This window comes from Copadichromis virginalis, linkage group LG18 (assembly GCF_057382275.1).
Source record: "Copadichromis virginalis isolate Kocher_CV1m ecotype Utaka linkage group LG18, C_Virginalis_male_GT1.1, whole genome shotgun sequence".
Classification (NCBI taxonomy): Eukaryota; Metazoa; Chordata; class Actinopteri; order Cichliformes; family Cichlidae; genus Copadichromis; species Copadichromis virginalis.
The window spans coordinates 36902461-36974549 of NC_140635.1; the positions used below are offsets into that span (position 1 = coordinate 36902461).

Sequence of the window (72089 nt, forward strand, 5' to 3'; positions counted from 1 at the left end):
AAACCTTTTTTTGTTAATAGGTTATTACTTGCTCCCTCAGCGACCTTACCTGGTCTGCTCATTGTTTTGAGATGTTAGTTTGGGCTCCTCCTGGCAGAACACTGTACATTACTGACGTGAACTTGCTGGGTCTTTGCGTCTAAATTACACCACACTGCTAGTAGATCACCCTGTGAATACTTCACCATAATAATTTGACCTGTGCAGGATAACTGCTCCATAGTCTATACATTAAATCTTATTTTCTTTTATTTACCTGCTGGATAGTTACTGAGTGTAACGCCTTTCCTCCACTTTGTTTAACCACTGAAGTAGAATTTCCTCTATCGATCACTTTATCCCAATCAACTCTAATTAGAAGTTAAAATAATGATCATTCTAAAGAAATGATAATTAACCTTTGGCTGGAAAAGTATAAGTGTAGCTTGAATTGGATAATAACCACTACCTACTTTCTAGGAAGCATTTTCCTAGAAAGGAATTTTTTTAAACTTTTTAAATACATAAAGAAAAGTGCTGTTTTTCGTTTGTTGGTTTGTTTTTACTCTCTTTATGTGTTTAATTGGTTGTCCCTTTTTACTGATCTTTCTTACTCTTTAAGGTATTTTTAATCTTCATGTACCAGAGTCAGCATCATTGGGTGCAGCTGTGGGACGAATTCAAGCCCAGGATTTGGATGTAGGCAGCAACGCACGGGTGGAGTATGCCATTGTTCCAGGAGATGAGGGCAACATGTTTGACATCATCTGTAATGGTCAAAGTCAAGAAGGGATAATTGTTCTGAAAAAGGTCAATTCACCCTTTAGTGCACGTTAGTTGCTTTCTAAGTGCTTCCTGCTGCAAAGCATTGATCCATTCACACAGCACTTTATTTTATGTCTTCAAGCTGATGATGGAAAGATTGTTTTATGCTGATGCAAAGTTCTTTAAATCATATGAATTAGGCCACGTTCACACTGCAGGTCTTAATGCTCAATTCTGATTTTTTGATCAAATCCAAAAACTTTTTGTCTGTTTTTCACACTACGAATAAAATGTGACAGCAAACGCGCTCCAGTGTGAACGGTTCACGGCCCTCAAAGCGTCACACACAACAGAAGTAAAAATGGCGGCTACAGAGCTAGTAGGTGTTGTTGAAGCAGTCGATCAATTTCTGCACAGTCGTAACCGACAGAATTTTGAAAAATTAATTAAAGAAAAGACACTGAGAAAAAAAAGAGCCTTTGCTTTAACAATGGCCGCCATGCTTTCTCGTTTGTCTTCTGATAATTGTTGTCTGTCTAGTGTCAGTGACGTAAAAGACGGATTTAATGCGACGTGACCATCAAACAGCAGTCGCTTTCTACAACATCGGATATGTATCAGATTCAGTACCACATACGAAAGTGACCCAGGTCAGATTTGAAAATATTGGATTTGTGCCATGATCGGATAGATGGGTCGCATAGGGTCAAAAAAGTCGGATTTGATGCGCTTTCGCCTGCAGTGTGAACGTAGCCTGAGACTGCTTCACAGCCACATTGTTAAATGTGGTTCATAGTTCTAAATGTGTTAAATTGTCAGTGAGAACAGAGAAACACTAACTGACTGTCTGGTCCATTGTAATTGCTGTCACTGGGGTAATACCATGTAAGGGACTATTGTACTTTGTACTGTATTCATTCCTTCATACTTTGTGCTCTGGTGACAATTTTGTTATTTTGTTGAATAAAAGACACATTTGGCTGACACGAGTATTTGACCAGGACTATCATCACAGTGATGAGTGCAGGACAAACTCTCTGACTTTCCTGTGAGAGATAAAGACATGGATGTGTACATGAAATGGATTGAAAACATTAGATAGAAAGCAATTATATGTGACCCCTGACTCACTTTAAATAGTTTAGAACAGCCAAAACTACAGACTAGGTTTAGCAGGATTACAATAGGAAATGAGGTGACCGTGGAGTGAAATGGCTGGAGACAGGAAATGAGCAACAATGGTTATTATTTTGTACAGAATTGAAAATTAAATGGTAAATGGCCTGTATTTGTATAGCACTTTACTAGTCCCTAAGTAGCCACAGCTACCCTGGGGCGCACTGACAGAGGCATAGTTGTCATTACCTGGATCTATAGTACCATTAGAAACCTTGAAGTTGTTTTGTGTCTAAGACTGCATTTTTGATCTGCATAATATTGCTAAAATTAAAAACACGGTGTCTAAGAGTGATATTGAAAAAAATTGTTCATGCATTTATGGATGGAACCATTTTGATTCCCTTTTAAATAATCCTAAATCCTAAAAGCTATCTGTAAGCTCTTCACATTGTGTTCATTGTATTTATTCCACAACCAGTCAAGGCAGGTGTTCATAAAAAACAACTACCCTCTCAGATGCATCATTTCTAATTTGGTTTCTTTGACTTCGTCTACGCCTCCATTTCTTTATCTCTCACAGGAAATGTCAGAGCGCTTGTGTTCGGCTCTTTTTCAAGGGGAGGTAACATAAATGAGCCCAGAGACGAGGAGGGGGGGGGCAGATTAAAAAAACACAAGGTTTATTACCACAACTGAAAACACATAGTGAAACGACTCACTAGGCACTGAGGCAATTCAAACAAAAAAACAACTCTCAAATTTTCAAATAACACAAGAACACTAATAGAACACGAGTCATCTCAAAGGCCACAACTCAAAAAACAGAGGCTCAAAAGGCAGCAGCACAAAGGCAGAGGCAGGAGGGACAGCCTACGTCTGTTCAAGAGAGTCGAACATGAGTGAAGAATCCTCAGCCTTTTGTACTCCCAGGTAAACGCAGGCAGCCGCAGCAGCCAACGGTGTGTGTGGACTGGTCAAATACTCGTGTCAGCCAAAAGCGTTTCTCTATTCTCACTGACAATTTTTTTTTTTTACAATGAGATGATAAACATGTCAGCCGACTGACTAATTCTACATATACTGTGGTTTAAAATACAGGAATTTGATTGGACTGTTAAATTCAAATTTTAAAGATAAATGCCAGAGATTTTCACTCGTCTTTGATGCCATCAAAATGAAGTTCAGTGCTCCCATATTTGAGCACACGTAATAAAAAACTTCACATTGCAAAAGGGAAGTAAAAACATTTTCTTAATGGCATATAGTTTCATTTTACAACACAATTACTGTGAAATAAAGCATGCAGAATACCTTTTAAACAATCACAGTCACATACATGAATAAAATGTCATTTTTATTTAACTTTCACACTGGATTGATTTTTTTTTTTTGTGATCAACATTTTATTGATTTAAAACGGGGTTGGGGGGGGGGGGGGGGTACAGACATATACAGTACAACTGTAAACTGCAGTAGCAAAGCAAACATTAGCAAACAAGGCATAGGGACAGCAAAGAAAAGACACAACAACACAAAGTTAAAACCAATTATTGCCTCTTCCAGGAGATAACTCTGGATGAGAAGGTTTTCCAAGCGTCAACAGTCGTGGGTCGAGCTTTATTTAATTTTGCTGTGGTATGTTCAAAACCAATAACACGGATAAGACATCGTCTCCAGAATGATTCCATACAAATGTCAGGACAGAAGCATTGCTTTGTAATAGTCTTCTTTGCGCTGGATTGATATTTTTGTTTGGACCGCAAAAACAAAAATTTCCGTAGTTATCTTTTTAAAAAGTTCCCAGATGGTCCTAAAATTATACTTCAGAAAGTATTTTAGTTAAAATCACTGTAGACGGCCTGTGGGCGTCCTCTCACTGCAGACATGAGGTAATATAAGGATTGCTCTGAATTTTTTGCTTCATCTCAGTGGATTTCTTCCCATGTTTTCCAGACTCTTGACTATGAAACCCAAGCGTCCTATACTTTCAAGGTGGAAGCATTTAATGCAGAGCTAGATCCCCGTTTCCTCCATCTGGGGCCCTTCAAGGACTCTGTGACAGTCGAAATTAACGTACTGGATGTGGACGAGCCTCCTGTCTTCACCACGCCTTACTATTCTTTGGACGTGTACGAGGACACTCCCCCAGGAACCATCATTGGCTCAGTGACCGCTTATGACCTGGATGCTAGTAGCAGTGCTGTCAGGTGGAAAGCGCTTCACAGATCTGTGGAATTATGTCAACAGACTGTTTATTTTTTTAAGTATTGTTAACAGTATTATTCATTTCCTGGAAGGCTGGAAATTGTAATGATGTTGTTCTACATTATAGTTTGAATTGGATTCTTGATCAGAATCTAAATTATTTAAGGTGTCGCTGAAAAATACAACAAAATAAAATGATCTGACCAAGACAAAAACTGGTATTTTGAAATTATATTAATAAACGCGAATTCACTGTGTAATTGTGTAACTTGATTAGAAGCGTCCTCATGAAAATAAGCCATCAGAGTAACATCCTCCTCTCTGCCTCTTAATGCGCCCCGGTTGCTATGGTAACGTGTAAATATTTCTTTCAAAATAAGACTCACAATTGCAACACGGGAGGAAGGCCTTCCATTAGGCCTCCTGTCCTAATTTTCTCTCTCCATGAGGACACTCCAGGGCCAAGCGCAGCAGTGGGTGACCAAAATGAAAATGATGAGGAAGTGAAACAGCCACCAACGACAGGGAGGAACAGAAGAAGAGACAGGAATAATGAACTGCCAGACCTCATCAAAGAGTACATGAGGCAGAAAAGAGAGGCTGAGGAGAGGAGAGCGCAGGAGAACAGGAAGAGGATGGACAGACTGTTTTCACTTCTTGAAAGATTAGTTCCAAAATGGGGTAGTTTAATAATTTAGACTACCCCACCCTCCCAGAGGCATGCCTACCTATTCGGACCTGGATATCGTCTTCCAGAGGTGGTGTGTGCCGCAACAATCTAAGTCATCTGCACCGTGCTACGAGCAAAGACACAACTATGACGCGGATGGCTCTACCAAATGTAAGGTCACAGGTGAACAAGACTTTTATTTTAAATTACTTTTTCCTCTCTTCGGGGGTTGACATCTTGTTCCTGACAAAGACATGGATTTGCCCTGATGACTCCTTCTCCTTCTCGGAACTTCTTCCTCCTGACTGTTCCTTCTTTAGCTCACGGGCTACGGGTGGAGGTGGTGGCTTAGCCTCATTTTTTAAAAATATACATAAAGCTTGGCAGCAGCCTTCTCCTACCTATGGTAGCTTTGAAGTTCAATTAGTGGAACTGGTCAATTCTTCTAAAACCTTGTGTGCCATGGTACGGGCACCGCGCTGGTGGCTGCCCACTGCTTCACTGAGTAAATGGGTTAAATGCAGAGAAGAATTTCCCCACGGGGATCAATAATAATAATAATAATGGATTGCATTTATATAGCGCTTTTCGGGACCCTCAAAGCGCTTTACAATTCCACTATTCATTCACTCTCACATTCATATACTGGTGAAGGCAAGCTACAGTTGTAGCCACAGCTGCCCTGGGGCAGACTGACAGAGGCGAGGCTGCCATATTGCGCCATCGGCCCCTCAATAAAGTATACATTACATCATACATATACATCATTATCACGACATTGCTCCTTCGTTGCACTGCTTCCTTGAGTGCACGAGAGAAGTTAGAGAATGGCTTTCAGGCAATTCCCTTATCCTGAATGAAAAGAAAACGGAGATTGTAGTGTTTGGCAACCATATCCCTAGGGGCCTATTAACTGATACCTTTGGTTCCTTTGCCACTTCTTTCTCTGACTCGGTTAGTGACCTAGGTGTCCTGCTGGATAGCTCTTTCAAATTTAACAAACAAGTGTCTTCAGTAATCAAATCAACTGCGCCTTATTGCTAAGGCTAAGCACTATGTCCCTCATAAAGATCTTGTAAACTCATTCATGCTTTTATAACTTTTAGATTGGGTTACTGTAATTCTCTCTACATTGGTCTTCACTCTGCTCTCCTTCACAGACTTCAGCTTGTCCAGAATGCTGCGGCTCGCCTCCTGACTGGTACTAGAAAGCATGCCTCTGTCACCCCTGTTCTTGCTGATTTGTATTGGTTATCCATAAAATATCATATTGAATTTAAAATATTGTTGCTCACCTTTAAAATTATAAATAATTTAGCCCCTCGTTATCTTGTCAGTCTTCTTAGTCTATATGTCCCTGGGCGAGCCCTCAGTTCTTCAGCCCAATTACTCCTGGCTCAGCCTAGATCTAGATGTAAATCTAGGGGTGACTGTGCTTTTGCCCTGGTTGCACCGAATCTGTGGAACAACCTTCCTATCACTACCTGTGCGTCAGACTCCGTTTTATCTCTTAAATCCCGTTTAAAAACGCATTTATTCAACATAGCCTTTCCATCTAGTTAGTGTCCCTATTTTATATTTGGTTCAATTTCCTAGTTATGTACTTTATCTTTCAGCTATATCTGTTCTTAGTACTTTGTTCTTATATTTCCTTCTATTGCCGTATAATTAGTGTCCTTTACCTGATGACATATGTGGTACTTTGTTAATTGTCTTTTATTTAATGTATTAATTTTCCTGTTTTTATTGTAAAGCACTTTGGTGTACCGCCGGTCTTTTAAACGTGCTATACAAATAAAGTTGTATTGTATTGTATTGTATTTGAATATATTTGTTACATTGTTATATGTGTTGCATTAGTTTAAAGGTTTTATGTTATTAATAAATTGATTAACACAAACAATAATTGATACTGAACTCAATTTGATTTACAGGCATTTTTAACATGATGAACATAACGCTAACTATGAACAATATTACATGGATATTTATTTGATAGCAATAAAATAAATAACAACAATTAAACCAGAATATTTCAAATACACAGTATGTAAAGATGAAAAAACAATATTTACCATTGTTTACACAGGATTAACCTGAGTGACCTGTTCCTGGATCATTTCTGTAACAACTGTAATAGATTACAGGAAGTCTCTGGCAGTGTTGCTGAATCTGCTGGAGCAAGATCAGAAATAGATGGGGTGCTGCAACTGAGACCTGCGGTTTGTCTTTTCTGGTCGGTGATTGTAGAATCTCACAGGGTTGTCTGCAAAGAACTTTAGCATGCTTCCTCCCACTGTCCACTGCATCGTCCATCCACAAGGTTTGCAGGGCTGGCTCACTCCATGGCTGCCACACCACTAAGATGTTTTCAGAAATATGCAAGCAGGACATGGTGGATGCTATATTACTACTAGTATAATACTTGTAACTCTGTAGCAGACAACAGTTTGATAAAGTGCTATGTACAAAAAGAAAACAAAAGATTAGATTCTATAAGTTTCAATGGCATTTAGTTTATATATTTTATATAATAAATTACATGTGTAATAATGACCGGTGTTGTGCCATAAAATGATCGTCTGCCAAAAACCAATTTCTGGTTTTTGCCCAAAACTGATTACTTGTATTTAAATTGCTAAAAATACCTTGTTGGTCTATAATACGTGAAACATATGTCAAATGTATTAATGTCATTAATGATGTCATTCGTGATGACATGTTTCTCTAACAGGAGGACACTCTTTACACTCAACTCAGCACAGACACACTGAGGAACCTGGAAACAAGAACCTAAATCCAGGATAAAGAGTTTGAGTGAATGTGGTGTTGAAGGTGTGGAGATGGATCAGAGTGTCAGAGGAGACTCTGTAGAAGGACAGAGTGCCAGCAGGACAGTCCACATACACTGCTGCTCTGTTAGAGACAGAGGAGGAGGAGGAGGAGGAGGAGGAGATGGATGTTCCTGTGTTATTGTGTCTGACAAATTGAGGACCATCATCAGTGCAATATAGACTCCAGGACTGATCATTAAATCCAAACAGACAGCCATCACCTCCTCCTTTTCTTCTGATGCTTCTGTAACTCACTGATATCTCAACGTCTCCGCTCCACTCGACCTCCCAGTAACAGTGACCAGTCACATCATTTCTACACAGTAGTTGAGTCCAGTAATCAAATCTGTCTGGATGATCAGGATATGATTGAACCTCCTCCACACGTTTCACCTTCCTGTTGTTGTCAGACAGTTGGAGGTTTGTGTGCACTGTGTTTGTGTCGATTGTGAGTTGACAGGAATCTGATGGAGAGAACAAACACAATCCAGCTGCAGTTATTGATCCATCATCTGTTCATTGATTGACCCTTTGATGATGACTCCTGACATCAGAGATGTGAATGATGAAGATGGTTGAATGTGTGCTGCTTTGTTTTCATGAATCCCATTAAAAACACACTTACACTTCCTCAGACCTGGTCTCAACCATCGGACTCCAGCAGGCTCCACCCTGAAAGGAGGAGGGGGGTCAGACCAGCACAGTCTCTTTCAGCATGCACACATGTACATTACATGGCTCTCATACACATGAACATTCATAGTGTTCATCAAAGTGAAATTCTGTAGAGATGTGTTTGTCCCATTTCCTCATTCCAGACTGTTACAGGTCCCGGATGGAGGAAACACAGCACAGATGACCCTCTCTAAAGACTTTATTGTCTGGCCCCATCCTGCTTTATGACTGAGGCGAATCAGATGTGCACAGGACAGACTGCCATTTCTCTAGACAGGGTTATCTTTGTATTAGTCCTAAAAGATTAATCAACATGATGTCTTGAGTCAGTGCTGCAGCACAGTAGTTTTACAAAGACTGTGACGCTGGCACTGTTTCAGGTAATCTCCCAAGTTAGCATCCCTAAAGAGATACTGGCCATCTCGTTCATGTCTTGCACACTGAAAGAACAGTACAAATTACTTGGCATTAGATTTATTTAGACCAGCATCTACCAGCCTCAGAGAGAAAGGTTGGTGGAGCATCTCAAAAAGACTTCAAAGGTCATAATTCATAAATTAATTCACAAGAAATGCAATTGACTTTTTTGTTTGCAGTTTAGGAAGTGCACCACACCTCTGCAGGAATTTCTCCTTTTGACCTGCTGTTTGGCAGCAAATACTGTGGGTGTTGGACCTAATTAATGAAAAGTGAAGAAGGTCCAAACCGAGTAAAAAATGAAATATTTTCTTAGAGCAAAACTACACACATAGGGCTAGTTGTGACGAGAGAATATGCTCCAGGGCAAAATCAGCAGCACTTATAAAAAAAGAGGGGCTATGCTTAAACAGTTTTCACTAGGAGACAAACACCCTTCATCTAGATTAAACTTAGTTGCCAAGATGCAAGGACCCTTGGTTACATGGTGAATAAGGGCCATTTACCCCAAGTGATCTTGTGGCTGGGTACACTGTCTTCACTATTATCTAGTGGGATGCCACAGCTGGAACATGATTTTTTTTTTTTTATAATAAATTCACAACACAACATAATTTCCCTGTGGTTGTTAGGTTGTCACACAGTCCACTTAAATACAACTTTAATTTGTTTTTAACATTTTGATCAATTTAGGCTTAGTCCTTGCACTGTCCCTAAACAGAAATTAATCTAATTTGAATCCAGTCAAAAGTGAGGGAGGGGATTATTCTTTAAAAAGACTATGCCATTAAACATACAGACATCTATCCAAACAGGTTAATAAATGGTGAGCAAAATCCAGTTATGAATATTGGTCCTGGATTAGTCCTTTTTGTACACCACACTGATTAGTATTTCTTTATAATCCCGTTTGATTAATATTTGTGTTTCTGAAAATATTCTGGCATGTGTCATTGTCACATTTGCATCAATCAAATAGCAAGTGATTGAACAACACAGAAGATATTTCCAGCTCTTCCTCTTCTTCAGACATTCTTTTCATACCTTAGTGTGTCCAGTTTCCAGCGGGGATCCTTTAGTCCAGCCAACAGCAGCTTCATTCCTGAGGCTCCTGGATGATTGTAGCTCAGGTCCAGCTCTCTCAAATGGGAGGGATTAGAGCTCAGAACTGAAGCCAGAGATGTACAGCCTTCCTCTGTGATCAGACAGCATGACAGACTGCAGAGATACAAAACAATCAATCTATAAATATTTATGTAGCAGTAAACCCTACAACATTACAGAGAATGCCTGAAAAAACAGACATTTTATTGGAGTTCTACTTGGGTATATTGGGCAGAAAAAACTGCCTTTTAACAGGAAGAGATGTCCAACAGAACTAGGCTCAGGGACTGTTGATTCAACTGTAACTATATGATTCAATTTAAAAAACAAAACAAAAAACGTTTGAGGTGTAATCTTAAAAGCAAAGATTGTCTCTGTCTCCTCAGTGCAAACAGGGCCCTGGTTCACTTTGGTGTTGCTTTGGCCATGCACCTCTTGATTTTTTCCAACTTTGAATTTTGCACTGCTGCTGGGTTAACAGTTTTTACTGTGATTTTAATGATATTTCAATACAGAAACTCAGAGATTCATAGATTATAGTGGGGAGGGTTTGTTGTAACATTTTAAAAAAGTTCAACTTTGCAGACTGAGAGTAATTGGCTTTGTTTAGATATGGGTACTATGATGTCTCAAACATATAATATTGCAAATGGCAAAACTGTATTTGAGAACAAGAATTTACACTTTAATTCTAGACTCAATGGGGGACATAGGAAGAGAAGCCAATTTGGAAATAACAGTTTTTAACTTTCTATTCACAGTCACTACTCGCTGGAGCATTTTAGATCAACTGAAACCTTTTTAGTCAGTATGTACATAGTTTTTTCAGCATCAGTCAGAATCAGAATGTTTTAGATTTTATTGGTGTTGATCACAACGGGGATGCCAGTATTACATTTATCTTATTGTACTGTACAATATAAAGCGCCTTGAGGCGACTGTTTTTGTGATTTGGTGCTATATAAATAAATTGAATTGAATTTAATCTTCCTTATACACAATAAAAGACATGAGACGATGAGAAAAGAGTCCAAAATTCCTGCTGATGTTTTGGAAATATTTCAGACAATGATTCAGGGTCTACTAATCAAACCAAAGGCAAATAAAATGCACCTGACAATTTTATAAACATTTATTAGAAATTGTAAGCTTGATTATACATTATGGAGAGTTGAATCCTGACCTGAGACTTTCCAGTGTACAGTGTGGACTCTCAACTCCAGCACACAGAAGCTTCACTCCTGAATCTTCTAGGTTGTTGTCACTCAGGTCCAACTCTTTCAGACTAGAGGACTGAGAGCTCAGAACTAAGGACAAAGCTTCACAATTTCTCTCTGAAAGGTTACAGACACTCAATCTGGAAAATAAAGAACACAAAAACAGTTTGGGGACTGGCTGGAATAAATTTTGCCTTGTTTTAAACACATCAGAAATGTGGGAATTCCCCGTGATTTAGAAGAAATTAAAAAATACTGAGATACAACAAGAAACATGTTAAGTTCAAATTTATTAGCTACTTTAGACTGGTTAATCATGTCATTTAAAGAACAATATAACATTGTTGGATGGGACCTTAGTGTTTCCAGTGCACAATGTGGACTCTGCAGTGCAGCAGACAGAAGCCTCACTCCTGAATTTTGTAGGTCGTTGTTACTCAGGTCCAGCTCCCTCAGATTCGAGGTTTGGCAGGTGAGGACTGAGGACAGTCCTTCACAGCTTTTTTCTGAGAGGAAACAGCTACTCAAACTAGACATAAAGAACACAAGAATAAAATCAAACATCATGGATTCAAAATACTTTCATGGTGCAATGAGGAGGTTCTAGATTTGGCTATACACACACACACACACACACACACACACACACACACACATCCATAGAGCGCAGTTCTAGGAACAGCTAAGAAAATGCACAGGACCCACAAGCTCCCAGACCTCTGGTAGAGGACCCGAGCTTGTCTATAAATATAGATATCTATCTATCTACATATATATATATACATACATACATGCATATACATATATACATACATATATACACATACATACATATACATATATACTAGGGGTGCAACGATACACAAAATTCATGATTTGGTTCGATTTTTTCGATACAAAAAAATGTTCATGCCTTTTTAATTTGTCATTTATTAAAATTATAAATATATATTTTAACTCAAAAGTACAGTTTTTAAATTTAATGTTGCTGAAACAACAAAGTAATAAAAAAATAAATCTATCTGATCGAGAAATCACTCATCTTTGGAAAAGAGAGTTTATTACAGAGAAATGGCTCTTTCCAAAATAAAAGCTATACTATACGCTTCTTCTGGGCTATATTCTCAGCAGCATATTAAACATATCAGGTCCCCATAAGGAGAATCATGTGCTAACGGCTGTCTAAATGACTCGGGTAAAGTTTATAGCATGCCTGCTGGTTTTTGTCTACTTCCACTTGTCTTTGCACTAGGATGCTGTCGGAGTAAATGTGCAGTCATATTCGATGTGTTCCCACTAGTGCTGTCAGTGTTAATCTCGTTGAAATGACGTTAAAGCCACAACACGGCAAATCTCCATTAACGAGCTACCGCAGATCACCCCGTGCATGGGGCTGGACGGCCAACACGTTAACGAGCTAACTGCGCTAACACACTAGTTCCCACCAATGTAATTGAGCATTGCGTGGCACATCCAACATACTATATATATATATATATATATATATATATATATATATATATATATATATATATGTGTGTGTGTGTGTGTGTGTGTGTGTGTGTGTGTGTGTGTGTGTGTGTGTGTACACATATATATACACACATATCCGGGCCATCAACACGTACGCCCTGCCCATGATCAGGTACCCTGCTGGGATAATAGGCTGGCCGAAGGAGGAGATAGAAGCCACTGACATAAAGACAAGAAAGCTCCTTACCTTGCATGGAGGGTTTCACCCCACGTCCAGCACCCTGAGGCTGTACGCTAAGCGGAAGGAAGGGGGCCGGGGACTGGTGAGTGTCAGCACCACAGTCCAGGATGAGACAACGAACATCCAAGAATACATTGGGAAGATGGCCCCAACTGACCAAGTGCTCAGTGAATACCTCAGGCAGCAGAAACCCAAGAAAGAGGAGGGAGACGAGGAACCATCATGGAAGGACAGGCCCCTGCACGGTATGTACCACCGGCAGATAGAGGAGGTGGCTGATATCCAGAAATCCTTCCAGTGGCTGGACAAAGCTGGACTGAAAGACAGCACAGAGGCACTAATCATGGCAGCACAAGAACAAGCTCTGAGCACAAGATCCATAGAGGCTGGGGTCTATCACACCAGGCAAGACCCCAGCTGCAGGCTGTGTAAAGATGCCCCAGAGACAATCCAGCACATAACAGCAGGGTGCAAGATGCTAGCAGGCAAGGCATACATGGAACGCCATAACCAAGTGGCCGGCATAGTGTACAGGAACATCTGTGCCGAGTATAATCTGGAAGTCCCGAGGTCAAAATGGGAGATGCCCCCAAGGGTGGTGGAGAATGACCGAGCTAAGATCCTGTGGGACTTCCAGATACAGACGGACAAAATGGTGGTGGCTAACCAACCGGACATAGTGGTGGTAGACAAACAGAAGAAGATGGCCGTAGTGATCGATGTAGCGGTTCCGAATGACAGCAATATCAGGAAGAAGGAACACGAGAAGCTGGAGAAATACCAAGGGCTCAGAGAAGAGCTCGAGAGGATGTGGAGGGTGAAGGTAACGGTGGTCCCCGTGGTAATCGGAGCACTAGGTGCGGTGACTCCCAAACTAGGCGAGTGGCTCCAGCAGATCCCGGGAATAACATCGGAGATCTCTGTCCAGAAGAGCTCAGTCCTGGGAAAAGCTAAGATACTGCGCAGGACCCTCAAGCTCCCAGGCCTCTGGTAGAGGACCCGAGCTTGAAGGATAAACCGCCCGCAGGGGCGTGCTGGGTGTTTTTTGTATATGTATATATATATATATGTGTGTGTGTGTGTGTACACATATATATACACACATATATAACAGGCTGTAATTACTGTCATTGAACTTTATGAAAATCAAATAGATATAGCAATTGACTGAGATTTGGAAATAATAAAAAATAGTCAGGCACAAGAACAAAAGGATGACGCTCACCTTTAGAGGTAAGTATTTCTCAGGTGCATTGAATAGATAGAATAAACTGTAGAAAACTAAACAGCAGAAAGAAGAAGAGAAATAACAATTTTAACATAAACCAGTGGCACACTCAAGGGCCTGATCAACCCTGGCAGGGCCTCCTTGGATGAGCGTGTCTAGTGATAATGGCCGAAACGCCGATGAATCCAAGGTCCTCTACTGACGATGTGTCCCAAATTTTAATATGATAATTTAGATCAGATATTTAATCCCTAAACCTAACCAAGGAAAAATGGCAGATTAGACTGGGTAAAAAAACGAAAGTTATACATTTAGCCGACCTCAGACTTTCCAGTTTACAATGTGGACTTTGTAATGCAGCAAACAGAAGTTTCACACCGGAATCCTGAAGGTTGTTGTTACTCAGGTCAAGCTCTCTCAGCCTAGAGGACTGACACCTGAGAACTGAGGACAGAGCTTCATAACTTCTCTTTGAGAGGAAACAGCCATTAAGTCTGAAAAAAGAAAATCACCTACATTTATCACCATGTCCTAGACGTTTGGGAGAATGGAATGGATTTTTATTAGATATTTCATAGGGCCGCACAATCACAATAGATAGATTAGCAGCAGTTCAGTGTTACTGCTATGAAGCATTAAAAACATCTTGTATTTGACTGTAAATACTATCTAAAATACGTTAAAATTTCAAGGGATAGTGCTTTTAGTTTCTTCTTTTTTTTCCCTTTAAAATCCACAGGACAGTTTTTTTTAACTAGAATAGATATTTAAAAACTAAAAGTATAGTCACATGTTTACTTACAGAGCTTTTTTGGAGGCTTTGATCACTGGCAGCAGCCTCAGAAGAGCCTCCTCTGAAGCAGGGTATTTCTTCAGGTCAAATACATCCAGATCTTTTTCTGATGACAGTAAGATGAAGACCAGAGCTGACCACTGAGCAGGAGACAGTTTATCTGTAGAGAGACTTCTTGATCTCAGAGACTGTTGGATCTCCTCCACTAGAGAACGATCATTCAGTTCATTCAGACAGTGGAACAGATTGATGCTTCTCTCTGCAGACATATCCTCACTGAGCTTTTTTTTAATGTACTGGACTGTTTCCTGATTGGTCTGTGAGCTACTTCCTGTCTGTGTGAAGAAGCCTCGCAGGAGAGTCTGACTGGCCTGCAGTGAAAGACCCAGGAGGAAGCGGAGGAACAAGTCCAGGTGTCCATTTGGACTCTGTAAGGCCTTGTTCACAGCACTCCGGTGGAGAGATTGAAGTTTTGGTTTGTCAAATAATTTAGAGAATTTGAGGGTTGTTTGTTGTTCTTCCAGCAGATTGAGTCCAGACATGATGAAGGTCCGATGGACATGAAGAGCAGCCAGAAACTCTTGAACACTCAGATGGATGAAGCAGAACACCTTGTCCTGGTACAGTCCGCTCTCCTCTTTAAAGATCTGTGTGAACACTCCTGAGTACACTGAGGCTGCTCTGATATCGATGCCACACTCTGTCAGGTCTGATTCATAGAAGATCAGGTTTCCTTTCTGCAGCTGATCAAAAGCCAGTTTTCCTAGATACTTAATCATCTTCCTGTTCTTGGGACTCCAGTGTGGATCTGTGTTAGCTCCTCCATCATACTTGACCATCTTCATTTTGACCTGAACCACCAGGAAGTGGGTATACATCTCAGTCAGGGTCTTGGGCAGCTGTCCTCCCTCTCTGGTTTTCAGCACATCCTCCAGAACTGTAGCAGTGATCCAGCAGAAGACTGGGATGTGGCACATGATGTGGAGGCTTCCTGATGTCTTTATGTGGGAGATGATCCTGCTGGCCTGCTCCTCATCTCTGAATCTCTTCCTTAAGTACTCCTCCTTCTGTGGGTCAGTGAACCCTCTGACCTCTGTCACCATGTCAACACAATCAGGAGGGATCTGATTGGCTGCTGCTGGTCGTGTGGTTATCCAGAGGTGAGCAGAGGGAAGCAGTTTCCCCCTGATGAGGTTTATCAGCAACTCATCCACTGAGGTGGACTTTCTAGGATCAGTTAGGATTGTTGTTTTGTGGAAGTCCAGAGGAAGACGACACTCATCCAGACCATCAAAGATGAACACAACCTGGAAGTCTTCAAAGCTGCAGATTCCTGCTTCTTTGGTTTCAGTAAAGAAGTGATGAACAAGTCCCACCAAGCTGAACTTTTCCTCTTTCAGCACATTCAGCTCTCTGAAAGTGAATGGAAATATGAACTGGATGTCCTGGTTGGCTTTGTCTTCAGCCCAGTCCAGGCTGTATTTCTGTGTTAAGACTGTTTTCCCAATGCCAGCCACTCCCTTTGTCAGCACTGTTCTGATTGGTTCATCTCTTCCAGGTGAGGCTTTAAAGATGTCTTCTTGTCTGATGGTTGTTTCTGGTCTGTCTGGTTTCCTGGATGCTGTTTCAATCTGTCTGACCTCATGTTCATCATTGACCTCTGCAGTCCCTCCCTCTGTGATGTAGAGCTCTGTGTAGATCTGATTCAGAAGGGTTGGGTTTCCTGCTTTAGCGATCCCCTCAAACACACACTGGAACTTCTTCTTCAGTGCAGATTTAAGTTCATGCTGACAAACTGCAGCAAAGTGTTCTTGATGGAAAGCAATATATAGAAACTAATTATGTTTTAATAATCACAAATTACATGTTTAATTTTCTAAAGAAACCACTGTTTGAATACATTTAATCCTTTAAAACCAGTCGGAGCGGGAACGCTCCATTTTGCGTAACTATTTTTAAATGCCTGTAGAACCACATAAGCTAGCGCAATAATTTTTTCTTGCATGTGAAACCGGAGGAGTTGTACTTGCATCTTATGCCATCAGCTTGTCCTAGGTCACTGTTTCTTTCCATATATAGCTTTGCAAAACTTGCGTAAAAATCACTGGCAGCAACAAAAACACAATATTCCAGAAACACGCTTTGCCGATCCGATCATAGCACTTCCTACATTGGAATAGACATCAGTGTGAACTAAAGGGCTTTGGAGAGTGATGTAACGAAAGGGGGCGTGGCCAGGATTTTTGGTTGAGGTGCCATCTTTCTGGGCCAAAGTTCAAGCAAAAGAGGAGCGAAAGCACACACATCAGCCATGGTTCGCACTTGCTGTGTGGTCGGCTGTAATGTTCGAACGCACGACCGGCAAGGGAATAAGCTTGAGAATGGTATATCTTTTTATGCTTTCCCAACCTGGAAGCAACATGAGGGAGCTCATGTATCGGATGTTACCAAGTGAAGACGTCAAGCCTGGATAGCTGCTGTGAGACGAGCTGATATCCAGTTCTCTTCCATCTCCAAATATCTGTTGGTGCTCAAGACATTTTCATTCCGGTAAGTTCTAAATATGTTCATATCACTATTTATAGCTTATTAGTTTTATTTTCGATGCACTCTGAGGTCATAGCAAATTACAACAAACATCCTACTGAGTGATTTTGCAGAATTACTCTCTATTTATAGAGTTGCTAATTATTTGGCATTATTGCAGGCAAACCAGCCTATGAAATGGATGAAACACATCGTGACTGAGTTCCAGCGCTACACAAGAGACCTGCTTCAAACATACCACCATGCCAATCAGATTACTTCTTCCATGTGAGGGTGAAGAGGTGACCCTTCTGGATAAGATGGTGAACAGTATGGTAGTAAAACCAGGGAAAAATGAAACTTGTTCCTGTTAAATATTCTTAAGTCTTGTACTGTATAAATAGCAGTAATGTTTCAGAAGTACAGTAAATTAAGTAGTGTTAGCAGTGGGTGCTATCATGTAAACGCTGTCATGATTTTATGTGAACATTTTGTCATTTGTAAACTATAAATGGCATGGATTCTACATTGTAACTGATATGATGATCTATAAAGTGGTTTTAATTTTTTTTTAAAAAGGCAAAAATTAGTTTGTTTCTTTAGTCAACTTTTGAACAGTGGTACTCAGTCAGTACATATTCAGTAAATGTAAATTATTTACATGGCAGTGCACTTCAGGCATAAGTCTAGACAGTAGATAAAACATTATGGGTCATTCCCACAACCCACAGCTTTACTGTGTTCCAGCAAAGTATTCAATAGCGGTGACAACTCCTCCACCGTAGCAGGTGGGATTTTTCTTTTTTTGAGGACGGCTCCTTTTACCTGTCACTACGGATGGTCTGTTTATGTTTTGATCAAGAGCCTTTTTTTGGGCAGCTGAAGAGGAGAAGTCCATCTTAGGGCCAACCTCTGGCTGCATCTTGGTCATATTCCCCAGCAAAACCCAGTATGCAGGTTCATCTGTAACAGTCCTTGTGCCACAGATCAACACTGTTGGTTCTACATTAAACAGAAGAGCAGCAACAGGGGTGCAGGTCTCCGTGACTCCAGCCATACAGGTGTAGTGGGCGGCCCACTACACCTACCCAATCTTTGGTGAATTGGATGTGTCCCTCCAGAAATTTCTAATTGCGAAACTGGTTCCCCTTGTACGCGCTGACTCCACAGACAAGGTACGATAATATATCAGGCTACGTCAATAGCGGTAGGTCTTCAGGGTTTCTACTCCACGGGTCCACATTTCCAATGTAGGGAATTTTATGCAAGTACTGCCTCTTTGCATCCAGATGCAATCTGTCTCTGTACCGTCCTTTTTCTTTTAAACTGCTTTAAGAATGTTTCTAGCAATCGTCCTTCCAAGATAGTGTGTTTGTTTTGATTAGTGGCCCAGGAAGATGGCGCGGCGCTCCCACAATGCATTGTGGCGTGACGTCAACTCCAAAGCCCTATCGTATGTCTGACATTACGTGCCCGGAACCGGAAGTGACATAATTTTCGCGGAAAATGTAGCTTTTACCTTCGTGGCCTTATAAGCCTACACTTGTGTTTTTAAAAGTCATGTTTGACTTTATGCCTTGTAAATTAGAATAGACAGCTAAAGCTAGAAAACTAGAAGCAAGGGATGAACAGAATGTGGGAAAACCGCCAACTGGACAACAAGAAAAGGGAGACTGAGGACTTAAACCCACACATAGGAAAACTAGGGGATGGGAAACAGGAAGAGACTATCAAAATAAAACAGGAATTATGGAGAAAGACTTACACACCAGGCTTTCCACAGGGACTGAGAGGGGAAAAAACAGACATGAGAAGAAGACTATCTGGTAAGACAGAAAGGGAAAACCAAATGTGAAGAAAATGCTGACTAAACCCAAGAGAAGAATAGATCCCTAGGGAGGAAAATGCTAAGATAACCAAGAGCAGAACTAACTAACTAACAACTAACCATAGCAAACTTTATACATAAGGTAAACACAACCATGAAACTAGTGGTATAGGATATTCCAATAACCCAGCAACCCAGTAAAGTCCAGAAACATAGACATAGACAAAGTACCATGACACAGAAGGTTAAATCTTTAGATAAATCCTCTTACTGCTCTGCAGATGGTCAGCTAACTCATCCTGCTTCATTCTTTTTAGAAAGTCCACTGTGATCTTCATAAATGCCTCTCTGCTGCTGCTCCTCTGACTCTCTAAGCATTCTGGGTAATCTGGACTCAGAACCTTCTGGATCTTCTTCAGCTCGTTCCTCACAAAAGTGATGATGTTGTCCTCCAGCAGCTGGAACAGAATATTTATGAATGAGCCAATCAGACTGAAATCATGGAGCCAAACATCAGATCCATGTTGGACACACTGACCATCCACTGGTCTACAAAGAGCAGCATGGAGATGACTGTGAACAGAATAGATGTAAAAGTAGTTGTTGTACTTGTACAGACCATAAATATGGAGTCCAGATGTGTTTGATGCTCCTGGGCAGACTGACCACTGGGAACCTCTGAGCTCTCCTGGTCCACTCTGTGGCATAATCAAGGAGAATTACCGAATTTCCCAGAGGAACACACCCGAGGGATTAATAAAGTTTTATCTAATCTAATCTAATTAGTTCAAGGACAGAGCACAGATGAGTAAGTTTTCTTCTCTGTGTTAGTTCTCAGAAAATGCAATCCCAATCAAGTTTGTAAAGCTTTAAATGGTATCTCAGATATATTAGGCCAGGGGTGGGGAACTCTGGTGTTCTGCAGGTTTTAGATATCACCCTGGGTCAACAGACCGGAATCAAATGATTAGTTCATTACCAGGCCTCTGGAAAATTTCAGGACATGTTGAGGAGGTAATGTAGCCATTTGAATAACCTTTGTTGGATGAAAGACACATCTAAAGCCGGGAGGACACCGGAAGTTCCCCACCCCTGTATTAGGCAATTTCATTTATTTTTCCAGATGCATTCTCGCACCTACCCAGTCACACCAATCTCATATTGCACCATTTTGAGATATGATTCCTAAACAATAGCTTAAAAATGTGAAAAAAATATAAAACAGGCTTATGTTGCTGCCACTTAGTTCAGCTCACAGATCTGGTTGCTGAACTGCACTCACTTTAGGTTCAGGCTTCAGCCTCCATTATAATAGTTGCCGACAAGTGAACATTTATTTCTGCATGTGCAGTTTTCCATTTGCCTCACTCCAGTTGAGTACCCTAATATTTGTCATAGTGTTTTCTTACTAAAGATCATCAAAGGCATCTCAGATATCTTCTAAGTTGTATTTTTGTTATACAGAATTCCTCTTTTGAGGGGACCAAATGAGACATTTTCAGTGTACTACGCACTGCATTAGTTCACATTAGAATAAAATACTTCAATGCAGAGTGTGTTTTTGATGTCTTTATTTTGTGCATTAAACATGGGGATGTTTTCTGTTGTTGGCAGGTGGTGGGACAGCCCTATTCTGAAAATGTTGTCACTTGTTGTCACTGATCACTTCCTGTTTGCTGAAGTGGATTCTAGTCATTTAGAAACCTAAGCCTTGTTATTAAGAGACAATTTAAATGTGATTGAGGTAATGACATGTTTGCATTGCAGCAACAACAACACCAAGCAGTTAAATCAACTCTCAAAGAGTTCATGTTCCTAACAACTCACCTCTCCACAGCAGACGCCTGATGAACTTTAAAATCAATGGGCCGGTCTTCAGACCAGTCACTCTGTAAGGACACAGAGCTGGGTGGAGGTGCAGGTTGGTTCCTGTGAATAATGATGGAGCAGTGATGGGAGTGCTGAGCTGTGACATGGAGAAGAGTCATGGACAGTTAGAAATGGTCATCTCACCTCTGAGCTTTGGTCTGGCTCTCATGTTCCCCACACAGAGTGGTTTTAGAGCGAGGGACTCCCTCCTCTCTTTCCTTACACTGATCCATGCTGCTGAATTCACATCAGCTCACACACACTTTCTACCTTCACCTGCAGAGGAAACACAAATCATTCATGTGCACATTGTTAATCTATTGAACCTGCATCCCAATATTGTTGTTGTCCCAATGTCTCCCCGTCTTGTCTCCTGTTCGCTGCTCTATTGTTGTCTCTTTCTCTCTTGACCCTCATCTGCCGTGGCAGAATTCTTTGCGGGTTCCCGCCTCTGGCCAACACAACTGCAATCAATCTGTTGTGCATCATCCTGACTCACCAGTGACTATTTAAGATGGCTGTTCAGTGTTTCTCATCGCTGGATCATTGTACGACACTCGTCTTTGCAATGCCAGCTCTCTCTAGTTAATTCCTTGTCTCTTGTGATTTTCCTGGCTACTAACCATGTTCTCCATGTCAATAGAACCTGCCTTTTCCCCTGGAGTGTGTTCGTGAGTGTTTTCTCGAGTGGCGAGAGGACGTTTTCTGTGTGTGACCAAACAAGAGTGTGGTTTTCCCTTCCTGCCCCAGGTTTCCTTATAGCTGTTGTCTTCCCTTGCACATTTTTATATAGCACTTGGTTTTTTGGTAAATAAACTGTTCAATCTCTTTTTAAATGGAGTCCTGCTCTTGAGTCCGCTCAGTGACTGTGACAAATACAGGAAGTCTAAATTAGCTTTGTGTTTAAAAAGTCCAGTATCTAATCCTCTGAGTGTAGGTGTTTTAGAGCTCGGATGGAGCTGATGAATGAGAGAATATCCCAGTTCTAACTGCCTCTACGCTCTCTGGATGTCCACGCTGCCTACTCTGTTAAAATCTGGCCTTGCAGGCCTGGTACTTGCCTACCACGTTTGTTGCATCAGCTCCCCTCTAGATCAGTCCTGTTGGAATATAGCAGTTTAGCAGTGTGAAGAACAGGCCCCAGGAGTTCCTTTTCAAGCCTACAGTAAGTTGTAATAGCTTTTGATACTGCTGTAGATTATTTCTCAGTTGCTCACTTTCACTGTTTCACAAAGTAAGAAGGTAATGTTTACAGTTTAGTCTTTTTTAAAGATGTAGATGTATGACTGACTGGACCATACACTCTTCCTGAATTTGTACGGGGTTTTTTTTTTACACTTTTAACACATTTCTAAAATTGGAAGAGAAAACACAACAACAAAAGAACAATTTAAAAATCAATTTTGTATCTGAGCGAGAGAGTATATCCATGTATGTGTTTATTCTTCTCCCGTTTTCTTTTGCCTTGTCCGCTCAGGGTATGGAGCTTTGAGAAACTACCTTGTTGTGACTGTAATCACTACACAAACTCACAGCAAGAAAGTCCCGTATTCAATTCCACCAGCAGGCCTCGGTCATTCAGTTTGGAGTTTGGAGATAAAAGACTTTTGCACCGGGTTGGACACATCCAAACTCTTGGTTATCTCTTCTCCAAGGTTATCTTTTCTCCAACCTTCCTTTGCCAATAGAGGAACCAGTTAGTGCCATACTGTCCTTCCAGGGCCAAATACTGTCCTCCATCACTCCTTTTAAAACTTCTGAACTCCGCTGTGCACATAATTTCTCCCTCACTTTCGCCAACATCACTAAACCTTCTCTCCTTGACACAGTCATTCGAGACAGGGCTCCAACAAGATGACTACTGCCTATAAGGCATTGTCATCTCCTATGAGGTTATTTGTCCCGACTGCAGTACTCTACTGGGCTCTGCCAGTTTTGGGGGGTTACCATCATTGAGGACAGGTCTCCTCTAATCAGTCTTTCAAGTCAAGCAACCCTTCCAAAACTGCTCAGCGTTGCCTCTCTTCATTTCAGAAATCTGCACAGTAGTTATTGCTACCCTACCCAAAGTAAATTAACCAGGCAGGCACCCCTTCTCAATCGTCTACTCTAAGATAAGCACACGTAAGCATTTACGAGCCATTAACTCGAGTCTCAAAATCCCGGCAGGCGTCACTGTCAGTACTTCAGTTCAGAGTCAAGCCTCGTCGCTACCTGACCGAGGGTTCCCCTCATTCATCAATCAAGGTCTTTCAATGTCCAAAAAGGAACACGCCCCCTCCGGGTCTTATTTATATAAACATATTTCGTTTTAAACATATTTCTAGTTAAACCTCTGGGCTCGACGGACGCGACGGCACGTCGAAATCACACGACCAAATCAAGACAACACAGCTACAAGATGCAGCGACTCAGAGTCTCCATTTCAAATTGGGTCGAAAGTGTGGACTTCAAACTATATACCACTCTTCACTTGCAAGTGAAAAAAGAAAAAACACCCCTTCCTTATTGGCGTTAAAGTGTACCATGTCAGCCAATCAAAAAAAAAAAAGATATGGCAACAGTGACACCCGCGACGCAAAGCGGGCGAGCGAAGGAAAGAGAGAGAGAGAGAATTTTCATATGTGAGACATTAGGGACGTTTAGTGTGTTTGGAGGCTACAGTTAGTGTGTTGTGTAGTTATTGTTTTGTATTGTGTGTCAGTTATACTGCTGAATGTCACATTGGCTCCAAAAAAGCCACCAAAACCAAATTCCAGTGTAAACGCTGTCTCCACATGGAAAACAGGACTCATACACCTCCTGCTGTCAGACCTGCAGGGTTTAGACCTGTGGTGTTCTCCTCTGTCTTATACTAAATACAAACTATTTTTTTGGACTGGCACAAATAATTTGTGTGCCTTCTTATTTGATGCAGAACACCTAATTGTTCTGTAAATAGTATTAAATGGTTATATAAAAAACGCCTGAGGCCTTGGCTGCATGTTTTAGGTAAATAGTACCATATAATTTTGTTGTTTGCAAAACTTGTGCATATTTGTTTTTAGAAATGTACAATTTCTATTTGCATTTCAAGTTATGAAAATGATTTGTTAAACATGTTTGTGGGTTTTACAGTAACAAATATATCTTTTTTCTACTCTGATTTTGAATTTGTTCTCTGAATTTAGATCAATTGTGCTAATATAGTATGTCAAAATGAAAAAATACCTCAAATTTCAGATATTTCAGGTTGTGCTGAAAATAATGATACCAAACAAGGCAAGATAAACAGTTTTTAGGTTTATCTTTTTAGAGGTAAAATCAAAAGTAGTCAAAAACGGCCAATTATATCCAGGACCCCAGAGGGTTAAAGAAATTTTAGAAGGATGTCCCTCAACAGTGTAAATGCAAAAAAGTTGCATAACATAACTTCCAACCATGTGAAATTTATTTTGAGTGTCTTCATAGTTTTATTTTTGAGATACACCAATTTTTATGTACTGCAGGAAAAACGAAAATAAATATTAAAATGCAAATTTGAAAAAAACAAAAAAACCTCAAAACAAACTATTTCCAAGAGTGTAGTTTGAGTTCTAAGGATCCCAGAAACTATACAGATAGACATGAAGTCAAAAATTAAAAAAAAACCCAAAAAGCAAAAAACACCAGGATATCTGTAAATCTGTAAACGCGCTATAGGAAAAAAAGCTACAATTTCCACGAAATGATGTCACTTCCGGTTCTGGGCAAGTAATGGCGGACACGCTGACGTATGTTGCAACGTGGGAAGTGTTATGAACGGCTAATCGTATCAGCAATGCGTGGCCTGTCACTACCCGATCCGTACCGGAAACCTGATCAGTACCACGCATGTGCGAAAGGTGTCTACTTCCAGTCGAAGCATTTTAAGAAAGTTATGGGTCAGAGTATCTAAGATGTTAAGAATAATAAGTATCTCTTAAAATTTTTGCAATAATGAAACATTTCAATATAATGTAGACAAAAAAATGAAAAATAAAAAGATTGTTACGGATCAGGACTCTCCAATCCGTACCGCGCATGTGCAGATATTCTCTTCTTCTTCTGTTTCGTTTAATGGCAGTTTACTCCCCAGTGTACGAGGATACCACCACCTGCTGACCTAGCGAATGAACCCTATTGTAAACTGAACTAGCGTCATTGCAAATGTGTGTTAAATTTGATTTAAATGGTAAATGGACTGGTTCTAATATAGCGCTTTTCTACTCTCTCTGAGCACTCAAAGCGCTTTATACAACTAATTCATTCACCCAATCACACAAGCACTCCTAAGCATCTAACATTCATATACATCCACACTCCGATGAGTGCATCGGAGAGCAACATGGGGTTAGTATCTTGCCCAAGGATATTTGGCATGCAGCCTGGGATCGAGCCACCGACCTTCTGGTTAGTGGCTGATCTGCTCTGCCACCTGAGCTACAGCCACCCCACACTCGCATAAACGAGTGATACTCGAGTGTGTTTATGCTTGTCTGTGTGGAGAGGATTGTTGGAATAGTGATGATGATGTCTGCTATCAATGTCAATTGTCAGTAAACTGTCATGGTCCGAGGAGCTGATGGGATGCCCACGCCCACGGGTGTGGCTGTCAACTCCACACCTGCATCCCATCCCAGGCGATCTTCAAATGGACTATTTAATCCAGCTCAACCAGCTGCTCCACACCAGTCCATTAGTCGCCTCTCAGCGGTAACATGCACCCACGTGAAGGTGGTTGCGAAATTGCTTCCTTGTGCGCTTAGGTAACAGCTCGGCGTGTTTTAAGCCCTCTCCTGCCTGTCTTCCTGCCCGCCTGGAGTTTTGGATCACTACCGGTACTCGTCTCCTCTATTCACCTGGAGTTCCCCTGCGGACCCTCACCCCCCTCCAGTTCCCACGGCCCCACCTAGACCATAAGATTAATTCTCTATCCACGTATGCTGTTATTTCTCCATTCCCCAGTAACCCTCTTCCTCTTTCTGTTGCAGCCTCCCACGGTCCCGATTACGGCATTCCTGAGTTATTTCCCGGTCCCTTGGTTTTCTAGTTACCTGGCGTGTTTTCCTTTGACCCTTCCGGGACACCCTTAGTTAATATAAAGTTTATTTTGTGTGCACCTTGGCGTGTTGTCTCTGCTTCTGGGTCCAGCTTGTGTGCTGAACTACGGTTCATGACATAAACACTTAATCTGGCTGATGAATCTTCACGTGACATATTACTAAGTCAGTATTATTAAGTCTGTAATTAGGCACCATTCTTCTTATTTTACGGCGCTGTTGTTCAATCGGGGGACGTTCTCTGTTGAGGAGAAAACCCTGATTTTTTTTGTATACAGATTATCTATTGTTTAGGACCAGGACCAGACGAGGCGGGACCAGACAAGGCGGAAGCAGATGAGGCGGAAACTGACGAGGCAGGACCAGACGAGGCAGGGCCAGACGGCGCTGAAGCGGATGCGGAGGCTGGACCAGGCAACACTGAAGCGGATGCGGAGGCTGGACTGGGCGGCGGCGAAGCTGAAGCTGGACCAGGCGACGGCGTGGGCGAAGACACAGAGGCTGGACCAAGCGGCGGCGTGGGCGCAGACCCAGAGGCTGGACCAGGCGTGGATGAAGACACAGCTGCGGAACCTGATGGCAGTGGGACGGCTGCGGAACCCGACAGTGGTGATGCTGCAGGCGGTGATGCAGCTGGAGGTGATGCTGCAGGCGGAGATGCTGCAGGAGGAGATGCTGCAGGCGGAGATGTGGATGCTGCAGGCAGAGATGTGGATGCTGCAGGTGACGGAGTAGAAGTTGCAGGGGATGATTCAGCGGGTGACGGCTGAACAGACTTCCCCGGACTGTCACAAGACATGAGAATGTGCTGGTATGGTCCCCTCAGCTGATGAGGCGTGGTGCTGTGTGGGCTCCTCGGACCCACCAGCTGACGAGGCATGAGGCTGGATGGGCGATTCGGGCCCTCCAGTTGACGACCCTTGAGGCTGGATGGGCGACTCCGGTCCTCCAGCTGTCAACACTTGAGGCTGGACGGGCGACTCGGGCCCTCCAGCTGACGACACTTGAGGCTGGACGGGCGATTCAGGCCCTCCAGCTGTCAACACTTGAGGCTGGATGGGCGACTCGGGCCCTCAACATTATGCTGGTTTTGGATCTACTTGATTACTCTGATTTGGTATGTGACAATAGCTTCATTCTCTTCCTGGATTTTTATAAGGCTTTTGATACAATTGAACATCAATTTATTTTCCACTCTGTGGAAAATAAATTGAAAAATTTGGCTTTGGAGAGTTTTTCTGTGAAGCTGTCAAAACCTTATACACAAATGACAATAGTTCTATTAAAATGATTAACGGCTCCGCCCCGAGATTTGATCTGAAACGTGGTATTCGCCAAGGATGTCCTATTTCACTATATTTATTTTTACTTTGGTGGTTACAATTCTACCGGTGTTCCAGATTAACTGGCGTCGCAGTTCAACTGGTGTTGGTCATGCAGATGTGTGGCAGACTTGCTTTAGAGGAGCCGCTACCGACAAAACAGCAAATAAACACCAAATATTTTATCTGTGACATTTGTGAGGTTACCTCAAGCACGAAACAAATTCAAAATAGGTGATAGAGCCAGCTGCAGATGTGTGTCACAAGTTAATCTGGCTGTATAATAAACAGAAACAAATGATCCCTGTTGTCTTTGCTTATTGACTGGCTTTACTCACGACAATCCACATTGCTGGCATTGCTTTTTTCAGTATGTTTGGGGGTTAATTTGAATGCACCAGTGTAAGAGCAGCCACTCAGCCTCTACTGCAGATGTGTGTCACAAGTTAACCTAGTAGTAGGCTATGGCACTTGGCCACAGGTGGCAGTAGTGGACTGACCTCCATGTGAGACTGCTCCAGCTGCTATGTGATAGTCAGTAGATCTGCTACCAATTTCTGATTATAAGCAAGTTTTGGAAATAAATCATGAATATTCCTAGCTTAGCTTTAAAACCAAGAAATTCTAACTCTCCCCCACACTCACAAACAGATGACAAATCAACTGACACACCTGACTAACTCACTTTCTTAAATCCACTCACTCTCACTGGCTCTGTTTATTACTAATCACTGTGTAACTGCTGTAAATTCACAGTATCTGCCATCTCCTTACAAATGTTTATTATATTAACCACACTTATACAGACTGTATATAAAAACCAACTCTCCAGCCATGTTGATGAATTATCTATATTCGCTGGAAATGTTAATTTCCGCAGAAAAGACACAGACAGACTATGCTTACAGGATGTGATGATACAACACTAATTAAATATGGATGTGTCATATATTTGCTCAGACATATGTCTTTGTTATGGGACGAAATATTGAAATCATCAGGAACAACAGGAATGGTGATTTCTATAACTTTGTGTATATAATTTGGCATTTCTTACTGATTTAGGCAAAAAATAAATACATAATACCATTTCATTTATTTTAATGTTTTATTTGCAAGACGCAAAAGCAGACAAAATAGAAAGTTCCAAATGTATTGTGCATGAAACGAATTCAAACATAGCGATTGAGTCAGGTGCAGATGTGTGTCACAAGTTAATTTGGCTGTAGACTATGGCAGTTGGACACAGGTGGCGGTAATTGACTCCACTCTATTCGAGTGCACACAAACCAAAAGAATGACAACGACAACAAGATTTTCCCGATTGTTTACTCTTGCTGTCTTGTGAACAGCATCGGTGTGGTGACGTTTATTTGTTTGCTGTTTTCACCTTCTTCTCATACATGAGGATATCACCAGGTAAACTCGCGACATTTTTTTACATTTTGTTGTTGAACAGCAATAAGACTGACTTAGTGTGTTTGAGGTAACCTCACAAATGTCACAGATGAAATATTTGGTGTTTATTTGCTGTTTTGTCAGTAGAGGCTCCTGAAAAGCAAATTTAACACACATCTGTTCGACCAACACATGTTGATCTGCGACGCCAGTTAATCTGGAACACCGGGGTTTAAAAGTAGTTAGGCAAAACAAAGCGTTTTCGCTCCGACCAGTCATTAAGGGTTTAGCCATTCGCCTTTATCTACTGAAAACGCTGCCAAACCTAAAATTCAATCACATGAATGAACTTTTCCTTTATCAAAATGCAGCTGTGCGTGTGTGTGTGTGTGTGTGTGTGTCTGTGTGTGTGTGTGTGTGTGTGTGTGTGTGTGTGTGTGTGTGTGTGTGTGTGTGTGTGTGTGTGTGTGTGTGTGTGCATGTGTGTGTGTGTGTGTGTATGTGTATGTAGGCTACACCTTCAGATTTTCACTCCAAAAGTACTGTGTTTGACCGAACTGTCAGAGTAAAGTTGACTGACGTGTGAGGACATGAAACCTTGTTGTAGCGTCAGTGTAAAACACTTATTGCTGTGACAGAGCTGACGTATTTACATAATCCTCTTCTTAGAAGTCCTGAGTGAACTCACACATAACAGCAAACATCCAAGTCCAAACTTGCTGTACTTGATATTTAGAAAAAAGACAGCCGTTACCTTGAATGAGTCAGGGCTCCACCTCTTATAGAACAAAGACAGTAGAAAGATTTCCCAACGAGAGACAAGCTCCAGGAGGTCTTTGATTTATTGACCCACAGAAAGATGAGATGCACTGATGCTACCTCACTCAAGGCCCAGTCTAACAGTATTTTGTAAAACCGTCACATAAATGGAATCTATGTTTTGTGCTCATGGTCCATTTTTATGCCGGTGAGCCTGGATTTTTAAGAAATTACTTTTGACAGGAGGGTGTTGACAAAACAGAGCTTGCCTACTGTAACCATGAAAACACAGGTTAACCACTGTATTTTAGTCCAAACCATGATTGTCTTTCTAAACCTAACCCAGTAGCTTCTTTGAAACTTAACCCCTCAACATGTTTTAATTAGAGATAATTTAACTGAGTTAAGGACAATATGGGACACCTCGTATGCTACCTGTCCTTTATATGCCTTTCTCATTTTTGTTGTCATTCTCATGCAGTCTCAGCCCACGATCTATTCTTATTCAATCTGCAGTAAATATTCTCTAATCTAATTGAGGATGAGGTCCCTATGATTGAAATTAACACTGGGACTCAAATTGGTGGCAAGAAATATGAATAGATTAAAGATTGCAAGCAATTCATGGGTTATCTGGGAGTCGCTCTATCTGCAGCACCCGTGTAGTAAATTGGTTAATGGTACAAACTCCAGCTACAGATTTTTTCACTGTATTTATTTCAGCACCAAATTCAAACTGCAGTAAAGTCAACTTCAATAAATAAACAAATAAAATCATTGATTTATTAAAATTATTAATGACCGCTACAACCGTTTTCTATTACTACAGACAAACTATAGAATAAGGATTTGCGTGCCACAGCTTCAGAAGGCTAATACTGCCCTGAAGATAATGGCAGCGTGTACATGAGTGTAAGGAAACACACCCATTTTAATTAGTAAAATTTATATGATAGCCTCAGAGAGTCGATGGTTTCAATGAACTGTGTGGCAGCGGCCAGCTGCCTAAACTGATTAAAGATTAGATTTGCCTTTGTGTCACTGTGAGCATTCTGCAAGTTCTTTAAACACTCAGTCATGTGATATAATCGCAGAAAATAAATAAAATGCGAACCCAACATCTGGAACATTCAGACTGGAATATGAAAACAAATCTAAACCAGTTAACATAAAAAAAACAGTCAACCTAGAACTGTATTCCTGGACTGTGCTCATCTACAAACATATACAGTATCTATTTCCCAGTTTCAGCTGTGAGTCCGTTACCGTGAACTACGGAGCGGCAGATTTGTGCTGCTTGTGCTGGAACTAAGCTGTACACAAGGTGATGTTAGCCAGGGAAACATTACACACTGACTTTAATGGAGAGACCGGAAATAAAAACACACACAGTTTGTTCTGTGAAGACATCAAACATGAGCTGAACAAACAGTAAAACAGTAAAGTTCCTAAAGACAAACTGTTAAAGGAGGAAACAAAGCAAACTTACAGTTTCTTCAAACACACACCAACAACAAGCTCCACTCCACACCTGGACACTAAACACAGACACGCAGGTGAGCTGCTTCCTGGAAGGAGGCGGGACCCCACTTGTCGTACATCAGGACAGGTGTGGGAGGGAGAGAAGGAAGATTTTCACAAAAGCAGCATGTTGTTTTTGAATGAGTATAGAATGAAAGCTCTGATTTGGACACACACACTCCAACTAACAAGGAAACAAGAAGCAGGCAGGAATGGTGCTTCACCTCACTATTGTGCTACAGAATAAAAGCTGATTATGGGTCAGCTTTATAAACACACTTTGAAATATGTCACGGGCAGAATAATCTGTTCCAAAGTGACTGCTGTAAGCCAGAAACCAAACTACTTGCGCTGATGATACAAAACCTAAGAGAAATAATGAAAAGCTTATTTAACTCTGTTTTAACACATGAAAAATGCAGAAATGATAAATCATCGTCATAAGGGTCTTCTGAATCGCTCTTTATCTGGTCCCTCACCCAGGACCAATTTGCCATGGGAGACCCTACCAGGGGGCAAGGGCCCCCGGACAACATAGCCACTTGGATCCCTGGGAAACACAAATCCTCCACCATGATAAGGTATTAATTCATGGAGTTGTAGGGCTGTCCTGGTTGACACGCCTCTACAATGATGCGTGGAGATCAGGGGGAGTACCCCTTGACTGGCAGACCGGGGTGGTGGTTCCCATCTTTAAGATGGGGGACGGAAGGGTGTGTTCCAACTACAGGGAGATCACACTTCTCAGCCTCCCTGGGAAAGTCTATGTCAGGGTACTGGAAAGGAGAGTTCGCCTGTGAAGGTTACAAATGATCTTCTTATGGCCTCTGACAGTGGACTCATCTCTGTGCTTGTCCTGCTAGACCTCAGTGCAGCGTTCGATACTGTCGACCATAATATCCTATTAGAGCGATTAGAACATGCTGTAGGTATTACAGGTACTGCACTGCAGTGGTTTGTATCATATCTATCTAATAGACTCCAGTTTGTGCATGTAAATGGAGAGTCCTCTTCACACACTGAGGTTAATTATGGAGTTCCACAGGGTTCAGTGCTAGGACCAATTCTGTTTACATTATACATGCTTCCCTTAGGCAGCATCATTAGAAGACATAGCATACATTTACACTGCTATGCAGATGACACCCAGCTCTATCTGTCCATGAAGCCAGATAACACACACCAATGAGTAAAACTGCAGGAATGTCTTAAAGACATAAAGACCTGGATGGCTGCTAACTTTCTGCTTCTTAATTCAGATCAAACTGAGGTTATTGTACTCGGCCCTGAAAAGCTTAGAAATATGGTATCTAACCAGATTCTTCCTCTGGATGGCATTACCTTGGCCTCCAGTAACGCTGTGAGGAACCTTGGAGTCATTTTTGACCAGGACATGTCCTTCAACGCACATATTAAACAAATATGTAAGACTGCGTTCTTCCATTTGTGCAACATCTCTAAAGTTAGAAATATCCTGTCTCAGAGTGACGCTGAAAAACTAGTTCATGCATTTATTACTTCCAGGCTGGACGACTGTAATTCATTATTATCAGGATGTCCAAAAAACTCCCTGAAAAGCCTTCAGCTAATCCAAAATGCTGCAGCAAGAGTCCTGACAGGGACTAGAAAGAGAGCAGATTTCTCCTGTTTTGGCTTCCTGTTAAATCCAGAATTCAAAATCCTGCTCCTCACATACAAGGTCTTAAATAATCAGGCCCCATCTTATCTTAATGACCTTGTAGTACCATATCACCCTATTAGAGCACTTCGCTCTCGCTCTGCAGGCCTACTTGTTGTTCCTAGAGTATTTAAAAGTAGAATGGGAGGCAGAGCCTTCAGTTTTCAGGCCCCTCTTCTGTGGAACCAGCTTCCAGTTTGGATTCAGGAGACAGACACTATCTCTACTTTCAAGATTAGGCTTCAAACTTTCCTTTTTGCTAAAGCATATAGTTAGGGCTGGACCAGGTGACCCTGAATCCTCCCTTAGTTATGCTGCAATAGACGTAGGCTGCCGGGGATTCCCATGATGCATTGAGTTTTTCCTTTCCAGTCACCTTTCTCACTCACTATGTGTTAACAGACCTCTCTGCATTGAATCATATCTGTTATTAACCTCTGTCTCTCTTCCACAGCATGTCTTTATCCTGTCTTCCTTCTCTCACCCCAACCGGTCGCAGCAGATGGCCCCGCCCCTCCCTGAGCCTGGTTCTGCCGGAGGTTTCTTCCTGTTAAAAGGGAGTTTTTCCTTCCCACTGTCGCCAAAGTGCTTGCTCATAGGGGGTCATATGATTGTTGGGTTTTTCTCTGTATCTATGAAGCGCCTTGAGGCGACTTTTGTTGTGATTTGGCGCTATATAAATAAAATTGAATTGAATAGAACTTCATCACTTTTACTGCGTACACAGAACTGGATGGCTTTGAATACAATGTTGCTTTTACAAGACTGTTATTGAAAAGCAAAGAAACATTGTTTAGAAAACCTGCAGGATGTGGAAGAGTTTTGATGTAATGATGGATGGAGGGCTGCAGTGATCCATACAAGACACACAGCATGAAGGTGTGAGGGACCACACGACAGAGAGCAAGGGGCGACTCGAACAATATATACTTACCAGAATTCAATTCAATTCAATTTTATTTATATAGCGCCAAATCAAGACAAAAGTTGCCTCAGGGGTCAGCGTCTCTAAAAAACCCAGCAAACTGACAATCACCTCTAAACAAGGGGGTTAGTTTATGGGCTTTTTGTTTGTTTGTTTTTTATCAGCCGCAACACCATGTAATGCATGGATGTTAGACTCTTTCACCAGACCATGTTGCTAGCCCAACCACCAGGCTCAGGGTGTCTGAACTCTAACCCTGGCTCTGGCTGCCAAATGTGCCTCTGACCCTCTTGTGCCTGTTCACCACCAGACTAAGTTTGTAGTCTCACCTACTAATATTATTTTATTACAGGGCAATATTCAGCTAGGTTACTACTTTGACTTTCTTACTTTGAGCACATTTCTGAGCCCATACATTATCAAACTTTTACTTGAGTATTTCTGACACTAGCAGCCATACTTCTACTTAAGTAAAAAAAATGCCTGCACTATCGGCATAAAGCTGTCTGTAATTCTTTAACAGTTCATGCAACAATTATAAATTAAACCTGCACCACAGCTAACTCTTTTTCATAACCAATAACAGGTGTATTTCCTAGATCTACAGATACAGCCAAAACACTCTGCTTGTATAATGCCATATTCTCTCCCAGCATACCCTTGTCTCACAACAGGGTGATTCCCGAAGTACGACTCAATAAACAGAGACTCTAAAACCAGAACAGAAAGATAAAATTGGAAGATCAAAGATTAAGGTTTGTGTTTTTATAGCACAAAGTAAACTGTCCCCTTGTCTTCTAGGCCTTGGCGTGCGTACCTTAGAAGTCAGATTATACATTAGTCATACTTCCAAAAACATTTTGAATTTCATTTATAACCGAGATGTCAAGCTGTTATCAGACATCTTGTGCTCACCAGGAGCATGTATCCCCAACTTCAAAACCTTAAGGTGTCAAATTCACAAACCCAATATGGGATCATTCAACACAGGGGCCAGAAGTGCATGTCACCCTTTACTGACATTTTCAGATGAAAATTTCTCTGCTTTTTTATTTTTTTATTTTATTTTACTGTAACAATCCCTGAATTGTTGAGTGAAATGGAGTGAGGGTATCTAATACACAAGTTTTCACTGTGTTTTGTACTACCAGCTGTGAGGGCTCTGCTTTTACTTTGTCTTGTGAGTATGTATTTTTCAAAGGAGATCTTCATCAAGTCGATTTTGGTACCAAAATCCAGCAAAAAATTCAAAAAAATATATTTTTAAATCAGTAACTTAGCAAATTAAATGTTTTTTGGACAACAAATGAGTCACGTTTTAAAAACAGTTTGAATAATCTGCGCTGCCAGACAGACATTTATGAAGTGCTGGCTATAACACACATGCTTACCGTGTGAAAGGACCGCGGATGTCTTGGAGCAGAGAACCTCATTGCATTGTCGCTTTTCTCTTATGCATAAGCAGCGCTGGCTGGTCATGAACGCTCTGTAGAAAATGGTCTGCACCGGCGCTGGTCCTGACGCGAAATGGCAAGGGTCTCACGCTCTCAGGAACGCTTCATATAGGACCGGGTGCTTCCAAAACAATAGATGGGGTGCCTATAAGTCTGGGGGGGGCATACACCTGCAGGGCATCACCTTGCTGTGCAAGTTTAAAACAATGAGGGTGGGGCACGCAGTTGCTGAGATCCGGTGTAACTGGCCAAGATAGGCCTAAGGGACCGCTGTTGCTGGCTACTTCAGAAAGTAGGCGAGACCTTGCTCGACTGGTACATCTGCGGGGCTTTTACCTTGTCAAGGAATTACAAAAAGAGCCGATACCGGCCACTTTAAACAATAGGTTGGGTCCCGGCCTTGCTCGACTGGTACACCTGTCGGCTTTTCCTAAGGAATCCCAACAATTAAATGATTCCCGTGGTGGGCTTTTGTAATCCTGAACAAATTCAAACAATTAGCCAGCTGTTGAAAATACGGAGCAGGTCTGGGCTACAGGTTTTGGAAGTATCACTGCAGCGTTTATTTTCTAAAGAGCTGAATGTTATTTGCGACCATCTGTTGTGTTAAAAACTACTCTGAAACCATGAAACCCCTTACAGAAGAAATGCCCGTTTGATCCGTTTTTAAATAAATAAAATGCTTGCATCGCTGTGACATCCGAATCACAAAATGAGTGTGATTAAAACACGATTAGTTTGAAAAGAGCGATACTGGTTGCTTTGGGGGGAAAGGTGACATCGTGTGCAACGTGTTTTAGAAGTAGCCCAATAGCATTTATTTTCTAAAGGACTGAATGTTATTTGTGACCATTTACTGTGTTAAAAACTAGCTGGCTTTGTCTCCCTCTTAGTTCAACATTCCGAAATCCCGATTTTTAAATAAAACGATCGCATCAACCCTGGAAAGAAACCCCAGTAGATGCGTAAAAACTAGTTAAATTAAAACTAGTGGTTTGATGAAATGAAACGCTTGTGAACATGCTGACATTACCCATTCAGAAGAAATTCCCATTTGTGCCGTTTTTAAAATAAAATGCTTGCATCACTGCAAGCTGAGATATTGTCAGAATCACAAAATTAGTGTGACTAAAACACTATTACCAACACTTTTGACTAGATGTAAATAAAAAGCATCCCCTCTTTGTTAAGGTGCACTGTGAACCAAAACAGCTTCCACTCCACCCACAAAACAAAGAATTGCTTTTAAGAACACATATGTCTGCATAACTGAATGTTGAGACACACCTAAGTGATAAAAATAGTTTAATTAAAAAACCCTATGGTTTGATTAAATTAAAACCCAGTTAAAAGCACATAAACTCATATAACCCCTCTGACGCCCTGTGTGTTTCCACACATGAACTCGGGTACCCTCAACACACCTGAACGCGCATGCGCACACACACAAAACCGGTCAAACCGGTTGTCAAACCGGTTTGGTTGGCCGCCATATTGGACTAATGCCCTCTTATTACTACTGTCCTTGATAGCCAGCAAACCTCTGTGTGGAGTAATAAAGTCTCATGCTCGCTGTCCATCTCACTGCACAACGCAGCAAATAAGCAGGAGTTCACAAAGTTGACCATTTTTACTGTGGTGTCCAAAACATGTTTCAGACTGACAGTTATTCTCTTTGCAGCAAGAGCCTCTCAGTGAATGCTGGAGGCCACTTCAACAGTCAGGTGGCTGTCAGTTTTGATTGATTGATTGAATCTTTATTTTGAACATGTTGAAAAAGTATAAAAAAAAAATAGAATTAAAAGAGACAAATGAACAAAGCAAACAAAAGGAAAACGAGCAACCACAACTCCAAATAACGTCCATGTTCAAAAAGGAGCAGGAAGAAGCACAAGCTTATTTAATCCCACCCCTTTTCCACTATCTAGTATCAATAGACTACAGAAATACCTCCTTGTAATTACATTATATGTTATGTGTAATTTTTTTTTTTTTTTTTTTTTAATATATACACATATATGTTTCTATCTATCCATACCTACGTATATACACACATACGCACATATACACATTTTCAATAACCCCATTAACACCTGAAGGATACACAACCTACAATTTTATATATATTTAATATATATATATATATATATATATATATATATATATATATATATATACATACACATACATATATATATATATATATACACATACATATACACACACATATATATACATACACACATATACACATACATATATACCCATACCAACAAACCCGTGCATGCGCACACACATGAAAATATTAGACAAGAACACCCTATCAAATCTCTACCTTTTCCCTGTACCCTGTAAAAACCATATCCTTAAACCGCTTTTTAAACTGCGCCATGCTTGGACATTGCTTCATATCTTTACTTAGTCTGTTCCACAGCTTCACTCCACACACAGAGATGCAAAAACTTTTTAATGTTGTACGGATACGAGGATGTTTTAAATTTAATTCCCCCCTCAAATTGTATCCCCGTTCCCTTTTAGAAAACATTTTTAGAATATTGTCAGGAAGCAGGTTATTTATTGCTTTATATATAATTTGTGCTGTGAGAAAATGAACCAGATCTGTGAATTTTAGAATTCACAGATCTGGTTAGTTTAGTTTACTGCAATATTTTTTACTGAACACCAGAGGGTGCTATATACACATGTATTTAACTGTATTAGTGCAAATTTAGACCTTTTGAATTCGGCGAGTCCCCCCACCACCAGCCTCTTGCGTACCACTGTGTTAGAGCTACTTCTGGGGTGAAAGCGCTCTAACATGGTTCTTAAACGTTTATGTGTGCAGAGAATGTGAGGCAGGAAGGGGTGGTTGATCCATTCAGGTTATTAGAGGGAGGAAAAGGCCATTGGTTTTAAGTGGAACTGATTTTTATTTTATTTTTTTAATATGGTCTTTGATTGTCCTTGTGCCTCAGCTGACCTCTGTTTCTCATTACTTCCTCCTATCTATGATTTTCTTATTCCTTCTTCTGCTTCATGATTCATCTTTTTCTTCTCTCTCTTTCTTATCCCATCCTAGTTTTAAATAGATCAGTGAGAAAATAATAATCATTGTCTCCATATACTCAGACATCACCAAGTTCCTGGATCAAAAATACAGTATGAAAAGCTCAATAGTGGCTGAAATAGTAAGGTCAGAGGCACTGTTATTCTAAGTTCAATTCAAGAAACAATTCTGTGTTTGGTTTTGATTTTTGTTTTACTTTTTTATACACACATCTTCCATTTTTCCTCACAGTTGAAATCCTGTAATAGAAGTGCATTGGAAGCAGCAGTATCCAATGTGTGATTGAGAAAAGTAAAAAACTGATTTTCAGTTAGGACTGAACCAGACGGCACTCATCACAAATCCATGTGTCCTGAAAGGCACCACACCGACAAGGCTCACATTTAGCTTTCAGTTTGCTACATTTTCTGTCATAATCTGGTTTTACTGCCTATGCAAATATCAAAAAAGCTGTGTTTTTGTCTTTATTCAGTTCAATCTAAATATCTGATATTATATTCACTTTATCTGATTCTTGTGTCAGTATGATAGACTACAAAATCCCACCTTGGTATTTTGTATTTACTATGAATTTTAATGCGAAATCTTGGAATCTTCTCAGATCTTATGACTCATTATGCTAAAATCTTAAATGTGCAGTCACTTAAAATGTGATCCTCTAATGAAAGCTTACTGGAACTTCTCGATCCCAGAGGGTTTGACTTATTCAAAGTGTTACGTGTCTGAGAACTGCACGTCCATCTATCTAACATACACGTCCAGGAGACAATACTGAAGATGTCAGCCTGTTGTTGTTTTGCACATGAACTCCTCCCACCTCAGTAAGACTGTCACAGTCATGAACCAGAACTTGTTTGTAATCTCACACTTCATCCTTTTCCAAGATAGCAATTATCTAAATGCCTTTGCTGAAGTAATGCACATTCCAGCATGTGTGAGTCACATGTAGGTGACATAATTGTACTAATACAACCTGATATCACGGCACAGTGTGTAATAGACATGCCAGTTCAGTGTGTTCATTTCACGCGTTGCCTCTCCAAAGCGTGAAATGAACACGCCTGCAGAAATTGCAGAAATTCTGCATGCAGAAGTTGTAGTGCCGGCAGGAGGAGATAATGCATGTAAAGCCGAGAAGTTGGTAGTCAGCAACAAATCCACTTTTTTGCTCGCTCACTACCACAATGAATACAAGCTCCCCTTTCAGCCCTTTTTCCTGATGTTGCTGTCACTTGGCTTGGCTTACGGCCACACCACCCTTAGCACGCCTGAGCTCGTCTGATCGCAGAAGCTAAGCAGGGTTGGGGCTTGGTTAGTACTTAGATAGATGGGATGGGAGACCTCCTCGGAATACCAGGTGCTGTAAGCTTGGAGTGGCTGTGGCTCTGGTGGTAGAGCAGTTCAGTCTCTGACTGAAGGAAGGTTGGGGGTTCAATCCTTGGCTTCCCCAGTCTGCATGCCAAGTATCTTGGCATGCTCTGTGATGTGTGTGAATACTTAGATTTAAGACTTAAGTATAGAAGGAAGTGCTTGTATGAGTGGGTGAAGGAGGCAAGTTGTATACAGCGCTTTACTCTGGGAGAGTAGAGAAGCGCTATATAAGAATCAGTCCATTTATTTGTTATCACAAGAGCCATCTTCCTCTGCTTGTGCATCACTACTATGTCTGGTTGGCCAGCCATCACTAGTTTGTCTTTCTGGATCTAGAAGTCCCACGTGTCCTGTTTGACCTCAGGACTTCAAGGCCATACTCAGCACAGATGTTTCTGTATACTGTGTTGGCTACTTGGTTATGGTGTTCCATGTCCTGCCTGCTAGCATCTTGCACCCTGCTGTTATTTGCTGGATTGTCTCAGGGGCATCTTTGTGCATCTGGCATTTTGTTGTAAGATTAGATTCCTTCGAACCTGTGTAATAAGGTGCACTAATTAATACTCATAAGTTCGAGCTATTAATCATTTGAAAAAGTAAAAAATATTTGTGTTATTTGTTTATTGAAATAGTTAACTGTCACTAAGCCCAAGGACTCTCAACCTCAACCTGGAGCTGCCTGAACAGAAGTTCAGATAATAAAAAGGATTCGATGAGATGAGATGCAACAAGACCATCAGAGCTGAAACACTGGTGCAGTGGGGGTGGCCAGCATCATTCTGCACAGCTGAGTGGTTCCAGCACGGACCTGACCAAGGAATAAACATGGAGGTGAGAGTAAGCTGGTATGAAGCTGCATTGTGACATTAATGTGGTCATTGAAAGTATCATGGATCTCAGTATTAGTAGGTCTATGGCAGCGTGGGGAGCGTGCTTATATACTAAGGAGAGTGAAGCACGAGTATGACTCAGGTATGAATATGTTTCATGGTATTTTTCCTAAGTTCCTAGCTTTTAAATAATTATATTGCTAGCACTGAGTTATGATATCATAGTTATGATAGATTTGTATTGTCTAATTCGTTTTTATTTCACAATTAGCTTTCATTGTTAGGGTTTTGTTTTTAGTTTAGTTTCATTGGGTTCCTCATTACAATTTACTTTTTGATGATTTGACATTGTTTATTTTTTTTGAGTTTCAGTGTTATTTGATTATTTTCAGGTAATTTATTCTTTTGATAAAACCTGGACATACCTGGGTGTTCCAACAGGAATCACACTGACGACTGGGTTTGGAATAGATAAAGCAGGTAAACAGGCTTCAGTCCCCAACCTTAATTTGTAAATCAACCAATTTAACCTCCTAAGACTCGAACTCTTCCACAGCAGCATTTTTAAATTTCTCTTTGATATTTGGGCTGATTGGGACCTGATGAATGTAAAAACGAAGAATTACCAGATTATTTTTTTTACCTGATTTTTGTTTCTAAGAAAAATGAGAGCCACATATGAGTATATTCGTTTAAAATTTCAATAGAACAGTAGCAGGATAATGTCCTCGTAAGTGGATATCAGGCCCTTGTTGAGCAAAATTTAGTATTTTGGTCTAAATAACCCAAAATGTGATGTCCACATATGTGGACGCCAGGTCCTAGGAGGTTAAATGAATTATACCAATTTTACCAAGAAGAGTTGTTAAATATCCAGCCAGGTAGTTGATGGCTGCCAAAAGCAGTTAGTCGAGGTGCAAGTTGCTAAGAGATATGTATCCACAAATTAGTTGGGATGGATATATCTGAGTCTGCATGTATGTGGTTCTGAGAAAATCCAAAATAAATTCAAACCAAGGTAACCAATTCCTTTAATTCTTCTTTTTTCCCCTCCGGTGGTCCTCCTTGGGCTCTCGCACTCTGGGGCCTCTGGATGTCTGGGGTCTGGATCTCCTCCATGCCTGCTTCATGCCCTGGGGGCGGGGCTATGCCTCTCTACATCCTCTAACAGACCGTTACATGGGGAAACCTTTTGAATACAAGCGCGCTGATCCACACAGGTGTGCACACAGGTGTTCACTGTCCATAGACATAAACTACACCTTTCTTGGCTGCTATTTCCAAGCACATTGTGCGCTGTCGGTCCTGCTTGCTGCACAACAACATTCAGTATTTACTGCTGTTTACACTTAGCTAGATTAATGCGATGCTGTTGTGTTTAGTATGTTGCTCTGTTTTTTGCTTGTTTTCTCTTTTTTCTCTCAACAGCTGATCCAGGAGATTTTTCTTCTTCTTTCTCTTTTTAAGTTTCCTTTCTCACTGTCCCTCTCCCCTTCTGTTTTTCTTTCCCTTCATCTTTCTTTCTCCCTTTCCTATCCCTCAGTCATGTCTGTCCCGTCTGTAACAACTGAAAATAAAATAAAATAAAAATAACAACAAAGGCGACCATGGCTCAGGGGGGTTGGGAAGCGCATCTGTAACCGGAAGGTCGCCGGTTCGATCCCCGTACTCTCTGTCCTGGTCGTTGTGTCCTTGGGCAAGACACTTCACCTACCGCCTACTGGTGTTGGCCAGAGGGGCCGATGGCGCAATATGGCAGCCTGGCTTCTGTCAGTCTGCCCCAGGGCAGCTGTGGCTACAACTGTAGCTGCCTCCACCAGTGTGTGAATGTGAGAGTGAATGAATAGTGGCATTGTAAAGCGCTTTGGGTGCCTTGAAAAGCGCTATATAAATGCAATCCATTATTATTAAATGGACCAATACGGCAAAGCTGTGATGATCCATTTGGCAAAGTAAATCCATTGGGTCTCCTTGTTGGTCTTCAGACAACAGATCTGATGGCTAAAGAACCAAATGGGACAGGCAAACCTCTGACTGCACTGTAGTTGTAGTTAGATTTTACAAGGTACAAGGACTGGGCTGAAAATGGGTGAAAAAGAAGCAAATGTCAGATACTTAGACTGTCTGAAGAACGGCTGCAAGAGACTATTTTAAAAACACATCAATGTACAGCTCTTTAAAAGAGCACATTCAAAGGGACTGGATTACAATTACTTTCTTGAGGTATACTGAAGTTTCTCCATTACTGCTACACTGGAAACAAAATAAAAATGACCCTAACTTTAGACCAACAGTGAAAGTTTAAGGTAAAGTAAAGCACGAGATTTATAGAAGTTGCTCTTAAGCAACTTCATGAGTTCACCAGACAATAATTATGTTGTATTCTCCACACTTTAACAGATAACTCACACACGAGAAGCAGCTGGGCTTGACGTTTCAGTTGTTGTGTTATTCTCAACAACACACCACCTCTGTCTTACTTCAGGTTCAGATTAGTGGATGACTCTGCTTTCAGCTGTGTACTCGCCTACTTCTGCCTGGACTCCAGAGGTTACTGCAGAGTACTGGGTTATTAAAGGTTACTTAAACTGGCTTCAGTTAAGCTCTCCTAGCCTCACACTGGTAAATGTTGTGACATTATCATTTACATGAAGGAAAAATATTCATTAAGTTTCAGTCTCCAGACTTAATCAGGCAAAATTCATACAATGGCAAACATACAAGCCAGCACTCTTTCTAGTATCAGTATAAATGCAATACAAGTATCACATTACTCACACTCTCATAACACATACATGTAGGGCCTTGGGGGTGGGCACGTTACACGGCGCCCACAGGACGGTCTGTGTATCCAACCTCACCTCTGTGGCCGGTGCCCACCTCTCAATTTTAAATGCATGTGGACATTGAGGTTCTCGGGAGGGGCCGTGCTGACACCTGCTGTTCTCTGGCAGCAGCACCATGCCCTCCTGTGTTTTAAGTGCACTTTAGAACAACATGCAGCAACACCACATATGAGCGGGCAGAGGGAGGTATGGGGTGGTCACAAACCCCCGTTCTCTGTTCGCCATTGGGGCGGAGGGCGCGGAGGAGGAGTTGGCCGTCCGGTCTGGGATGCTGGGCCTCCCTGCTACTGCGGGACCAGGGTCTGCCTGTCTCCACCCCGGGGGAAGGGTAACATCTCCTGGTTCTGGGGGCGGATTCCCCCTCTGGGGGCGAGGGTACCTGGACCTGGGGTATAGAGGATGTTTGGGCAGTGTGAGTGTGTGTACAGTGTCTGTTTGTGTGTGTCTCCATGTTGGGTGAGTGTTTGTATATGTGTGCAGGTTGGGAATGCACGTTCGTGTCTGCGTGCGCCTGTTCATCTGTGTCTATATGTCAGGTCGGGTCTTAGACTCCACCTCTCTGGGAACATCTCAGCCCCCCCAGGTGTGGAGGCCTATCTCCACCCACCACACTCCCTGCTGTTGGCTGATGCCCTCAGACGTCGGTGGGTTGGTGGTTGTCAGTGTACAGGGCTGGGCGCTCAGGTATGTACCGACTCACTCATGGTGGCTGCTTAGCAGGGCCTGGCATCTTTGGCTCGGTCGGGGCCCTTCTGGGTGGTGGGGGTCGGGGGCCCAGGCCTTGGGGCCTGGGACTCCATCCACTCTTTCACAGCTGGCTGCCGGCAGAGCCCCCTCTGGCTTCTGCTCCGTGGCTGATGGGTGACCCCTCGTCTTCCCAGGAGGGTGGCACAGATGCCCCTCCGGTGGTCCTCCTTGGGCTCTCGTACTCTGGGGCATCTGGATGTCTGGGGCCTGGATCTCCTCCATGCCTGCTTCATGCCCTGGGGGGCGGGGCTATGGCTCTCTACACCCTCTAACTGACCATTACATGGGGAACCCTTTTGAATACAAGCGCGCTGGTCCGGGTGTACACACGGGTGTTCACAGGCACAGACTACACCTTTCTTGGCTGCTACCTCAAAGCACACTGTGCGCTGTTGGTCCTGCGTGCTGCACAATAATATTCAATATTTAGTATTTACTGTTATTTACACTTAGTTAGATTAATGTGATGGTGTTGTGTTTATTATGTTGCTCTTTTATGCTTGTTTACTCTTTTTTTTCCTTCTCTCAACAGGTGATCCAGGAGATTTTTTTCTTCTTTTTTAGAAGCTCCCTCTCTCACTGTCCCTCTGTTTTTCTTTCCCTCTCTTTCTTTCTTTTCTTTCTCCCTTTCCTATCCCCCAGTCATGTCTGTCCCATCTGTAATAACTGAAAATAAAATAAAATAAAAATATAATAATAACAAAGTTCAACCAAACGGACCAATACAGCAAGGCAGTGATGATCCACTTGGTAAGGTAAATCCGTTGGGCATCTTTCAGACAATAATTCTGATGGTTAAAGAAACAAACAGGACAGGCAAAAAAAAAACCAACAACACACCACCTCTGTCTTACTTCAGGTTCAGATTAGTGGATGACTCTGCTTTCAGCTGTGTACTCGCCTACTTCTGCCTGGACTCCAGAGGTTACTGCAGAGTACTGGGTTATTAAAGGTTACTTAAACTGGCTTCAGTTAAGCTCTCATAGCCTCACACTGGTAAATGTTGTGACATTATCATTTACATGAAGGAAAAATATTCATACTCATATATAAATACTTCTCACCTCACCAACACGATTGTGCACTATGTGCTCATTATACCACGCATGATTATTGATGTTATTTTGGGAAAATCCACAAACCTCATCTTTAGCACCAAAACATATGAGAAGATTTAAAAAAGTACACCAGTGAGGTCAGGAAAGCCTCATGATGTAGTTTTGTATTTCACATACAAACACTTGTCAGTGTGTTGATGCCATGAAACAGTTGTGGTCCCTGAGCAACATGACAGTGAAAGGAATTTCACCTCATGGCACTATGATCACTAATGCTTAATGTTAGTCTTCATCACAACACAAATACACAGTAAAGTTCTGGATACATCGAATTAGTGGGAGCAAATGCTTGTTTAATGGTGTCGTTTCACATTTTAAATGAATCTGTTCTGGAATGCACCTCCTTCGCCTCCACAGCTCATTATAAGAAAAAGTATCAAGACAAGAGAGAAGAACTGAGCTTGTTATACTTTTTGTAACTGGTCCAAAAACTCAACAATGCAAAATTACACAATGCACACAATGCAAAATGATTCCACAATTTTGCATTGTAGCTGGATAAAAACAGGATATACACTGGTCAGACTGGCTGGCTTATTATTGGTGGCTCAAACACAGCACGCTCTAAAAGAACAACACATTATAGAAACATAGAGGCTCACTAGCTTAGCCAATGTACAATGCTTTTCTGTTTTAGCGCCTCACAATAGGTAATCTATTTGAGTTACAATCTGCATTCAAGACAGAAAAGCAGCTGCTGGACAACCAACCCAACGTAGCAGTGGCTGAGAGGGAACAGAAGACAGCAGATAGATGTGGCAATACCAGTGGATCAGAAAGTAACACTAAACAACAGAACAGTAGCATGGGCTGAAGGAACCAGATCAGCTGTGAAAGGTAAAGTCCAAAGTGGTCCCCCAGGAGGACTAGGTGCTGTGACCACAAACCACAGAAGTCTCCACCCTAGTGGAAATACACTATAAAGTGAAAATTTACAAGAATATAAAAGAGTGGGTCTCACAGGAACTCTGAGATTTTCAGTGCAGTATCATGATAAGATGCCACCTGTCCCACAAATGTGGAAGTGATTAGGACCAAAGCAACTTAGCCACAAAGTGGTAGGCCATGTAAAATCACAGAGCGGGATCAACGGATACGTCACCAACTTCCTGCAGAGTCATTGGACTGCAGATTGGTCTGTAGTCGTGCTCTGTAACCCAGTGACTTTCATTCACGTTTCCCTTCATTCATCTGTCCAGTACACAGAAATGAGTTGTCATGGCCAGGTAGCCCCATCTAAACCTTAGATCACTGCAAAGTGTTGGATTCAGTTATTTAAAGCGTGCTGTCACTGGACTCTAGAGCAATGGAGACGTAATCTCTGCAGGGATAATTCACACGTCTCCAACTTAAAAACCTTAACATAGTGTTTAAAACTGTAAAACCTTTCAAGCCTTTCCAGGGATCAATCACTGACTTTTTGATATGACTCCATGTATACTGTGCATTTCTACTGTGAAAGTTTCTGTAAGGGTGCTTAAACTATTTCTGAAGGAAGGAAGGAAACATGTGGTCCTGGATTATTTCTGTCCAAAGAGGGATTTTCAGTGCAATTAAAGTCAGTTCCGACAAACAGAGATCCCTCACCTCTACGTCTCTGTGTCACTTCACTTAAGACAGTTTTTAAAAAGCCCGTCTCCAGCCTAAGATTGACACGGTCCTGGGTCTGTGACCAAGTGTTTTGTGTTGTTTATTATTAATAGTCTTTTTTGTCTTAATTTGAATCTCTAGTTTTTTTGTTTCAGTGTTATTTGGAGTTCTTAGTCTTTTGGTTTCTGTCTCTGTCTCCCCTGTCAGCTGTTTCCTGTCAAGCCCGCTTCTCTGTTTTATGTTTCCTGTTTAACTTTGGTTCCTCTGTTGATGTTTCCATGTCTTAGTGTAGCCGGTCTGGCCTTAAACTCTTATTGCCGTTAGTTCTCTGCGTTGTGTTGTGCGAATGACCAGAGGAGTCAGCTCTCACTTTGCCAGCCGGGTGGATTTATTCTCCCAGAACTGTTTAAAATAAAAACAAAACAGTACAGCAACTTCACTTTACTGGACTTCTGCATGAACACCTCTCCTCAGCGGGGCCTCTAGGCGACTGAGGAAAATAGCGCGCAGCTACAGGAAGTGACTTCGTGGGAAGTCAAAGGTCACACAAACAAAATAAAAGCTCCCAAAATATAAATACAGAAAATAAACATATATAAATAAACACATATACATAACCAATACTGACAAAGCGAGATAACACTGCAGGATGGATCTTTGGTGAAATATAAATTCTTTTTTAATACACCCGTTACATCCACCCCTCCTAGATTTCACCAAAATCCAGAACAGTCAGGTGAACAATCTAATTGGAACACAGGGACAAATCTACAGAATTTATGGCTCCTGGGCACGGGTTTAAACCTCCGAGCTATAAGCTCTAGTATCAGCTGTATAAGCCACCTACCAGATAGGTTCAGAAAGAGCATGAGGGTGATCAGGCCTCAGCCTTTCTTAGATCAGTGTGATGCCATTTACACCACACACATTCCCGGCCATCCACACACATCAATACCTTAAAAACACACAGAAACTTGGATCAATATGGAAAAAGGAACAGACTTTGAACTGGAGGGTTATGAATTCACATTTATAACTAGGCGAAACAAAGGAGGAGGAGGAGTGGCCTTGTATGTGGACAAATCCTTGAAATTTAATGTGGTGGAAAAGATGACGATGGTGATTGATAATGTACTAGAATGTATTACAGTTGAAATTTGTAAAGAAAAAAGTAAAACTGTAATCATTAGCTGTATATACAGAGCTCCAGGTAGTAGTATTGAGACATTTAAAGACTGGATAGAAGAAACATTTATTGAAATAGCTCGCAAAAAAGTTTTCATTTGTGGAGACTTCAATATTGATTTGCTAAACCCAAATAAACATAAAACCACTGAGGAATTTATAAACACAATGCACTGTATGAACCTATTCCCTAAAATTACTAGACCTACCAGGATTACATCACATTGTGCAACTCTCATAGACAACATTTTTACAAATGACATTGAAAATAAGACTGTAAGTGGACTCCTGATTAACGACATAAGTGACCATCTTCCAATTTTTACAATCTATGATAGGAATTACAAGATCAATAAAATGGACAGTAAAAAAGAGTACAGACGAGTAAGAACAGAAGAAAGAATGAATGCATTTAAAAAAGATTTATTGAAGGAAAACTGGGGTGAAAAATGTAAAAATCACAAATCTTTGGATTGTAATGATATTGATATGATAGTGGTTAAAAGAGTCATTGAGGCTATTATAAAACCATTTACATACATCTGTAATTTATCATTTCAAACTGGTCGATTTCCAGACAGAATGAAAATAGCAAAAGTTATACCTCTATACAAATCTGGAAACAAACACCATTTCACAAACTACAGGCCTGTCTCTTTACTACCTCAATTCTCAAAAGTTCTTGAAAAACTGTTTAAAAACAGACTGGAAAAATTTATAGATAAACATCAACTACTCACTGAGAGTCAGTACGGATTCAGATCAAGCAGATCAACATCATCGGCACTATTAGATTCAATAGAATACATCACAAATTCCATAGACAAAAAGCAATATGTGGCTGGCTTATTCAGAGACTTGACAAAGGCATTTGACACTATAGATCATGATATATTAATAAGAAAACTGGAACGTTATGGTGTCAGAGGGGTAGTTTTAGATTGGGTCCGGAGTTATTTAAGTGACAGAAAGCAGTTTGTGAAAATAAATGGTGGTTGCTCCTTATGTATGGACATTGCTTGTGGTGTACCCCAAGGGTCAGTTTTGGGTCCAAAATTCTTCAACTTGTACATTAACGACATCTGTAAAGTGTCCAAAGTATTAAAAATGGTTCTCTTTGCTGACGATACAAACATTTTTTCCTCTGGTGATGATCTGCAGAATTTATTGGAGGATATGACTAATGAAATAAGTAAAGTGAAGTTCTGGCTTGATAAAAACAAATTATCATTAAATTTGAATAAATCTAAACTGATGTTATTTGGAAATAGCAGTTTAAATACAAATGCAAAGATTCAAATAAATGGTGTTGATATTGAAAGAGTCAGTGAAAATAAATTTCTGGGGGTAATAATAGATGAAAAACTTAACTGGAGAGCTCACGTAAGATATATTCATTCCAAAGTATCACGAAGCATTGCAGTACTAAACAAGGCAAAACAGGTATTCGACAGAACCAACACGTTCTCACTCCCAACTCGTCAAACGTGTGACGCATGGTCAGGCTCCCTCTGCTGCACTTATGGACGCGCAGGGTACCCCCCTCGCGTCGGGAATTGACGTGAAGGGTCCTCCGATTGAAGAGATTGCCGCGGAAGAGCCTGTTGTCCGTATATTTATATATTTCCGAAATCACTTTGTAGTGACGTATACAGAACACAATAAATTATATAATGTAAACAACTACCTGAAAAACAGGTACAACGATGCTTTTGTATGGTTTATTGCATTTATGGAGGGAGTGATGTATGCTGGGTAATGGCACAGCTAGCGACTGGGTGACTTTATTCACCCGCTTCGGCTGTTATCAGTCCATACAATGGGCGTTATTAGCACAAACCAGTCCCATAGATATGGGCCATCTCCTGCTAGATTGTTCAGAAGGTTGTTCTCATCCATCCAGAGGGAGGATCACTAACAGGAGCGTGGAAGACTCCAGAATCCACTCTGGCTGGAATCCGGTGGATACAGCAGTGTTTACAGGTAAGACCATTTAAACGGACAGCATTTATAGAATGACCATTAAACGTCAGCGAGTGTCAGCAATGTTAATGTGGTTATGTTAGTAATACACCGAGTGCTAATATAACAGCTTTAAGATGCATTTGTAGATGTTATTACGTGTTTTACCGTCTTTATGGTGCTAGCTTAAAGTTACGGTGTAAACGTTAGCTTATATTGGAGTAAAGCTGTTACTGGTTAAACGATGTTAGCACAGAAATATTAGCTTCTGTCATGACTGATGAAGTTACTAGTTAATAAAGTTTCCAGTAAAGTGTTTAATCGCAGCCACAGACTGACAGCAAATATCTCGATTAGCTTCAGTGCATCTGTAATAAATATGTGCAAGTTTCAGTGCTTCGTTTAAACTGTATGATACTTATACTGACCCAGGGTCAGTGTAAAATACAATCCTAGCTGTGTGAACAAAGCCTGGCTCCTTTAATCCTGCATGACAAACCTCAGGATGCAGGTTATTATTACTCTTTCCTGCTGGCACACCTGTCACACCTGAGAGTCAGCTAGAAACTTACAGTGACGTGGACATCATGCAAAGACTGCCAGACTCTGTAATACTGCAAATGATCAGTGACTCAAGTTAACACTAAACTTTAAACGGTACCTCTGTGTCTCTGTGTGCTGAACATTTAGGATTGAGTCAGGCTGCATCAGCTGAAGCTGTTATTTGTATATATCAGTATTTTTTATTCAGGTGTGGGGAAAATACGTAAGACTGCAGTGAAGCGATGCACCAGATTAATCCCTGGCCAAAGGTATCGTACTTAAATCAGACTACTGATCCAGCCACATCAGCCTTTTGTGAGGTCTGTTTAAAGTTGACTAAAAGTGAACTGCAGGTTCCTGAGAGGTGGACTGTGAGCACAGAAACACATGTTCATACATACAGCTGCAGCAAACTTACATTAATTTTAAATAGATTTGTTATTCTGATGTCTGTCTCTGTGTTAGTCCTCTGACAGACTGGTGACCTGTCCAGGTGTGCTCTACCTATGACTACTGGGACAGGCTCTAGCCTCTGTAATAGAAATGTTCTGTTATTCTCATTTAAAGCATTTAAGTGCTTATGCATATGCTTAGTTGTGACACTGTTACTGTTCAGTGAAAGTTTCTAAAACTAGATGAACTTACTTCAGCGTCAGCAGTTTGAGAAAACAACTCCCTTTACAGGTGCTGATAAGGCCAAGGGCACCAAACAGCACAACCATTGATGCGTTAGGTTTCATAGCGAGACATGTGAAGTGTGGTGTGATCAGTTTAACTTCCTCTTCCTTGGAATGCATAAAGGAGCAGGAGCACGACTTCTGTGGCAGCGCTGACATGACTGAACTGTGATGTTTGATGTGTGTTGGCGCAGTAATAAATAGCTTGATCACAGCTCTTTCTGTGTTGCAGACTTTATTTAAAAAATTCCACGACACCCCCCCCCCCCCCCTCCCACTGTGAACCTGAATTGAATATTCAGAAGACATTTGTTTAAATAGTTCTACAAATCTGAGCTGTTGGTGTGTCCTTGGATTGTGTGGTAATAATATTAGAGCCTGCAATCTTTCTTACTGAATCTCTACTATGAGTCATGTTACCTGAGATTAATTCTATGTTTACCTGTCAGCCTGGACGAATGTGCTGTGTGAAGGAAATTAAATTAAATCAGGTCTGAACTGCGCACATTTAAGGAACCTGTTCATATTTAATTGAAATATGAACCAGTGATTTTTTGATTGCTGATTCCAAGAGAGTCTTTGTGGAAATCCTGTTTGGCTTTTTGTTATTTTAATTCTCTTCTCTGTTTTCCAGAACAGTTCTCCACAGTCGCTGTCCACATGGGTCAGTGGGACCAAGAAGCACTCTGCTAATGTGGAACTCTGACCAGCAACATCCAGCAGGACCCAGACAGCGTTTTCTATCTCCCAGCTGGAGTTTTTGTTTGTCTGTGACTGGAGAGTCAGATTTTTGTTGAGCTTCACACTTGCAGAGGTAAGTCAGTTTGCAGAGATCCCTCCCACCCTGGCTTTTATGTGCTAGATTTCTTATCTGAAACAGTAATATTTCAGTGACTGCTGCTTATACCACAGGTTAATACACTCTACTGATCCCTGATGGGAGAATCATCACCTCTGCCAACAAAGAAGCCTGGTGGATGTTTGTTTACAGTCTGATGATGGGACATCATGCTCTGCATCTTCAAAGTTTGCCTCCTCATTATTATTCATACCCAGTAATGTGAAGTATGCTCATATCTACTATAACTGAACCAACCTGGTGCTCCTTCATTTATGGAGGCTGTTGAGTCTGAATGTTGGATGTTGTGTATCTCGTGTTCTCTGGGCTTTGTTGTCCTCAGTCTTTTCGCAGGATCAGAAAACAAAACCAGGAGGCGTGTAAATGTTTCTTCTGCATGATGTTTCTTCAAATGTTTCTTCTGGATGATGATAAGACTGACATGGGATGCCACCTTTGGTCTTGTGATGAAGCAAAGCTCAGGAAGAAGTGGGATTAAATGGTACCCACATGTGTGCTGCTGAGAAGGATGTACAGGGGCACCTGCAGCCAAATCCAAGCCTCAGGTTAGTTGTAGTTGCAGAACGCTACAGGACTGAGACAGCTGAGGCATCAAATGTTTGATTAAACGGATGAAAAAGAGAAGTTTCTTCCCTATAATTATCACTTCTTAAAATCTGTAGCAACTTCAAGTCTGTCAGCGTGCTGAGCATGCTCAGAATGTGACAATATATTTTTGTTCAATATTGAATTTCTTTCAGTTGCAATTGTTAAATGAAAAAAAAATATATATATATTCTTATAATTTAGCAAACTAATTTATCAAAAAAATATACATATATCTGTATTAGTTTTAATAAATTAATTTGACAGCTGTATTGAAAATACCATATTGTATTCATACAGAATCAGTTTGGTATCATTGTTTGTCTGCTCACTGATTGTTGAAGCTAAGAGCTACTTTGATCTGTTTAGATCTAAAGTATCCAAAGTTGAGCTCTGATGGTTCTTCACCCCTGTGTGTGTGATATGTGATTCCTACATGCTGGCAGAGCAGCAGTTTGTGCTCACAGATGGTGACGGTGTGGAGAGACGGTGGTGTTTCCTCAGAAGAACCAGCAGAGTCACAAAGGACACCAGTCCATCTCACCACCTTGACTTGCTGACTGATGCTCGTCTGCACTGCACAGAGGAAATCAACTGACCGAGGTTTGTCCAGTGACGTGTTATGAAATGTATATTTGTTTTATGCTTACAGTTATGATTTTCTTGACAGAGGCTCTGCAGAGGTTAGACAAAGCAGAGAAAAAATGTGCTTTACATTTTACTGTGATTTATTGAGATATTTGTTGCCTGATGTTCAGCAGGAATGGAGAAATAGAATCAAAGGGAGATGTTTTTGCTGTTTTTTTAATGATGTAAGTAAATCTTCAATATTATTTATTTGCTTGGTTATATTAGGAGTGTTTCTGAGTGAGGGGGGGAGGAGTCATCATCCAGGTAAAGTGACGTGGATCAGTGGATACACTTGTCTCCCCTTTGAAGGAGACGATCCAAGTCATCCTTAAATGTTAGTGCTTTCAAATACACAAACATTTTTAAAGGACAAAAATGAACATCCAACTTTGACTGTAACACAAAATAAATCTTTGCATGTGTGTTTTCAAACTCTCAGATGGGCAGTATATCAGTCTTGGACTGTGTAACCTGCAGCACTGAATGACCACCACACATGAGCATGTTCCTGCAACATTCAGCATCTGATCCTTCATCTGTGTGCTTCTGCTTTTGGTAAGTAGAGTTACCCAACTCTAGTAACTCTAAACACATGCCATCCATTTCTAACGGCCTGGTTACTTCCTGTCAGTTACTTTAGAAACCATGTGGTCACCTGACCTAACACTGTTTCTTCTTCTTCCCCTTAATGTTCAAGTGTCACATGTCAAACAGCTGGAGAGGAAACTATACCAGTGTACTGAGATGTTTCACCAACACGTGCCAGATGCTGTTCCTTCATGGTGACATCACCAGAGACAGCCCCGCCCACCTCAGGACCTCACCATTGATCATGATGATTATAATGATGACAGCGAGCGGAACTAAGACTGTAAAAATCCACGACCAGAATGTTTCTTTCTAATTATGAATGAATACTGAGAGCCTCTTTCTGTGTTTTGTCTGTTTTGGGGTTGTTTTTACCTCATTTGTTACTAACAAAGTTCACAAACTCACACAGTTTACATTCTGTATGTTTCCATCTTTACCTGCCACACTCTTAACTGCATTTAAGAAAATAATCCTTAGAAATCGTCGTTTTTCTCTTTTGTAATTGATGATAATTCAGTGAATATACTGCGCTGCTTTCTTTTATTGCGTCACACATTGCTTTAAGTTTTTCAGTTCCAGTTATTTTTTACTGCTGTTTGAATTCTCTGTATGTTTGACCCTGTAGACTGTTTGATGGACTGCTTGTCTTCCTGTTTGTAACCGCCGCCTGTTTTTTAATAAAGATTTGGATTTCTGACTTCAACACAGCCTCTGCGTGTCCTCCCTTTGTGTCCTCTTCCTCTGTGAACGTGTTGCATGTGTCACAGATTCATTTTATTAACAGCTTTCCCACAGTGAGTTGCATCAGCATTCATTCACAGCACATTGCAGAAGGATTCAGATTAAAACAGTGATCTTACAGTCAGAATGATCCTGACAGAGTGCCACTGTAAATGATCTTTCATCAGGTCAATTTTAAAGTTCAGGGGCAGGAGTTATGAAGAATCATGCTGGCATTAGGACTAATAATATGTACTTACAAAGTCAAAGTTTTTTAATTATGCTAGAATATTGGAAGACAATCAACTTTTAGTGTTTTCCGCATATTAATTATTCTGAAATAGAGACGGTGACCCTCACTGTACAGAAGCACTAAACAACTGACAATCTAACAGACATCATTGGCCTGAGCTGTCATGCACAGTGAGTCTGATCCTTTGCTGTGAGAGTCTGACAAGCATGTTTCTGGTCAGTTTGGAAGAAATAATATCACAATGTTGATCTTTTTTTCAATATTCCTTCTCTTTTACAACATAAACTGTGATCAAAGGTACTTATGTTCACAGCATGTAATAATACTGACAGTCCAGGGCATTGTGGTCTGTTGAGCTAGGGTTAGGGTTAGCAATTCAGACATATGTAATCAATATTAAACGTCTCTGAAGTGGGCCACTGTCCGCAGTGTTGGGAAATCCATACCAGGCTGGAACGAGTCAAGGTAGGTGAGCATCCACGAGAAGACACAGCAGATGCATCCTACTAATACTGACAGGACCAGGAGACTCCAGAAACCGAGCATCTTCTCTTCAGTGCCATCCTCTCCTGTCACCCTCTCTGCCCGCAGCTCTTTGAGTATGGGGTAGATAAGGGCGCAGAGAAACCCTTATTACTAATTTGTATTATAATTCAATTTTCATGAAATATTCATATTCAGTATCGGTCCTTTTATATTATAACCACGTATCCACCCAGGCTCATGGTGGGGCAGGGCTCTGTCCTGGGATGCTTGACTACAAGGTAATGTACACCCTGACAGTCTAACTGTAAGCAACAGTCTAAATGTAAAGTGCATTCTAATCTCCTCTTCAATAAATCATATGCAAAGAGTCATTCAGGACTGTAAAACGTGAACTACAGAACCCAGAGTCTTCATCATTAAATCTCTGGTTGCTTCATTTTTCTATCCTATATCAGATACTTTAAGGTTAGGTTAGGTAAACTTGCATTCTCATGGTGAGGCAAAGTGCTTTATGTGTGTGTGTGCGTGTCATGAACGGCTATAAAAGGCCTATAATTAAAGAACAAAGCGGGGTTTGAGTTCGAGTTGCGGCAGACTGTCACTACTTGTAAATGGAACGCAGCCTTCCTACGGCGGACAGCTAATAACAGGAATCGGACGCGGTCCACCCAAGTCCACAGCAACCACCATAGCAACCGCCTAGCATGACCTTAAAAACATATTCTGTCTTCATAACTATCAAAAACGTGAAATGATTTGCAAAGTGTGAAAGTGTTACAGCTGCAGAGAGCTATGGCGGTATCTTTGGAAGCTGTTTGCATAGCTAATAATATACGATGTAACCATGGAGACAGTCACGCGAGCTAGCGGTGCACGTTTACTACAGTGAATAAGGTGATTGCGTGCACAGCGTCCACACGCTGCAGGGGGTAAAGACATTACTTCAATATTGTTTTATATTGATATATATTTGCCTTCTGTTGACCATCACCTCAGGTTCACCATTACAGTTTCAGCAGACAGATGCACACCGTCTAAATATCAACACATTCAAAAACTCATGTCTCAGAAATAAGCACAGCTGTTCATGTTTGTCATCAGAGTTTTATTTGTAAGAAAATTATAAGCTTCATATTGTGCATCAAATAAAAGAACATTTCACAACTCTTGAGTCAACAGAAACAGGTAACAGAAATGTCTCTAATGTAGACATGTACAGTGTAGTGTAAGCATTAAAAGATCATAAAGGAAACACTAACATTCATGTGAAACTAATTGTAATAAAAAATGAGCAGGTGGTTAATAGATGTAAAAGAAAGAATCTGAAAACAACACAGTGATCAAAGTAGAAAACAGAACTGATGTTCAAGAACAAACCGTAGCTGCACTAATATTACACATCTCCATTGTTGTGGTGAACAGACATGTTGCTTTTAAAACCACATGCAGTGTGTGACCGTGACTGTTCACTGAGACCATGAACGCCACTTCGCTGAAGCCTTCGCCTTCTTCTTCTGCTTCCATTTTAGAAGAAGAAGGAGCACGAGCTGCTTTGATCTACTGAAAGGAAAAAGCAGAACATCTGAGCTGAAATCATTAAGACAGGAACAAATTCAATGCAGTGTCTCAGGTGGCTTAGCCTGTTACAACTGTTGATACAAGCTAAATACGGTTAACACACAGTGTCAGGGAGCTCCAGTGTGGGAACTAGTGGCTTTGGGTTTGTAGTCATTTAACTTTCATCCATTCATTCATTTAATTCAGGAGGAAGAAATGCCAGGTTGGTGCAGGCTGGTTACATGCATTTGGTCCCATGCTGTCTTTAACTAAATGACTTGGTTCACTTTATGGCTGGGCTGTATGTGGGGTTATATCATGTTATTTGGGCAGGAGTACCTGTCCCCTGTTAGACTTAGAAAGTTTCTCCATAAGTAGAGTTTCTAACTCTTCTAGCACATCTGTGGCTGACAGCTTTTTGGTGGCTCTTTTTACCCCACACTGGTTGTGAGTGTGCAAATAGCCCCACTAGTTCTTTTGGGTTGCAGTTAACTTGGGAGGAAGAGGTGGGTCTGCCATGACTAGATGAATAACAATTATATGGGATACATACATTTCATAATGCATGCATGTATCTCTATAAACCTGGCCTGAGGGCTGCCATTTTTACATTCAGTTATTTCTTTGTTGAATCTAAATAGTGAATGTGTTACAGTTAAACTGACACTGATCAGTGTAAATGGCTCATTGGGACACAGAAACCTTTAAATTAAACCCTATCACCTGATATCGAGTGTCAAACAATATCAGAGCTGTAAACGCTGTTTACAGTCAGAATTTATAAAACTATGATTGTAAATAAATTCAAACAAGTGAGCTTTTCTCTTTGTGCTGAATATCAACACTGTGATTTCTTAGACTGTAAGCTTTACTTCAGCACAACCAGTTGTAGAAGCTGCCACTCCAAATGTCTTTGATAACAAGACAAAAAGACCTTTTCAGTCCACGGCCTGAAGTTCTTCTCTGACATCTTCTGCCATCAGCTTTGTCTGCTGGTTTGAAGACAATAAACCACAAAAAAGATGATTTAGTCACTTTGTCTGCATCATGCAGCTCGAATGTGTCGTGTAACGATGTTGAATAGCCGTCGTTATCCCTCTGCTGTGTCAGTAGGATTGTACTGTACAGCATCTCATTGATATGTGAGGAATGCTAATGTAAACAGACTTACATCATTAAAACATAAAGGACAGGAGATATTTAGATATTTTTATATTTATATTACATTTTATAGCTGACGGATATTACTAAATAGATAGAATTTACTAAATAGCTGGATGAACATGAAAAATATGTCTATAATAACAAATGACCATGAGAGCCAGTAGAATTAATTCAACTGGACACTCAAAAGACGTCCTTAAATGCTCTTTAAGTGGCAGAACAGATGAACAAACAGTTAATCGCTTACTTGAGATGAAATCTGCTCAGCTACTTTGAAAACAGCTTCTAACTGGTTCCTCCTTTAACAGGATGACGGCTCAGGGGTAAGGCCATCATGCAGTCCAGCAACCTTTATGGTTCTGCTTTGATTCACCAGGAACTATTAGGGAAACCTTCCAGCGCCTCCTGTGAAAGACACAGGCATAAACACACAAACATTTATTAACATGTTCCACAGTGTTCCAGTTTGATTTTCTCATCCTGTGGACAACAACGTACATGGATGCAGGTTTATTGTTAACTTTTGTAAGGTTTATTTAGTGAACATATCCAGCTGCAGCTCCACTGTGATCCTGAACTGGATAAGCACTTAAGAAAATGTGTCAATAAATGGACAAACATCAACTTACTATATTTATCCAAACAGACGGGACCAATAATGCTTCACTGAGTTAGAGACTTTAATGTCTCTTCTATGTAAGAAGATCTCGTGCTGATATACCAGCAAACTTGACAACAAAGGTTTTTCATACTGCATGTAGCTGTCCTCTATGTCAGCTCACACATTTACATTCATGTCACACTTATTTCTGCTTTCCCATTTTATAATTATTACTTACATTTTGATTAGATACCTTGAGTTTGTAAATGATCAGATTACATAATTGGAATACAATGTATCCAATTCAGGGTTGCGGGAGGATGAAGCCTATCCCAGCTGATACAGGACAAAGACAGGCTGCCAGTTTATCGCAGGGCTAATACAATATGTGTAACAGAAAATCCACTTAAATGTTTGATATTTCTTATAATAATCATAATTATGACTATTATTTAAAGGTTTCTTTATAAATACATTTTGATTTTTTATAACCTCTAAAATATAAACCTGAGCCGTTTCAGATTCTGACCTCTGACCTCACTGCAGCTCCCTCTTGGATGTACGTCTGCTTCTTGTCTACCCCCAGTGTTGACCGCCTGCCCTTGATATCACGTACTGTACCTGAGGAATAAAAAAGGACAAACAATTGCCTTCATTTAAGAAGTACATTCATACAGAGGTAATCTATGGAAACACACTAGTTCAACCTTTGGGAGAAATCAGTTCCTGTGAAACATTTCTGTATATGAACATCATGTGGAGAATGAATCAAATGAGTTCTTCAGGTGACTCAGCAGTCCCACACTGACAAATGACATCTAGTTAAACTATTAAGCATCTTTGCTCTTCTGAAATCTGTGTTAAACAACAACAAACATAAGTTAGTAACAAAAATACAGCTGAGTAGAGGCTTTACAAACCACCAGCAGCCATAATGCTAAATTTTAATCTTCAAATGTTTCTGAGCCGTCTTCAACCTGCTTTTAACACATTAAAGTCCCACAGTCAATGCAGCCTGACCCAATCCTAGATGTTCAGCACACAGAGACACAGAGGTACTGTTTAAAGTTTAGTGATAACCTGAGTCACTGATCATTTGCAGTATTACAGAGTCTGGCAGTCTTTGCATGATGTCCACGTCACTGTAAGTTTCTAGCTGACTCTCAGGTGTGACAGGTGTGCCAGCAGGAAAGAGTAATAATAACCTGCATCCTGAGGTTTGTCATGCAGGATTAAAGGAGCCAGGCTTTGTTCACACAGCTAGGATTGTATTTTACACTGACCCTGGGTCAGTATAAGTATCATACAGTTTAAACGAAGCACTGAAACTTGCACATATTTATTACAGATGCACTGAAGCTAATCGAGATATTTGCTGTCAGTCTGTGGCTGCGATTAAACACTTTACTGAAAACTTTATTAACTAGTAACTTCATCAGTCATGACAGAAGCTAATATTTCTGTGCTAACATCGTTTAACCAGTAACAGCTTTACTCCAATATAAGCTAACGTTTACACCGTAACTTTAAGCTAGCACCATAAAGATGGTAAAACACGTAATAATATCTACAAATGCATCTTAAAGCTGTTATATTAGCACTCTGTGTATTACTAACATAACCACATTAACATTACTGACACTCGCCGACTTTTAATAGTCATTTTATAAATGCTGTCCGTTTAAATGGTCTTACCTGTACACACTGCATATCCACCGGATTCCAGCCAGAGTGGATTCTGGAGTCTTCCACGCTCCTGTTAGTGATCCTCCATCTGGATGGATGAGAACAACCTTCTGAACAATCTAGCAGGAGATGGCCCATATCTATGGGACTGATTTGTGCTAATAGGGTCATTCCTACTATTCGGTGCCATTTCAGTGTGATCACTCTTCATCAAAAAATACAAAATTTTGAATTATTTTAACATTTCATCTAAAAGAGGGATTTTCAACCTATAAGAAAAATGTATTGGTCCAGCTAAGGATATTATATTATAATATTTTTTAAAATCAAAGTCTTTACCATGACATGCCAAATGTCCACCCTGTTACAGGACATTCAATTTTCTATTAATAACTGTTTTGAATACACAGTTATAGTAATATTTACATTTTCTAAAAGCTACAATGTCCCTTTTTAAAATCTGCAAGGAAATTTCAAGGAAGTATTTTAAACAAGCATTATATTGAAAGAAGACAGGTTCAGTTTTAAGACACAGTGTAATTTCAAAAGATTGTTTTTAGATTCAAAGGGAATATTAAAAAAAAATTGGCTCCATTTTTAAGTAACTTAATTTTGCTGATTCATTCCCTCCCAATAACCAAAGAGACATGCATTATGTTTGTTGATTTGATTTAATTAACAAAAGAAACACACAGGTAACAGGGTGGACAGAGGAGAAACAGGGTGGACAGAGGAGAAACAGGGTGGACAGGAGGTAACAGGGTGGACATAACATCAGTGACAAAAAATACCACCTTAAAGAAACTTCAAAAATCTACATGTAGCAGACATTCATCGTTTCTCAGATTTTCTCTCAGTTGTCTGTAGGCCCTATACTGCCATCGGATATTAAAGACGTGCCGCCTAAATCTGAGTAGTCCGTCATGAAATTCCCCTGCAAGTGCATCCTCTGTTGTCATGACAGTTGTCTTCACTGTAATTGTTGACGTTTTACCAGATACCTCTCCATCATTTAATTTTTCATTCTCTTCTAGAGACCACTTGGTAAAGGCTATCTCTGTGTTGTTAGGAGGTCTCAAGAGTGTGTGTGTTGTACTGAAACAGTCTTTGCACTCACCATATGCACAGACTTTGGATTTAGCATCACACATTGTTGCATCTACCATCTCTTCAATGTGTTTTGTTGCTGACAGACCTTGGACATACAGGGCATTGGCCATGAACTGTAAGTTCTCATGTGTCCTGCACTGACAGGTTTCACGATCAGCTTCTGTGGGCACCACAACCCAAAATGGTCTTAAGGTGCAGAAACAAGAATATGAGACCTGATGCTCAGTTTCTGAAAGAAACTTATGGTGCAGATTCTTCAGTGAATCAGTTAGCAAACGTTTCTGTTTTTTTATTTTCTTTTGAGTTAGTTTGCTTTCGTCCTGTTGTCATCCGACTGACGTCATCTCTTAAGAAGAAGGCCTTTATTTTCTGCTTGCAATCAACTGGTAATCTATTGCTTTCCTTTCTTTCAAAGGTTATGAGCCCTCCATCTTGTCTTTGACCACGCTTTTTTGAAAAGCCTAGAGCTGTCTGTGCAGCCCTCTGTAGCCTGTATTTCTTTATAATTTTTCCTATTGTCGTTTTTGCAATAATTTGCCTCTCTCGTTCCTTTTTGGTGTTTTTGTATTTATTCCTGATTTCCTCAATGATTGATTCCTGCAGTAATAGTCTTTTCCTAATTGTGTTGCTAACTGTTTCATGACGCAGCAGTGCATCCACTTTAGAACGTGGGGATTTTTTTTCCCCACCCAAACGCTGGCACCTCTTCTTGTATTTTTCTTTTTTTCTCTTTTCCTTTTCCAACAAGGCCTTTAGCTCTTTAATTTCATTCTTGAGTCTCCTTCTTCCCTGTCTAATATTCCTTCGTCCAACAATGTATTGCCTACAACACAGGAAATATTGTCACAATTATTATATATATATGTTTAGATAAATGTTTAGATACAGTATAAGATAGACGTTGGATATTATATGTTTATAATGTATTAGGCAGGTAGACTCACACACACACACACACACACACACACCCACACACTCACTCTCTCTCTCTCTCTCTCTCTCTTTTTAGGGCAAAATCACGTTTTATCATTCAAATACAAAATCTACCTAATCAGCAAAGCATTGAACTGTCAACTCTTCTTCTAACCTTGAGGGTCCTGGTTGCGGGGCATTTTCTGGCTCTAGGGAATATTCTGGACTTAGGGGAGGAGTATTCATAGCCTCAAATTCTGTCCTGCCTTTGGCACTAGCCCTCTGCTTTCTTTTCCTTTCTCGCCACTGCTTTCTCTGTGCTCTCTTCTGTCGTTCACTGAGATCTGCCACTTTCTTTTTTTCCCCCTTCCTCTCTGTCCTTTCTCCACTTCTCTTTCTCTTTATTGAGATATATCTGTCTTCTCTCAGGGTCAGCATCACGACGTGCTCGGTAGCGCCGCTGCTTCTCCGCAGCAGACATTGGTGCCATTCCCTGAAAAATGTATACTATTCAAAATCTTCTAAAAGTATATATATACAGGTTAATAATAATTACCAATACACACTTGTATAAATAACCCTAAACACTAAACTTCTATCATCTTACGTCCCCCCTGTTACCATGTGTCCCCCCTGTTACAGTGCATAGCAATAACAGGGGTGACGGTATCAGGGGGGAGATTTTATGCTAAACTTAGCCATTACTACTAGTATGATGAACAACAAGCTAGTACATGGTGACCACTAAGAACCATTTTTAACATGTTTATTAGCCATATTATAAAAATTACAAAAAAAAAATTGTTTCCACTATTAATAAGCGTAACAGGTTGGACGTGTTATGCTTTGCCACATTACAAAATCTTGCTAAAACATTGAAAAAAGGGTTGATTAAAGAGTGGTACTTACTCGTCTTCTTCTTGAAAGTTTTCCCTCCAAAATATGTTACATCCGGGAGTGTCATGTGACTAAAAGAATAATCAGGTGATGTGTTCTATGGAATTCTTATCAGAGTAACAGGGGTGACAGTTGATTCAGGGACACAACATTTTTTAAAGATTTTAAGTATTAAACATGCATTAATAATAAAAAAGAACATTTGATGAGGAACATTAGAAATAAGCCAATCCAGAAATGATGAAAAATCTAGATTTCTTTTTTTTTTTTAAGTTATATTTGTAACTGAAGTCGAGCAAGCATGACTGGGGACATAGTACTTTAGTGACTTGTGCTAAAATAAAAGTAATTTACTTTTAATGTATTTATCCTGTGTATATATCAATGTGTTCTATGGTAGAGGGGGGTTAAACATACAAGAAAATGGTTTAGAAATAAGCATTAGACAAGTTTTACACTAAATATACCATATTATGTCATTAGGACTCAAATGGCACCGAATAGTAAGAATGACCCAATAACGCCCATTGTATGGACTGATAACAGCCGAAGCGGGTGAATAAAGTCACCCAGTAGCTTAGCTGTGCCATTACCCAGCATACATCACTCCCTCCATAAATGCAATAAACCATACAAAAGTATCGTTCTACCTGTTTTTCAGGTAGTTGTTTACATTATATAATTTATTGTGTTCAGTATACGTCACTACAAAGTGATTTCGGAAATATATAAATATACGGACAACAGGCTCTTCCGCGGCAATCTCTTCAATCGGAGGACCCTTCACGTCAATTCCCGACGCGAGGGGGGTACCCTGCGCGTCCATAAGTGCAGCAGAGGGAGCCTGACCATGCGTCACACGTTTGACGAGTTGGGAGTGAGAACGTGTTGACAGAACATCACTTCATATTCTCTACTGTTCACTGGTTTCACCATACTTAAGCTATTGTGCAGAGGTCTGGGGCAATAACTATAAAACCACATTACATTCACTTTTTACTCTTCAAAAAAAAGCAATTCGAATCATCCACAATGCAGGTTATAGGGAACATACAAACTCACTATTTTTGCAGTCTGAAATATTGAAAATTGACGATATAGTGAAATTCCAAACAGCACAAATTCTATTCAAAGCAAAAAATAAAGAACTGCCAGGTAATATTCAGAGTATGTTTTTTTTGAAAGAAGGAAGTTATAATTTAAGGGGTTTTTGTAACTTCAAAACAATGAAGGTACGTACTACAAGAAAAGGCTTTTGTGTTTCTGTTCATGGAGTGAAACTGTGGAACAGTCTGAATATGGAATTAAAGCAATGTCCAAACATAAAACTGTTCAAAAAGAGTTATAAAAATATGATCTTCTCGATCTATAAAGAAAAGGAAAATATTTAAATTAAGTGAATGTCTCTATTTAAAAACAAACAAACAAAAAATTCATGATGTGATATTATAGTATATAGTATATCAGAAATCTGTTCACTATTTTTATTACAAATTATATCAGTAAGGAAGCTGACTAAATATTCACTGATAATTTATGGCAAAGGGGTGGGATTAAATAAGTGTATACTTCTTCCCACTCCCTTTCAACATGTAAATTAATCTGAATGTTTTTTTGTATGTAATTTGTATAGTATTTTTTTTCTCTCTTATTTCTTTTCTAAATGTACTTGTATATTGTTCACATGTTGAAATAAATTACCAATCAATCAATCAATCACTATGTATTTCATTGTGCCATAATGATACTGTCCCCTAGAATCAAAATACAGAAAGATCTCTAGACACCTGGGTTTACTTAAAACAGCGTAAGAAGAGACTGAGACCTTCTGCTAACTGAATTTGCCAAACGCTTAAAGCCAAAAAGCTTTTGAACCATGGACTCAATGAGTCGATTAACTCTTTTACTAACTCGGCCGGCTCGCGTCATGACTACATTGTCCGGGACTGCCCGTGGCTGTCCTTGTGGACCCACATCATGACATACATCCGTTGGAGGCATCTGCGTGTCGGCGACATGCACAGGGACTACTGATAGGGGCTTGGTGTGTGCATCACGATCTGTGTCTGATGGATGTGAGTGAGTGAGTGCAGTTTCTGAAAGTGTGTCTAACACAGACGGGAGGTCCAAGTCAGGTTCTGCTACCAAACTGTCCAAGTCTGTGTCTCTGTCTGGGCAGTCCTCTCCTACCAGGGAACACTGGGTTGAATCCCCTGCAACCACCTCTGGAGCTTGTTGACTTGTCTTGCCCAATCCCGAGAGTCCCTCACTCAGGGTCTCCTGACTCTCATCATCATCTGAGTTGATCCAAGCACTGGTCCTGTCCTCTGCAGTCTCCTCATCCAAGGAATCTAACTGGTCTGACGCACATGACCCTCCCTCTGATCCAGTGTCACACAGTTCAGCAGTCACTACTGGCAGGAAGCTGATATTTAAAACCAGGTTGCGATGTACCACCTTTATGTTGCCTCTGTCATCTTCCAACTTGTATGTGTGAGTCTGCAGATTTCTGTCTCTGACTGTGTACACTGTTGCATCCCACTTGTCAGCAAGTTTCTTCTTTCCTCTTTCACCCTTATTTGCAATGAGTACTCTGTCTCCTATGTTCAGATGAGTGCCCTTTACTGTTCTGTTATATCCTTTTGCCTGTTTGTCTTGTTCCTTGATGGCATGAGTCTGGGCAATCTTAGCTGCCTCATGAAGATGTGACATGAGTGTTTTCACATAATTTTTTTGATCCACAACTACAGGATCACAGAGCACCTGTTTAAACATCACATCAACGGGGAGCCTCGGGATGCGGCCAAACATGAGCTGAAATGGGGCAAAACCTGTGGTCTCATGTACAGTTGCATTATATGCAAATGTCAGACTCTGTATTTGTTGAGGCCACTTGTTCTTTTCTCTGAGGGGCAAGGACCTAAGCATGTTGCCAAGTGTCCTATTGAACCTCTCAGTCCCTCCATTGCCCATGGGATGGTATGCCGTAGTATGGGATTTGGAGACCCCTGAGAACTTGAGCAGCTAGATGTCCTGCCAACAAGTTTTTTCAAAAAGGTCTCAAAGACTTTAGAGTCAGACCTGTTACAGATCGTCAACTTTTCTTTAATACCAGGTGTGTTTCCAGAATCACTAAAAACTGCTGTAATCAAACCTATACTGAAAAAGGACAATCTTGACAAGACACAACTGAACAACTACAGGCCGATCTCAAATCTCCCGTTTTTAAGTAAGATCATTGAAAAAGCAGTTTCCCAACAGCTCAGTTACTTCTTAAAACAGAATAATTGCTACGATGCCTTCCAGTCAGGTTTTAGACAGAACCACAGCACTGAAACCGCTCTGACCAAAGTGTTCAATGACATATGTCTGAATACAGACAGTGGAAAAATGTCAGTCCTAGTTTTACTGGATCTCAGTGCAGCATTTGATACAGTTGACCACAACATATTACTCAAACGACTGGAGAACTGGACAGGTCTTTCAGGAACTGTACTAAACTGGTTCAAAACATACGTAGAAAACAGGAAATACTTTGTATCAATAGGTAACTTCACATCTGAGCAGACAAGTATCACATGTGGAGTTCCCCAAGGTTCCATCTTGGGACCCCTTCTGTTTAACATCTACATGCTCCCACTGGCACAGATTATAAAGAACAACAAAATAAACTATCACAGCTATGCAGATGACACACAAATATATATCACAATGTCACCAGGAGACCGAGGCCCTGTACAGGCTCTTGGTAAATGCATTGAGGAAATCAATGACTGGTTGTGCCACAATTTTCTCCAGCTAAACAAAAACAAACTGAGGTAATAGTCTTTGGCGCCAAAGAAAAACGATTACAGGTCACCAGAGAACTTCAATCTATACATCTAAAAACCACAAACCAGGCGAGAAAATTGGGTGTAGTGATGGATGCAGACCTAAACTTAGAAAAACACATTAAGACAATAACAAAGTCAGCTTACTATCACCTCAAGAATATATCAAGGATAAAAGATCTGATGTCTCAACAGGACCTGGAAAAACTAGTCCATGCATTCATCTTTAGTAGGCTTGATTACTGTAACAGCATCTTTACAGGTCTACCTAAAAAATCAGTCAGACAACTACAGCTCATTCAGAACTCTGCTGCTCGAGTCCTCACTGAGACCAAAAAAGTGGACCACATCAGTCCAGCTCTGAGGTCCTTACACTGGCTGCCTGTCCGTCAGAGGATAGACTTTAAAGTTCTGATGCTGGCCTATAAAGCTCTGAATGGTTTAGGACCAAAATACATCAATGACCTCCTGACCCAGTATGAACCATCCAGATCCCTCAGGTCATCTGGATCCGGTCTTTTATCAGTTCCCAGAGTCAGAACCAGACACGGAGAAGCTGCATTCAGCTTTTATGCTCCTTATATCTGGAACAAACTCCCAGAAAGCCTCAGATCAGCTGAAACACTCAGTTTATTTAAATCCAGGTTGAAGACTCACCTGTTCTCAGCTGCATTTGAATAAAGCACCAAATCCACACTTTAAGCTTAAATTTCAAAACTTACATTTAACTACTGATTTTATCTACTGTTCTGATTTTATCTGTTTTGATTTTATATACTGTTGTTTGTTTGTTTGTTAATTAGTTAGTTAGTTTATTTGCTTGTTTTATTCAATTTTAAATCATGCTTTTTATTTGTTCTTGTTTCTAATGTCTCTGTAAAGCACTTTGAATCACCTTGTTGTTGAATTGTGCTATACAAATAAACTTGCCTTGCCTTGCCTTGCCTTGCCTTCTCAAGCATTTTAACCAGTTTCTCCTTCCCCCCTTGACCAACATGGCACAGGTCAATATTAATTCCGCTGAGCCCAACCTGTTTTAGTCTCTGTTTAAGATCAGTGAGGTGGGCATCATCCTTCTCTTCCTCCTGCACAGATTTCTGGGGTCGACAGGTGCCCTGGAAAACTTCAAAATCCTCAACAGCAACACAAGGGGACACGTCAGCCAACTTACTGTTTCTTTTCAGGGTGACTGGTTTATCCAACAGGTTAGTGACCTTCATGGGAACCCACCTATCACCCCATAATGGCGTTATGATGCGGCCAACCATGATGTTACGTGGCATGGACTTTGATGAAGTGGCTTCAACAATCACTGTGCTCCCTGGTGACATAGAAACATTACTCGGCAGCTTGCCCCAGACTAGATGCTCTTGTCTTGCTAACAAGGTGACTGACTGCTGAAGCTTGACTGTGTCGATCTTGTCTGGGAGTTCTTCACCTCTCCATCGGGATGAATTAGCCATGAGGTCAAGAAACTGCTCACACTCTGGGGGACAACCGCCACCTGACACGAGGCGCCAATAGTCATTGGTTATTTTCAACTGGTGCATGAGAAACCGGATGACATTTGTGCCAATGATTATATCATCATGTTGACCTGGCACTACAAGGATGGGAACAATACAGGTCTCTCCATACAGTTTCATTTCAACTTCATACATGCATTTGGGCTTGGTAAGTGTGCCACCACAGCCTACTAGCACTATTTCTTGAGGCAGGGGAGTGGGTTCTGGCAGTGTATTCTCACTCAGCATACTCTGTTCTGCTTGCTCACTGAGTGTGCACGCCATGGAACCAGAGTCAAGCATACCCTGCATGTGGTGTCTGTTATTAATGCTGACAGGAGTGTAGAACAGTTTGTCAAACGGGCCAACTCTCTGTGTGTTTTGTACTACCACCTTAACACCATCTGGTGCGGCTGCACATGCTTTAATGTAATGCTTTTCAACATCATCACTGCCGAGGGTTTCAACATCTGTGCCCACACATCCCCTCACCAAATGCGGGCCAGCTAGTTTAAAGGCTGGGTGTCATTAGGTTGGGAGGCAGGGCGCCTTTGAATCGGTGAGCGACGAGGGCAGTTTCTCTTAATATGGTTTGGCTCAAAGCATGCAGACATGATGAGGATGATGATGCAGCAGCAGCCGTTCTTCTCTGCGTGAGTAGCTTAATGTTGTCCGTGTGTAATTTACGTTGAGTAGGCTTTCTCTCACTCTCTCTCTCTCACACTCTCTCTCTCTCTCGCACTTTTTCCCACTTCACTCTGCACGCGAGCCTTGTGCCTTAAACTGGGCAGAGGGGGGAGGGGCGGTAGTTACACTCAGTAGCACAGGTACAGAGCGAGAGGGAGAGAGAGAGCCAGGGACAACAACGTCACATTAGAAAGGTATAGTAATCATCCACAACTATTTTCAGTTGCAGACGATAAAGGATTCAGAAAGTTTATTCATGCAGGTCCATATGACAGAGAATGTGCATCTTCTTTTTGTTTTCATATTTTAATTTATATTTAGTTGTGTTGTGGTTTGCAGTGTTTTGTGTTGTTTCATTTTTAATTTGTTTAAAAGGAAAAAGCTGAAAATTTAAATAGTTAAAAGTTGAACTGTGACTAGTTGGTTTTTGTATTATATGATTTATTTATTACATTTTATGTGGAGTGAATAAATAAAAGTATATTTACAGTGGCTCCTAGAGACAAAGTACGTACAAACTCCAAAACACGAACGAACACTAAAACACGTAAAAACTCCAAAACACGTAAAAACTGCAAAACACGTAAAAACTCAGAAGCACGTAAAAGCTCCAAAAAAACGTACAAAACACAACAGCAGTGCTCCAGGATGCTGGGCGCAGTGTTGAGCTTTTGTTACCTAGTGGCTACACAAGTCAGCAAGTACCAACGTCCAGATTTGGTGTGTGGTAGTAACAGGTAAAGCAACTTTTTCTTTTTAATTATTTGAATATATGTGAGTGCTTGTGTACAAATACACAAACAATACACATATGCTTTCATGCTTTCCATTGTGTAATTTAAGTGATCTAGTAGCTCTGTTTTGGAAGTTCAGTTCATGCTAGAAATGTGTTTTGGAGTTTGTACTTGCTTTGTCTCTAGGGGCCACCGTATATATTTATATATAAACATATATTAATAAAACCACTTCTTTTTTTTTACATTAGTAATTCCTTTTGTGCATAATTTTATATTATTGTTAATAATAAATTAATTAAAGCAACAAAACAACCTGAAGAGCCGGTCGGAGCCAAAAGAGCCAGAAATCCCATCATTACTCCACACAGGCTCATCTAGGTTTGGATTTTTTGTTCCCTAATAAATGAGGGGTTCTAAATAAACACATTCACTTAGAAACTGAGAACATTTTGTGCTTACTTGTGTTATGTCTTTCTAATATTTAAATTTGTTTGAAACAGTTAAGTGTGACAAACATACTAAAAGAATGAAAATCAGGATGAAGGCAAACATGTTTTCACACTGCTGTAGCTATCTGGGAATATCAGCTCTGTCAATCCTTGATATTTATTATTGAACGGTTTTTATCTATTGCGCTATTTGTTAAATTTGTAAATCTGTAACATATTGTATTGTTAAATAGTCTAGTCTGTTTCTGTTACTGTATTGGAGCAACTGCAACTGAAGGCTAGTGTTTATTATGATGAGCAGGACATGAAACGGAGGACTGACTGAACTGAAATGACTAAACTGGCTGGCTGGACTGGAAACACGTACAGCGTAGACAGCGTCAATGACACGACGGTGAACGAGTGGAAACTGAAGACTTAAATACACAGACTGATGAGGATGATAATGAGAGACCGGCGAATACACAGCTGAACATAATCTGGCTAACGACACATGGAACGAGATGGCACAGGAAAAACTGGAAATGAGAACAAGTGAAAAATACAGTGAACATGAATGAACTGAAAATACTCTTTTTTTAAAATGTTTATTTATAAGATTTTAAGTTCGAAGTTACATAAAATCACACCAGACAAAGGACATAAGATTAAAAAACAATAACATTTAAGCACAGAAAAAAAAGAAAACAAAAAACAAACACACAATAAAACAACCCAAACAGGAAAAATTCACCGGTTAGCCAGTACAAATCAAAAGTTCAAAAGAAATACCAGTGTCCAAAGCAGATGATCTTCTGTGTGAGGTTAGACAGGGCAACAGAGAGTTCACCAAGTCCAGACGATGTGGGGAACAAGTCCAGGAAGGAATCAGGGTCCGGCAGAAGTGCAGTTTCACACCAACACAAAGTGCAGTCAAATGGGTTAAAGTTTATGTTTAATCCCCGTTAATATGATTGAGAAAAGGGCCCCAGATTTCGACAAACTTAAAATGAGTGTCAGCCAGACGATAACAAACCTCTTCAATATACAAACATGCAATCATCTCACGTAGCCAAACCCTAAACAATGGAGGAGATGGTGATTTCCAGGCTCTAAGAATAAGTCTTTTAGCTACAATCATGCCAAACATTAAGGCTTTCTGAAGAGGACGTCTGAGTGCCAATGAGGTTAGGGAGCAGCCTAGCACTGCGAGTACACCATCCGGCTTTAATAAGTCATAAATCCGGTTATATATATTAAATATCTCTGCCCAGAAACTCCTGAGTGTGGGGCAAGACCAGAAAAGGTGACCGAGGGTTCCCTCCATTGCTTTACATCTGTCACACAAAGACAAAATAGCTAGGCAGCATTTTTCCGTCTATGCTTTAGAAAAATGCAAACGATGAAGGACCTTGAACTGTATAAGTTGTAGTCTGGCATTAACAGAGCGTTCTTTAATCTTCTTCAACCCATTGGCCCACAAAGCATCCAATATGTCTACTTCCAAGTCATTAACACAAGCATCCTTGATGTGGTTAGCAGGTTCTGTAAGTGTAAAAAGTGTAGTAAACTGGCTGATTAGGTGTTTGGAAGTGTGATTTTTAATCAAATAATCATAAAAGTCACTATGAGCAGGGGCTTATCCAGATGGGCAAAAGAGTGTTTAACAAAATTCCTAATTTGTAAGTATCTAAATAAATGAGCAGAGGGAAGCATACATTTTGATTGCAGCTGAGCAAATGAAGCAAAACAATTGTCGATGTAGAGCTCCTTAATAGTGTGAAGACATAATTCAGACCAAAGCTTAAACACAGGGTCCATCAAGCCGGGTGAAAAAGAAAGGTTTTCAGTTATG

General features: G+C 40.7%; 1 protein-coding gene, 2 long non-coding RNA genes and 1 pseudogene across 7 annotated transcripts; 1 reads left to right on the top strand and 3 right to left on the bottom strand.

Annotated features, from left to right (window-relative positions):
• Positions 1-6707: 6707 nt before the first annotated feature.
• LOC146688444 (NLR family CARD domain-containing protein 3-like) lies at positions 6708-31030 on the bottom strand. The gene is made up of 12 exons (XM_085439082.1): positions 30972-31030; positions 21088-21219; positions 20902-21003; positions 19694-19772; positions 19346-19532; positions 14730-16530; positions 14248-14421; positions 11341-11514; positions 10952-11125; positions 9709-9882; positions 8198-8244; positions 6708-8036 (listed from the first exon to the last, which is right to left on the bottom strand). Exons 2-12 carry the CDS (start codon positions 21174-21176, stop codon positions 7495-7497), a joined length of 3543 nt encoding a protein of 1180 aa, XP_085295208.1. The 5' UTR covers positions 21177-21219; positions 30972-31030; the 3' UTR covers positions 6708-7494.
• An 18513-nt stretch (positions 31031-49543) lies between these two features.
• Positions 49544-54364, top strand: LOC146688445 (uncharacterized). 3 transcript variants are annotated; one of them, XR_014916510.1, is made up of 7 exons: positions 49544-49797; positions 51631-51810; positions 51909-52400; positions 52892-53043; positions 53296-53404; positions 53510-53625; positions 53768-54364. It is a non-coding gene; the product is annotated as an uncharacterized LOC146688445 (long non-coding RNA). The 3 variants fall into 3 exon arrangements; XR_014916511.1 differs by having other exon boundaries at positions 51631-52400; positions 52887-53043; XR_014916509.1 differs by having other exon boundaries at positions 51631-52400.
• Positions 54365-56308: 1944 nt separating this feature from the next.
• On the bottom strand, positions 56309-60285 carry LOC146688446 (uncharacterized). Of its 2 annotated transcripts, XR_014916428.1 has the most exons (5): positions 60138-60285; positions 58972-59063; positions 58089-58246; positions 57612-57669; positions 56309-56680 (listed from the first exon to the last, which is right to left on the bottom strand). It is a non-coding gene; the product is annotated as an uncharacterized LOC146688446 (long non-coding RNA). The 2 variants fall into 2 exon arrangements; XR_014916427.1 differs by lacking the exons at positions 58972-59063; positions 60138-60285 and having other exon boundaries at positions 58089-58959.
• A 649-nt stretch (positions 60286-60934) lies between these two features.
• LOC146688447 (uncharacterized) lies at positions 60935-63286 on the bottom strand (annotated as a pseudogene). Its single transcript, XR_014916600.1, has 2 exons — positions 62326-63286; positions 60935-62061 (listed from the first exon to the last, which is right to left on the bottom strand). The product of XR_014916600.1 is annotated as an uncharacterized LOC146688447 (transcript).
• Positions 63287-72089: the final 8803 nt, after the last annotated feature.

Excerpts from the sequence above, each read along its gene's own strand:
- LOC146688444 (XM_085439082.1), bottom strand. The coding sequence starts at position 21,176 with ATGGATCAGTGTAAGGAAAGAGAGGAGGGAGTCCCTCGCTCTAAAACC. Across the intron at positions 19,773-20,901 it reads CAGGCGTCTGCTGTGGAGAG|AGTGGACCAGGAGAGCTCAG; the intron begins GTGAGTTGTTAG and ends ATTATGCCACAG. Across the intron at positions 19,533-19,693 it reads ATCTGGACTCCATATTTATG|CTGCTGGAGGACAACATCAT; the intron begins GTCTGTACAAGT and ends ATTCTGTTCCAG.